This window comes from Xenopus laevis, chromosome 5S (assembly GCF_017654675.1).
Source record: "Xenopus laevis strain J_2021 chromosome 5S, Xenopus_laevis_v10.1, whole genome shotgun sequence".
Classification (NCBI taxonomy): Eukaryota; Metazoa; Chordata; class Amphibia; order Anura; family Pipidae; genus Xenopus; species Xenopus laevis.
The window spans coordinates 74713666-74785754 of record NC_054380.1 but is presented as its reverse complement, the minus strand read 5'-3'; the positions used below and the strand labels follow the sequence as shown (position 1 = coordinate 74785754).

At 36.7% G+C, this 72089-nt stretch overlaps 1 protein-coding gene across 1 annotated transcript; it reads right to left on the bottom strand.

Moving 5' to 3' along the window:
• Positions 1–39129: 39129 nt before the first annotated feature.
• tbx18.S (T-box 18 S homeolog) lies at positions 39130–67010 on the bottom strand. Its single transcript, XM_018265459.2, has 8 exons — positions 66388–67010; positions 64287–64464; positions 62539–62640; positions 59648–59819; positions 48670–48837; positions 47401–47465; positions 41509–41603; positions 39130–39899 (listed from the first exon to the last, which is right to left on the bottom strand). The coding sequence occupies exons 1-8, from the start codon at positions 66623–66625 to the stop codon at positions 39241–39243; spliced, it is 1677 nt and encodes a 558-aa protein (XP_018120948.1). The 5' UTR covers positions 66626–67010; the 3' UTR covers positions 39130–39240.
• Positions 67011–72089: the final 5079 nt, after the last annotated feature.

Here is a 72089-nt window from a genome sequence, read left to right as displayed (position 1 = left end):
ACTGCACGTTAGAGTGATCTCCAATAGCTTATCTGAAAGCAATTTCATTGTAAAGTGCTGGCTCTTTTTGAAAGCACATGACCAGAAAAATTACCTGAGATGGCTGCCTACCACCAATATTACTAAATCATTATTACTAAAAAATAAATTTATTAGTTCAAGAATAACATTTTGAATTGTAGAGAAAATTACATAATTTAATAATAAAAATATACCATAAAATTCATTACAGAATCCCTTTAAATAAAACCGGGATTCCTTACACAGGGAAATGGTATTGAGTGATTCCTTACAAATTATTGGATACCTTTTAGGAAGAAAGTGTAGTTTAGATCATTCTACAAAATTAGTAGTGACTGATTAGGAAGGTGATGTGATTTACATTATGAGGTCAGGGAGGAATTCAGTTTTGTGCCGCTGACCTTTTTGGGGGGGTTGCCGTATTCATAAACAATTAGTAGTGGTTTTAAAAAGACTGGTATTGAAAAAATGACAAATGTGAATTACAGTATGTTCACTAAAAATTCAATTACATGCATTCTGGGCTATAATCTTGACTTGTCAGTGAAGTTACTAAGGATATCAACACAGATGCTGTAAATCCAAATTACTTATCATGACACATGTTAAAGACATGCCCGGTAAAAATTTCTCAGCCATGATGTTTTTGCTTTTTTAATGATAATGTCTTTGCTTCCCAGCATTCAGGAGGCGACTCTGAGAAAGCCAAATCATTAGTTCAGCACTGAGCTGCATTTTTAAAGTTATCAAATAATATAGGGTAGTCTGGTTTATATATCAGCCGTACAAAGAAAGGCAAGGTGCCTGTACTACACTACCAGGATGGATTCTTATATCATGTTCCATATTATACACATCATTGTTTTCTAAGTGAATGGGAATCAGAGAAAACACAATAGCCCAGATTTGAACAAATCTTAATAGCAAAACAGAACACTGACGCTTGTATTTGTGAAGTCATACATATTTGTAATGTCTTAACTGTTTAAAGGGTTGTAATTTAAAAGAAAAGTTTTTCAAATGCATCTGTAGCCAACTGACTACACTGGTTGTAAACCTTCTTTAACTACTGCATGTCCCTGGCATTATAGATACAATAAAACGTACAAGTATGAATGCTGTTTACCAGCACTGTTGGCCATCTGATATATATGTGCAGTATGTATGTATATTTTTAATTATAGCACTTCTTATATACACAGCACTGTACAGTAAAACAATAAATGAATACAACAAAAAGCGGTCATTACAATAATCAATACAAAGTAGAGTTGCACTGAAGATTAAAAGGGTTTCTCACTTTTGAGTTAACGTTTAATATGATGCATAGTGATATTCTGAGACAATTTGCAATTGGTTTTCATTTTTTATTATTTATGATTTCTGAGTTATTTAGCTTTTTATTCAGCAGCTCTCCAGTCTGCAATTTCAGAAATCTGGTTGCTAGGATCCAAATTACCCCAGCAACCATGCATTGATTTGAATAAGAGACTGGAATAGGAATAAGAGAGACCTGAATAGAAAGATTAGCAATAAAAAAGTAGCAGTAACAATACATTTGTAGCCTTACAGAGCATTTGTTTAAATATGGAGTCAGTGACCCCCATTTGATAGCTGGAAAGAGTCAGGAGAAAAAGGCAAATAATTAAAAAACTATAACAAATAAATAATGAAGACCAATTGAAAAGTGTATTAGACTTGGCCATTCTATAACATATTATAGATTAATATATTAATAATTATTAACTTTAAAGTGAACCACCAATTTAAGAGCTAACATTCAGAGCTTACAATGTAAATTGCAGGTCCAGATTTACACAGATTGGCTGAGATTCTCAATGGCAATTAGATCTTTATTTGGGCTAGCCCTGCAGAGCTGTCAAATGGGAGTTTTGGTCTCCGGACTGGAGAGCTAGCATCTGCCTTTGCTTTAAATTGAAGAACCAAAAGTGAGAACAGCAAGGGATCGACATGTACTGATTTCAACAGCAATTAAATATAATAATAATTTTAAAATAATTTAAAAATGATACTTAGTTGCTTAGAATTATATTTTCCTTCATTAGGCATTTTTATGTTTGTGTTTTAATAAGATATTTTTATTAAATGGCAGTTGAATATGTGTTTCCAAAATTTTGTTAAACCATTGATGTGATTCTGTCGTAAAAATAAAAATATGAACGCTGGAAAACTCTTCCCATTCTCTATCCTATTAAATACGTGACTTTTAAGCTAGTCTTGAATACAGCTAATTTTAATATTTGTGAAGGAACAGAATCAGATTTTTTTTTAATACTAGATTACAAGACATATTTGTAACCTAAGCTCTTTATATCAATTAAAGGGGGCATGGAAATTTTACCCACAACAGATTCTTTTGCAGATTCTTTTGCATGCCATTATTATATATATATCTATAGAACTCGCCCAATACGAATCATCCCTATCAGTGCTGCTACAGTCATTATTACATTTAAAAATAATTAAAAGGTTTATTGTAAAAAAAAAAAAAAAGTTCACTCTATAGTTGCTAGAATACAGCTTACATTATGTTTTAACGCTGGATTTCCAGTCACTAATGGAAGCTGTAGTCCAGCAACATTCTTTAAGATAGTAAGTTTAATAAGCAGGGTTCTTCTCACCACCTATTTTAATATGTAATATGTATGTTTGAATATGCCATCTTCTGTTGTACATGGCTGTGGAATATGATAGCGCTTTATAAATAGGTGTGAATGATAATAATAGAGCAACTGTTATGGAAGGTGTATATCCCTTTTCAATGTTGTGAAAATTACATTTTGAAAGGTTTTTGCTAGACGTTTTGGCAAAACTGTAAAACTGTGTTTTCAGTAAGGGCATATTTATTATGCTGTATAAAACGAAATTTGTCAAAAATACAGTGAAACCGGTTATGTAAAATAAATGGAGAATTTATCAAGGTGTGTGTAATTTTACACCATGTGAACGCCAGATTTGCTGCCGTTATTTTACATTGCTTCTGGTGGAAGTTTTTTAAATGCCGCTTTTTACATGGCAAAGCCTAGCAATGTGTGGTGTATTTTTATACAGCATAATAAATATGCTCCATAATCTTGAGTCCTACATACTAATTGCTATTGGATTATTACTGCTTTGTTTTCCTTTGCAGAAAAAATTTGTGAAACTGTTGTTTTTTCTTGCACCAAATGCGTATGGGTATGTAAAATGTGATTTTCCCCCCCACAGAAACAAAACGCATGGCGAAATATGCAAAACAAAACACAAATTGTTGCCATTTTTGAAACCAAAAGATTCATATTTAAATAAAAGTTGCTCATTCCGAAATATGGTCTGTGTGCTGCCTCAGAGATCACCTGACCAGAAATACTACAACTCTAACTGTAACAGGAAGAAGTATGGAAGCAAAAGACAGAACTCTGTCTGTTAATTGGCTCAAGTATGGTTTGTTGGTATGTTTGTGTGGACAGTTAATCGTATGATCCCAGGGGGCGGCCCTTATTTTTTAAAATGGCAATTTTCTATTTAGGATTGTCCAATGGCACATACTACTAGAAAAGTATATTATTATGAATATGGGTTATTTACATGAAGCAGGGTTTTACATAGGAGCTGTTTATGCAATGTCTTTTATAGAGATCTACATTGTCTGGGGGGTATAGTTTTCCTTTAATGAACGTGTTCAGTAGCATGGCTTAAGCTGGCCATAGACTCAAAGATCCTTTAATAAAGGTGTTCAGTAGCATGGCTTAAGCTGGCCATAAACTCAAAGATCCGGCATGGCTATATCGGTGGTAATTCGAACGTTCGGTCGTATGGCCGTACGATCGAATTACGATATGCCAAGGGGCTCCGATGGGTCGGTCGGTTAAAAATCAAACCTTCCCGATCGATATCGTGGCCAGATATCGATCGGGAAGACCCGTCGGAAGCCCCCATACACGGGCAGATAAGTTGTCAAATTGCTCCAAACTACCGATATCTGCAGCTTTATCTGCCCGTGTATGGCCACCTTTAGTACTGCTCTCTAAGGATCTGGCCTTCTCTGTTTAGTACCGGTCAGCGAATCAGTATAATTAAGAGATAAAAGGTAGGTATGGGTTATGTGGAGATTCTGATAATGCTGGAAGCTATAGGCTCAAGGGGCTGGGAGGTCACAGGGACAGGAAGCAGTTTTCTCAAAGTTCAGGAGGAAGTGGAAGTGCCTGCTGGGGAAGAAGCTGCTGGAAAGGTTTGCAGCAGTGTGGCCTGGTGGCTGCATAACAGGGTGGGATAAGCTGCAGTCTCCCCTTCCTTTCGACTTCCCAGAGCTGCACCCCGTGTTGTGTACCTGGACTATTCAACTATATTCTGTTATACACCCAGCCACAGAAGTGCAGCTGGAATACTCACAGTGACTTTCCCTTGTGCTGGACTGCATGTTGGGATTTTATGTAGAGAGAGTAAAAGTAAAGTATTTACAGGGGAAGTTACCTCCATATTCTGCTTGGACAGGACAGGTGGCCCAGACTAGACCTGCCTGTGTGCTTCTTTTGTGCCCATAAACCAGTCCCTTGCTCTGGAACACCACAGGTTAGGCAAGTAGGTGCATAGGGAGATGCTGACCTGGAACTCTGGGAAGGGCCCACAACAGAGCCCCAGGCAACCAGGCCAGCCACCCCACCCCCTCTCGTGTGCATGACTGAATGAGTTACTATCTTCAGAGGGGGGATAAGGGTCTAGAACAGGGGTAGGCAGACTGAACAGGTATTTGCCCAGCCCTCCCTCACCTTTGCACCATAGGCATGTGCCTCTTCTGCCTAACCCTAGTTCTGACCCTGTTCCACACATGCTCTACAGAGTGACTTATGTCAGCCCTTATGCTGGAGGGCTATGCACAGTGCGACTTATTAAAGACTTAAAAAAAGTTTGAACCAGGCAACTGATTTATGGACTGCAATGTAAAACAGTCCCAATGCTGGATTGATGTGAAGCTTGTGCTTACTTGACCACTGGGTATACCTATGGGCATATACAGGGCCACTGAGCAAGGTTTTGACATGCAAATGATTAGTAAAAGAATAGGTTAGTATATTTTTAGAACTTCGTACTGCTGTACAAGAAAATTTATATAAAACCAGATTTCCACACACTATACTATACTACCCATGAATTATGAACATTTGATTTAAGGCTAGTTACATTTATATTTGAAAAGGAGTTTTTAAATATCCTCTCATTAGACTTCAAGTTACTCAGATTAATAACCTGTGAATGACCTTAATCCTCCCACTGGCAAAAGAAGAAATACAGTTGTTATATAGTAGCCAACAACACTGAGGTTATTATTTTTATTACCAGAGCATAATGGTATGGCCAAGACACCCGTATCATTAAATGTACACTCCCTGCTGAGGTATGAAGAGAGAATTACATTTTTCAATCTACATATTTAATATGTAGTCAGCTGATTTGCCTTCCCAACTTGAATTTACTTTGCCAAATACTGTACTCTAGAACCTTATGATCCAGACAAATATGTTGTCTGGCTTTGTGATTTTGCAATGGCTGAGTTTACTATGGTTCTTTCCAGCTTACACAATCCAATTCTGACCCTTTACTTTTGGAAAATGTTTATGTTTTTTGTACGATTTGTGTTTTCTAAAAAATGCAATTCACCACAGCAGCATTAACAATGTAAATCACATCTTGTAAATGTAAAGGAATTTTTTTATTAGCAGTCACAATGCAAGTATAAATGATATAACATAAAAGGAAAAAGCAAATGCACTGCTTTCTGGTTATGATAAAATGATTCAAGTTTTGCTGGTGTTTTTGATAGCATACAGATGTAGCACTTAAAGCTGGCCATAGACGTGCAGATATACCTTCGATGTCGGACAAACAATCATGTGGTGCAATCTCCCGACCTGCCACTAACCATTCAGATTAAATAAAGTAGTAAAAGAACATGATAAGGGAACTCCTCAATTGACCCTTCGCCTTCAGCTATCCGACTGAACCCCATTGTTACATACCGTAATGATATGGTCCATATTCCCCTTATAGTTGAAATTTGATTTGAGGGCTTTATTGATTTTATTATCTAAATTCAAAGGGAGTGCTTTGGTTTTAGACCAATTGATTTTGTACCCAGAAATCATGCTATACTGTTGCTGGAACTTATGTAAATTAGGTCATGATATTGTCGAGTTGCTAAGGGTGAGAAAAACATCATCTGCAAACAGAGATACTTTATAGGAATCCTTGCCCATCTCTATTCCCCTGACATCTGGATGTTGTTGTATTTTGGTTTTAGACCAATTGATTTTGTACCCAGAAATCATGCTATACTGTTGCTGGAACTTATGTAAATTAGGTCATGATATTGTCGAGTTGCTAAGGGTGAGAAAAACATCATCTGCAAACAGAGATACTTTATAGGAATCCTTGCCCATCTCTATTCCCCTGACATCTGGATGTTGTTGTATTTTGGCTGCTAGTGGTTCTATGCTCAACGCATAGATTAATAGAGATAGGGGACCCCTGTCGGATCCCATTGTTTATCACAATCGGGGTTTTTCCATCTCCATTTAATTTCAGATATGCTTTTGGTTGTGAGCATAATAGCAGTACCGCTTGTAAAAATGGGCCTTTGAAACCCATTTGTTTGTTTAGCATGTACTTCCAATCTAAGTGATCAAACGATTTTTCTGCATCCAAGGTTAGTGCCACTGCAGGGATTTGCATATTTTGTATAACATCCAGAATATCTATAACTCTTCGAGTTTTATCAACCGCCTGACGTCCCATTATAAAACCAACTTGGTCAAGATGTATTAAGCATGGTAATAAGATTTTTCTAATAGGATTTAGGAAAACCATCAGGGCCGGGTGACTTTTGTGTAGGGAGTGGGTCAATTACCCCTGAGATCTCCTCCACTGTGATATCTTTATTATGTTCTCCAATTTCCTACTGTGTGAGATGGGCAGTCTTGGAGGAAATGGGTTATTTGTTTTGTTGGGTGGTTGTCCATTTATCGTGGGTTTTTAGCTAAATTATATAGAGAAGAGTAGTATCTGTGAAATGACCTTGCTATTTGTCTAGGCTCATATGTGATGCTGCCCTTATCTGATTGAATGGAGAGAATTTGAGATTGATTAAGATTTTTCTGCAGTTGTCTTACAAATTTAGTATAGGCTTTATTTCCTGACTGGTAATATTTTCTTTTTGACCAAATGATGTGTGTAAATAGAAAGGCTGTGCAAAATAAAAAATGTTTCTAATATAGTTAGTTAGCCAAAAATTTAATGTATAAAGGCTGGAGTGACTGGATGTCTAACATAATAGCCAGAACACTACTTCCTGCTTTTCAGCTCTATAACTCTGAGTTAGTCAGCGACTTGAAGGGGGTTCACATGGGACATATCTGTTCAATGAGTTTGTAATTGATCCTCAGCATTCAGCTCAGATTCAAAAGCAACAGATATGACCCATGTGCCCCCCCTCAAGTCTGAGAGCTGAAAAGCAGGAAGTAGTGTTCTGGCTATCACGTTACACATCCAGTCACTCCAGCCTTTATACATTACATTTTTGCCTAACTAACTATAGTAGAAACATTTTTTATCTTGCACAGCCTATCTATTTAACCAGTTTATATTTTTACACTGAACAATTCCTTTAAGGGCCCATTGTTTAAGTTGATCTCGAGTCTGTTGGATTTTACTTAAAGGATCCGTAACATCAATTTTTTTTATTCAAAAATTAATTAGTGAAGAACGAAAAAAACATAAAAAAAAGATATATTAAACTTTTAAATCGCTAAGTCTTTATTAAGAAATAACTTACCAAAACTTGCGCTCCTCTTCAAAAAAGGCGACACAGCAACGATCCATCATGCGGCGCTTGATTTCTCCTCCCTTGCTATCTCCTATAAGGAAAGCAGGGAGGAGATATTGTGCACCACAGGAGGGATCGCCTTTTCTGAAGAGTAGCGCAATTAATAAAGACTTAGCAATTTAAAAGTTTAATATGTCTTTGTGTTTTTTTTTCGTTCTACGCTAACAAATTTTTTAATAAAAAAAAATGATGTTACTGGTCCTTTAACACTAGGGGGTGGGATTCTTGTTATGTGAATTTTCAAGATCTCATAGCTCAGTTTCTAGTTTCAGCTTGTTTAGTAGATTGTTTGGCTACTGAGAGTGAGATGAGCTGGCCTCTAATGGTTGCCTTATGGGCTTCCCAGAGCATGGTTCTTGATGTCACCGTTCCCTTATTAATAGTAAAATATTCTTTCATTGGTGTTAAGGACTGTGGTTTGAGTTTCCATATTGTGGAAGATGGTCTCATTAAGGCATCAGTGTGATTGCCTTGGTAGGCGTGGAGGTAGTGAGATAGAAAGTGTAATGAGGGAGTGATCTGACCATGTTATGGCATGTATAGTTGTATCGATAGGGTATTTTAGACATGTGGTAAAGAAGTAGTCTAGTAATCTAGTAGAGAGGTTATGTGGGGTGGAGTAGAATGTGTATCTCTTTTCTTTAGGATGGTTAATACACCATATATCTAACAGGGAGTGAGCTCTAAGCAGTATTCTAAATTGTTTAGATTGATAAATTGACTTCGTTTTTGGTTCTGGGGGAACATCCCTATCATTGGTTTCTGAAAATACCAGATTGAAGTCCCCGCCTACTATGGTTATAGGGAAAGTGTATCCCGTCATTATAGATAGTACCTTTCTAAGCATGTTGAGCTGATTAACATTAGGAAAAGGCACAATCAATAAGGTAACCGGGGTGCAAACAAAGGAGCCTTGAAGGAGGAGGCAATGGCCTTTAGGATCAGCAATTTGCTTAGTAATTGAGAGTGGGCAGTTTTTGTGAATTAAGGTTATTACTCCCGCTTTTTTTTCTATGGGATTTTTAAAAGAGTATTTATCAATGGGTGAAAGTGAAAATCCTGATAAATATGCCTGTAAAAATGCCATAGAAATCAAAAGAAAGGGGCAGAATTTCACTCTAGCGGACGGTTGCAATCTCTGATTTAACTTTTTGATAAAAGACTACCTCTTGGAGCACTCGCATAACACCTGAACTGGGAACTGGCCCTTATATTGCAATGACAACTGCTGTAATCTGTAGCAATCCTCCTATTATGTCTATAAATCACCCTCCCACTTAGACTGTAAGATCTACAGGGCACAAACCTTTGTCTTGTCTCTTTGACACATATGGGGGAATGTAGTATTGGTTAACAATGCTAAAATCGTTCACAATTCGTTCACAATGCTTATAAATGTTAAATGCAAAGTGGAAAATTTTGCCTTTGCAACACTTTGCCTCTCACACGACAGTAGGATAGCAATCGCAAATTTTATAGTTGCACAGTGTATGTAATAAAACTTCTTAATGAAAAAGTTGTTCCATTTGCTCCAATGCGGAGTTAAGATTCCCAATGCAATAAAAGTCCAATGAAGAATATTACATTTTATATTACATTTTTTTTATTACATATTTGTTCTATTAATGTATTAATTGTTCTGCTGTACAGTATATATATTTAAATATCCATACATACATGTATGTGTGTACCGTATATGTATAAAAAATGTGTATGTGTGTAAAGCAGCTTGAAAAGTAATAGGGTAATACAAGACAAGAATAATGGAGTGCTGGGATTTCTAGATGAGTCACCCAAGGGTTCACTGAAGAATTTTGATTATTGCTGATCTAGCTTCTGTCCAGATCCGTCTAATGCTAAACAATATATACTGCCTTTTCCACTTTTTCTTCAAATTAATTGAAAATGCAAATACTTTTGTTTGGATTATGAAACTACAGTATGCACAATAAGGATGGGGCATGGTAGATAAATGTGAATACATTAAACACATTTTGTAAAGATGAATATTTCCCATTGGTCACAATTTGTGAGAAAACACAAAACCTAAGCTTACATATCTGGCTGTGCATCTTGATGCACGATGTCTCGAAACAGTAATGTGATTGATCACAATACTGTAACTAAAATGAAATTCTAATCTAATGTATCTAATGTATTTATACCTGATATATGTATTCAGCCAATTGTTCTGCAAAAGTTTCAAGATATACTATTCCATTTTTTTTAACATTCTAAAATCTTGGATGCAAAAAAATGCATTTTGCCAACATTACAGTATTTTTGCTTCCTCTCCCCCTCCCCTCTATTATACAATAAAAATAGGACCTGTGACTTTGATCTTTATTTGGTGTTACTTTCCTAGGGTTTTTGAGGATGTGTTGGAAAGTGACTGGGGAGACACATGGGTTGCTATAACATTATCTACATTTAGCTTTAATGTGGGTTCCCTTTAAGTTGGAGTCCTGTGGTTTTCCTGAGTACTATCCCACAGTTCAGTGTGCAACTCTAAAACTGAGTTAGGAAGTGATTGAATAAAACCGAGAGTTCTTAAATAAAACAAGGATTTCCATATACACCAAAGTTGGCTTAATTCCCAGATAACCAACTGTTTTGAATGTAAATCTATTGTAATGATGCACTACAATTGAGGAAATTATATGACCTGACCGGTGTTTATATTATTAAAAAAAGTGGGGATTTTTTTTATGTTTGAGTAGATAGATGTTGCATAGATAGATGATCAAAGACTGTATAATGTTGAAAATATAATTTAGCTGACAAAGCTACAGTATGAATAAAATTTTATTCACAGTAGATTTGCCCTGCCGTACACAGCACCTGTGTATCAAAAGGAACCTACCCGCAGGATGGAGGTTTACCTGTCTAGCAGTAGTAGAAGAACTACATACAGTAAGGGGCATGTGTCATTATCATTCAGGCTGGTACTTAAGGAGGGAATAGGGATAGTGGTCTAGAACAGTCTTCTGGAGTCCCTTCAGGCATGAGGGTAGATGTGGGTTTAGAGAAACCTAAACTCCAACTAGTGGTGTTGCTGCTCTGATGAAGGGCCACCAGTACAGGGACCTTATTATAGGCATAGAGCCATTCCCCTGAAGGGACTGGGTAGTGAGAGGACTGGGTAGCGAGTGGACTGGGTAGCGAGAGGACTGGATAGCGAGAGGACTGGATAGCGAGCGAACTGGATGGCGAGAAGACTGGATAGTGGGAGGACGGGTTAGGTACAAGGCAGAACAGAAAGCAGGAATCAGGAACAGGCAAGGCAGGGTCAGTTCAAGGTCAAGGTAGGGAAAAGTACTTGGTATGGTCAGGTTTGGAGTGAAGAGCAGGGAAAGATTTAAAATAACAAGGAAAGCTGGGCAGGGCAAAGTCAAGGCAAGGTTAAAGCAAGGAAAGATCAAGGTTGAAAGCAGGACCAGAGCAGAACTGGAAGGGGAAGGTAAGGCAGATCAAGACAAGACAAGGTTCAGAGCCAGGCAGGACAAGACAGGGAAGAGTTCAGACAAGACAAGGCAAGGAAAAGAGGCTAGCGCAGGAACCCTTAGCTAGGGACAAAGCCACACTGCTATGAAGCCAATGCTCAGGCGTGTACGGAGGGCTGGCCTTAAATGGGGCACAATCAGCCCTGATTAGCTGACTACAACCAATCAGGCTGCTGCTGGTCTGGGACTGCAATGGCCAGGTGATATATAGTGAGCACCACGACAGGTTGCTCACTGGCCCAGTGGTTATGCCATCGAGCCAGAAACCCATCTAAAACATCCTGGTTTGTCACTTGTTAACCAAGTGTGTTTTTTTGTAACATAGCACTTTACACAGGGGGCTCCGCCAATGAGGCGAGTTGAGGCACTCGGCTTAGGCGGCAGCGCCCCCCTGATTGCCAGGGGCGGAAAAAATGGCACTCCTGGTTTTAAGTTTTAAACCTGGAAATTAGGCTCTTCTAGTGCAGAGAGCACAATTGTGATCTCTGCACTAGCGACGTGGACCCCCCGCCGCCTCAGGTGGCAAATTGGGTAGGATCGCCCCTGACTGGACAGGATCATTTTTAACTAGCAAATCAGGCCTGGTGAAGTGCCTTAGCTTTATCCAAAGCATCAGCCAGCATGATTGTAGCCCCTTTCTTTAAAGGGGTTCCATATATCTGTAATTTGCTTATAGCAAATAGATTGGACCGAGTTATTTCTCAAAACTCTATAAAATTAGGAGATAGATTTTTTTAGGCATAGATTTTTTCATAGCAGGTGGCAACTTGCATGATGTAAAAGAACATTTTTGTCCGCGGGTTTGTGTTAAAGGGAGTAGTCCAGACGGGAACCATTCAAGGTCAGAACCCCATCCAAAAAATTAATTTCATGGGAATGTATATTAGTAGTAGTAAACCGTACTGGGTTACATCATGTTAAATTCATTAAACATTTTGACAAATTGTAATTCAGTACCACGCCATACAATGACCAAATCGTCAATATAACAGTGAAAAAAGAGGAGCCTGTCCCTGAATCTAGGCAGAATGTGTCGCTGTTCATATCCATAGCTGTACCCGATACCTGCAAATAATAATTCTTTTCAAAATTAAAATAGTTAAAGGAAAGTGATAATTCAAGTAATTTATGCAGAAATGTATGCAGAACTAAATTACTCAAGTGATTGTTGTACCTCTGCAATTCCAGCATCATGAGGAATTACTGTGTACAGACTAACAACATCCATGCTTGCCAACAGGCATGGTTCGTTCTCAGGCACCTTCAGATTTTAACACATTCTAACAAGTGTGGCGTGTTTTTCTAATTTTGAGTGTGTTACACCTACTGGTTGTAAAATAGTGTCAATGTATATGCCTATGGGATGCAGTAAGGAGTCACGGCCTGACAATATTGGTCGTCCGGGTGGGCAAGTTACACTATGTAAAGAACTGGGCATACCGGGTATTCATGTATCAGGAAATCTTTCAAATGTGCATTGATTAAGCCATCATCATATGCCCTAAAAACTGTGCTACGCACTTCACTTTCAAACGGAGTTAGCGGATCACCTGGCAAGCATATATATATATATATATTAGTTCCTGCTAGTTGTCTCAAAACATCAGACGTATAATCACTATAGTTTATTAACACAATACCTCTGCCCTTATTTGCAGGGTGGATGACTATACCAGTATCGTTCACAAGAGTTTTTATGGCAGCCCGTTCCTGCTTGGATAAATTATCCCTGTACCCGCAAGCTGAAGATTTTTTTAAGTCTTTCCTGTACAATAGACTGTTTAAACAGTTTAATTGCCGGATTGGCAGTAGGTGGAGAAAAAGTACTTTTTAATTTTTAAAGATGATGGCATATTAGGAGCTGGGCTGGTGTGTTTAAAATGGTCCTTCAAATTTAAAAGTCAACCAAATTTGAAGCAGTCAATTTCCCGCTCCAATGAATTAAAAGGGCATGAGGGCACAAAGGATAACCCCTTTTTCAAAAGACTAATCTCAGGAGGGGTCAGAATATGTTGGGACAGGTTGAAAATAGGGTCCATTAGGTTCTGTGAGCTCGGCCCCATCTTACCCCTCCTCGTTGGGTACCATTTGCCTTCCCTCCTCCTCAGTCCGAAGGAGGCCTGTCATGCACAAAGGAGCAGCGGTTAAGAACGCCAATCCATTTTTTACAAAAATCCGGTTTAGATCTGCTGATTGTGGGTATATTGTGAATATGGAAGCCTCGCGGGATGCATTTGGCTCTGTAATAATCAGACAGGAACACACCGTGGAAGTCCAAATCTATTTCCTTTTTCTTCAACCTTTCCCATTCAGCAAAAAAGTTTTCTGTTTTAAAGAAAGTAGATAAATGACAACATAAGCAAAATATGTCTCTAAGGGCCAGAAAAAATGTGAATGAGCTAAAGTAAACAGTTTACTAAAGCTGCAAATGGTTGAAATTTGGTCTGCTTGTTTGTATTTTTAGCCCATTTGTGGCTAGATCTTCTACAACTGACATTTCCATTTGTTAAAACAACATATGCTGTAACCGTGTAAGCGTAGCAGAAACTATGTCTTTATTTCCTTGAGGACTGTCTCTTCTATTATAAAAGTGTAGGGATGTGAAAATCTTAGACACCCTTACACATTACAGACAGGCCCATCCCTAGTAATATGGACACCTCAGTGGGTCCTTATGGGGACCTTGTGCTTATGTAACCCCTGAAGTTCACACAGTGTACACCAGATGGCACTGTGCCAGAGTATAAAAGGTTTAGGAACCATGTGCTCTGGTCCATTGCTTTAGCCCAACCAAGCAGGCTGGAAGGGAATGGGTAGTGCTGACCCTAGGCGCCTTGGCCCTAGTAATTAGACAGCTATACTCGTTTTATAGGTCGCTCTAGGAGTGATAGAGAGGTTAATTAGTTGAGCAGCTCAAGGCTCCGCCAAGGAGATTAGAGGGATTAAGATACCAGGGTATAACTGACCCAGAGTAAGGAACCAAGTGTTGAGATAGGGATGTCAGGAGTTCCCCTAGTCTGCCACTGGAAGATATCCTGAAAACCGGGCAATACCCATCACATGCTGTCAACTTACTCTCTGCTGTTTATTCCCTAGCCTGTGGGGATTCAGCCTATACGTGCTGTGAGTATATGCTTCCTTTATGCTGCTGTCTATGTTCTATGCTCCATTGTGGATCAATGTGCTAAATGATCTCTGTGCTCTTGTTCAATAAATATTGTTCTTGGTTCAACTGTTAAAGAACTACTGGCGCCCATCATTGTGCTATCGCACCAGGTTACAGTTACACTACACCCTTGCCTCCATACCGTTGGGAGGGCTTACCCCTGAGAAAGAGAGCTCATCGGTGGTCTCAGCCCACCAAGAAAAGTAGCTTAAACTGCCCTAGCACAAGTCAGTTTACTATAGCGCTACAAAAGCATAGCACAACAAATGTTGCTTCTTACATGCAAGAACATAAAGCTTGCAACAACCAAACATGCAAGAAATTTTAATAGTTAGAAAAATCAACATATATATATATATATATATATATATATATATATATATATATATATATATATATATATATATATATATATATACTGAACTAAACAAATTAACCCAGCACTGTCATTATACAACTTTAAGGAACAATTGGATTAAAGAGAACTTATCTGAATTTGGCAAAAAGACACACTTTTGGTTACATGGTTTGTACAAAGTATGCATAAGCTGATGCGCCCCGCCAAGGCAGTGTCCATGCATCAGTCCTACCTAAGTGAAAAAGGGTATTTTCTTTGGGAGGAGAAAGACCATACCTGCTTCTCTCTTTATTTGGCATGACCTCTTCCAAAGAAACATTCAGCATTATGGGCTTTTAAGTAATCTGTAGGACTGTGTTTAGAGGGGCGGGGAAAGCCACTATAGAATATACAAAAACTTTTGTTTTTGTATATTCTATAAAGGAAAGTGGCTTTCCCTTTAATGCTTGCTCTCCCAACCCCCGCCCCTCTAAACACAGTCCTACAGATTACTTAAAAGCCCATAATGCTGAATGTTTCTTTGGAAGAGGTCATGCCAAATAAAGAGAGAAGCAGGTATGGTCTTTCTCCTCCCAAAGAAAATACCCTTTTTCACTTAGGTAGGACTGATGCATGGACACTGCCTTGGCGGGGCGCATCAGCTTATGCATACTTTGTACAAACCATGTAACCAAAAGTGTGTCTTTTTGCCAAATTCAGATAAGTTCTCTTTAATCCAATTGTTCCTTAAAGTTGTATAATGATAGTGCTGGGTTAATTTGTTTAGTTCAGTATATGATATAAGCCACACACCCATGCACCAGACTGATTTTAATTGCAACACATGGATGAGCTGCATTTTTTGTTTATATATATATATATATATATATATATATATATATATATATATATATATATAACAAACAAGGGAAAGTTGTGCTCACCACTAGTTTTTAAAATCATTAGGCGGGGGTGCAATGAGGGTGTGACCACAAAATACATATAGACAAATACAAGATTCCTCTGCACTCAACCCATTATCAATATATTTAAGACAGAGACATTTTGTGCATACTGCTACTGAAAAATGCCTTACCCTTTAAACAAAACAGGGATTGTTTGTCCATATATTGCAATATATTTAAGCTGGCCAACTACGTCAAAGTCATCCCATATCTGGCCAGTCCTATGCTCAATTTTCATTTGATTCATTAAGAATTCTATGGTTTCATTATACATTTTATAAAAGGGACGAATACGTTTTACCTGCAACTTACTAGCATACTAACTAGTATTCGTCCCTTTTATAAAATGTATAATGAAACCATAGAATTCTTAATGAATCAAATGAAAATTGAGCATAGGACTGGCCAGATATGGGATGACTTTGACGTAGTTGGCCAGCTTAAATATATTGCAATATATGGACAAACAATCCCTGTTTTGTTTAAAGGGTAAGGCATTTTTCAGTAGCAGTATGCACAAAATGTCTCTGTCTTAAATATATTGATAATGGGTTGAGTGCAGAGGAATCTTGTATTTGTCTATATGTATTTTGTGGTCACACCCTCATTGCACCCCCGCCTAATGATTTTAAAAACTAGTGGTGAGCACAACTTTCCCTTGTTTGTTATAGTTCTACAAGAGCAGTGACCAGCTCTATGTTGTAGCTCCCACCCCCTCCAACTATAGTCAGGTGATCCCACTGGTGTCTAATAAAAGGGCAGCCAAGTTTGGGAGTTTTACTTTGAAAGCAGCTAGTAAGTTGCAGGTAAAACGTATTCGTCCCTTTTATAAAATGTATAATGAAACCATAGAATTCTTAATGAATCAAATGAAAATTGAGCATAGGACTGGCCAGATATGGGATGACTTTGACGTAGTTGGCCAGCTTAAATATATTGCAATATATGGACAAACAATCCCTGTTTTGTTTAAAGGGTAAGGCATTTTTCAGTAGCAGTATGCACAAAATGTCTGTCTTAAAGGAGAAGGAAAGGTTAAAACTAAGTAAGGCTTATCAGAAAGGTCTCTATAAATACACCAGTAAACCCCCAAAGTAATGTTGCTCTGAGTCCCCTGTCAAAAGAAACACTGCATTTCTTTCCTTCTATTGTGTACACATGGGCTTCTGTATCAGACTTCCTGCCTTCAGCTTAAACCTTATTGCCCTAGGCAAGAGCATGCTCAGTTTGCTCCTCTCCCCCCACCCCTCCCTTCTCTACTGTAATCTGAGCCCAGAGCAGGGAGAGACTCAGGCAGGAAGTGATATCACACCACATTGATACTGCAGCTCCTATTCTAAACAAACAGAGAGTTTCTAGAGCTGTTTACTCAGGTATGGTATAGCATTCTGCAGAATAAATATAGCATTCTAGCTTGCACTATTGCAGCTAATCTATTGGCAATAAAATGCCTCCGTAGCTTTCCTTCTCCTTTAAATATATTGATAATGGGTTGAGTGCAGAGGAATCTTGTATTTGTCTCTATATATATATATATATATATATATATATATATATACCTAGAAATCTATATCTATATATTTATATATATATATATGTGGATAAAAAATGCAAGGGGATAATTTATTGTCCCTATTTGATCCATTTATAAGTGGCTATAAATGTTGCAATAAACACTATATAAACCAGTATAGTGTTTCCTCGGGAATACTTAATTTATCATTCACCAAAGAAGAGCTATCCCAGCAACGCATGCCTAACATGATACTTCTAAACTGCAGATCAAAGCTCCTAACTGCCAAATATAAAACTAGGAAAACATTCCCAAGTGTTGTAATTAATCATGACTGCTGAGCGATTTGATGACAAATATTAAACTATTAAAAAGTTTACTGCAGTGCATCATATTCATGCTACTGTCATCAGATACCATGATGACCATTAAAAGGTCACGAGAGCTGTCTGAAATACAAATGTCCCTCGGTATGTTGTACTACAAAAACTTTTTTTACAGCTTATATCCTAACACAGTCTGTCAACAGGAAGAATTTTTAAATTTCTACCTTTGTAAAATACAAGCTGCTCCATTGTGTAGATAAATTGATAAGAAGACAGACTGACAAAGAATGAGAAAGAAAATGTATGAAAGAAAAATAGGTGGAGAGATCCAATCACAGACACAAGAAAGAAAACAAACACTTACAAAGACACATGAAACACTTCAGCTGGGGCCTCTGACACAGACTTTATTTATGTCATTTTGAAATATGTGGCTTTCTGTCTACTGAACAAGGCTATTTGTTTCAAATACTTTACCCAAGGTGTATGGTATGGATGAAGGATGTAAATGTTCACTTCCTCCCATATAGCACTCAGAATTACGCAGAACCTGTATTTTTCTGTATTTTTACAGCTAGGCTTTTGTATTTCCTTTATTTTTCTATTTATATCTAAGACATAGTACAGCATAGTCTTCTGTGAATATTTAGGGGCCTATATATTAAGACTTGAATTTTTCTGGTCGAGAGTCGAAAAATCAGAATTTCTAGATGAAAATTCTCCAAGATCTATAATGCTCCAAAGCTGCTAAAAAAATCAGAATCTGAAAATACTTCAGCTAAAACCTGTCAAAGTCATGTAAAAGTCAACGGCAGATGTCCCTTTTACAATTGGAAGATGTTTTTTACCTTCATGACTTTCAAGGGTTTTGTGCTGTCTGAAGCTGGTTTTCAGTTGAAAATCCAAAAAATATGTGGTTTTTGGACGACAATTCCAAAAAGTTGCATTTTTGAATTGTCGCACAATTTTGTCACAACTTATATTGAACAAACTATTTTCGATCAGATTTTTTAGTAAAACAAGCTAAATCGATCTGGATTTTGATAACCCCCTAAATGTGATCCATAAATATGAAAAATAATTCCCTCTAGTATTTAAACTGCCATGAATAACTCTAGCATACCTTGCTTTACTAAGCAGTAACTTCCAAATTAAGAATCTTTTGGAAATGGATTTTTAAAAAATAGAAAAATTCACCAAAACTGGCCAATGAAAAGTCTCTTTAAATAAGAATTTTAAGGGTTATCATGTCCAAATGACTGAAGTACATAGATGGTTGATTTCCTTTGTTTTCATTTCTGAAATAATAATAATGGACAGCACTCAAAGTGAATAGAAAATAATAAAGTCATAAAATAAAGTTATAGAAAACCATAGGGCATGGGCTTTGACCCATAGTGCAGAAATCTTTCAGACTAATCTGTTATCAAACTTGCAACTCCTACTTGGACATCCAGCTAAAAAGACAAAATAACCAGCCAAAAACGCAAGAATCACCATCAATCCTGCTGCACTCTCTCTCTCTCTAAACTTAAAGGAGAAGGAAAGGTTTAAACTAAGTAAGCCTTATCAGAAAGGTCTATCTAAATATACCAGTAAACCCCCAAAGTAATGTTGCTCTGAGTCCCCTGTCAAAAGAAACACTGCATTTCTTTCCTTCTATTGTGTACACATGGGCTTCTGTATCAGACTTCCTGTTTTCAGCTTAAACCTCATTGCCCTGGGCAAGAGCATGCTCAGTTTGCTCCTCTCTCCCCCCTCCCTTCTCTACTGTAATCTGAGCCCAGAGCAACGAGAGACTCAGGCAGGAAGTGATGTCACACCACATTAATACTGCAGCTCCTATTCTAAACAAACAGAGAGTTTCTAGAGCTTTTTACTCAGGTATGGTAAAACATTTTACAGAATAAATATAGCATTCTAGCTTGCACTATTGCAGCTAATCTATTGGCAATAAAATGCCTCCGTAGCTTTCCTTCTCCTTTAAGGTCACAATGATGTCTAGATCAGATTTCTATATGCCAATTATTACCCAGTTGCTTAGGGTCATCAACTCTTTCAGGACCATGGAACGGAGTACAAGATGAACTGGAGAGAAATATATCACTCTTCAAACTCTTCCCCAATTAGATTTCTGGTTTAACAAACAGAACATACCTTCCTTTACCAAGTTGCTTCCCACCACCAGATGTATTCTACAATCATGGCATAAACTTGCCATTAAACGTGTTTGGTATATTTCCCTCCCCACTACTCCCACTCATGGCCTTAACCAAATGAATCCCGCATATTCACATCTTACAATGGATTGGCTGTGTGGTTACACAACTCAAAGACCTCTACTTTGCAAACACTCTGGGTCCCTTTGAGAGGCTAGTAAAAAGTACAATCTTCAGCCCAAAGACCATTATACATATCTTCATATTATATTCTGCATTCAATCGGGATTATAAAACAATTAACATTCATGAAATATCTTTGGAAACAAGCTTGAAATGGGAGAGATCTCCTTTCAGACTGGTACAAAATGTTAATATCTTACAATCCAGACAACGGTGTTATATGCAAAAATCTCAACAAGCCTTTACCACCCAACAATGGCAAAGTTCAAAAACAGCCCCACAAGGTAACACTGAGGGCCAGATTTATCAATGGTTGAAAATTTGAAATTAGAACTTCGATAAATGTGCCTCCCACTGTACTATGCAAGTGGAAGCACTCATCAAACTCTTATATAGATGACACCTAGCTCGTCAAAGTTTATCTAAAATGACACTGAATTATTCTATAATTCTATAACATTTAATTTTAATGTGTTGGCGTGGCTGCAGTTTGCAGGGTTCCTCTCTCCACATGTGGTGGCAACTAATACCCTAGAACCCAGAAATATTTTACAACAAACTGCTCTAAAACTACTAGGAAAATATTATTCCATATTCTTAATTTAGCAACAACACTGATTGCTAAATATTAGAAAAACCCCATGCTTCCTATCCTGCAAGAATGCATACTCAATAATAGAGATCAAATCAATAATAGAGCTATTATGGAATGGGTGGCAGCAGAGAGAGAGCAAACTGGATCAGTACCATAAAATTTGGGACACATGGTATAACTTTAAAGAGCTACACCACCAAACTTGAACATATATTATTACGTTACTTATTGTTCTCACTTGATTGCTGCATTAAGCTTTTCTTTTTAGTTATGTCGTATTGATTTTTGCTCACTTTTTCTTTTTGAGAGACTTGTGACCTACTTTACATGCAGCTTATCTGATATACTCTACAGTAATGCTTCAATAAAACTGAATTTAAAAAAAAAAGCAAAACATTACAGAGAAAACCTAAATCATCTAAAACACAAAAACAATATACATATATATCCTCCCACGGTACACAAATCAAGTTTTTTCCTGAATTCCTGGGATAAAGAAAAGAAAAAAGGTGCCCCTATGTTAAATACATGTTAGGGTATAGTAAAGTTAAAGTAGACTTAAACCCTCCTCCATCCTCAGCCTCCCTCCACCTGCCTCCATCCCTCCCCCAGCTCCTTCCCCACAACAAGGAAAAGCTTTCCCTGTGTGTAGACATGACATAAAACTACAGAGTTGTGCAGCATCATCACAGGCGCCATCCTACTCTATGGTTGGATCTTCAGGACTGGAGTTTGTATGAATACATATAGAAAAAGCATGCTTAGTGGTTATTACATTAATTCACTTATAACAAGACATTGCCAATGGTTGAATGTATGGTACGAGAAACACTTTGGCTGCCTGTGATTTTTTTTTAGATTTTCTTTCTGTTCTTTGAGTAGCTAAAGAAGGTGATGTGGGATCATCAGTGGCATTTAATTTTTTTTATCACAGTCAATAGCAAGAGACACAAGAGTAACTTACTGAGTGTGTTTTATAAGTCTGAAATGTAATAGTGCCCACTGACATTTAAAGGTGATGACCTTGCAGATACAAGCACCTGATGTTCTCTTGTCATACTATACAAATACACTGACACACATTCCGTCAGATGCAGAACTGCTGATGCAGCTAAATGCTCTCCACTGGCATTCCTGAAATGTTACACCTTATGGCTGATAACTTAAAATCAAGTCTGCAGCTTCTAAGGATATCCTGTCTTAAGAGCAGTTGGATAAAACCTTGATTAAGGTATTTTCCAAAGCAAATCTCTGGATGCAGATACTGAATTAAATAAATAAAGCTATGAATAGTAACGACAAAATTTGCACAATTTATTTTAAAATGTACTGAAATACTGTAAACCTTTTTATCTCCATTGACACAATGATTTCCTGTTTCAGACACTGTCGAACAACTGGATTGTGAGGGAGAGGTGCAGAAAAACCCACTTCCTGTTTATCATTAACCTCCCATATGTACCAACTTGGGGTGAGGGTTACTGGCCTGGAGGTTTTCCAGTTTTGAGTTTTTATAATCAAATCAGATTGTTCACACTTGAAAATATGTTTAATGTATTTGGATAACTATAATAAACTGGCAGACCACCTTGCACTAGCTTATAAAAATATAGAAGCTTTTAGTCTAATGGTTTGTTGTTCCTTTTATCTTTAAACATTCATCAACTTCATTACCAACAGAAAGTTAGTATTCTCATTGTAAATATAAGCCCATTTATGTGTGTGACATTTGTTGTAATAGAAGAATACGTGGCTACCAAATCCCACCAGAACCACCATTAAACTCAGGCTGGGATTTGTGGAAAGGCCACCAAGGGCCGGGCCTAGGGCAGTAGGATTTTAGGGGGTGGCATGCTGCCCAAGCACACCCGCATTGGTTCCGAAACACTGGGGATGTGCAGGAGATACAACGTTTTTTAAATTTCCTGTGCGTCAATCCCTATTGCTCTGGTCCCAATGATGAAAATTTGCACAAATAAAAAGGGAGGGGACGAACCACAGTGGGCCTAGGGGCGGCCACTATGTAAATCCAGCCCTGATCAAACTATGTTGTGACCTCATTCACAACTGCAGTCAACACCACCTTTAAATAAGACAAAAAATATTGTATCCTGTTTATTTTTGAGACCAAACCTTTAAGATCCATATACTTCACAGCTGAACAGCTAGGACTCCCTGTGACCGCTGGCCTCAGTTAAACCAGGATCTATTGTCTTGAGCCCTTATGAAACTCATTTCACTCAATGTATCAAATATTCTTTCCAGCTTATCTGTTCCAAGGAGATTGAAGATAAAGTTAAAAAAATAAACAAATAATAAAATCAAACACATAAACACACACACATAAAATGCAAGGTGCTTTATGTTTATTAAGATCTCCAAAAAAAACAGCATCCGTTTCTTGGACCACAATAAACTATGGAGTTTTTTTCAATGATAAATAAGGTCAAATTGTGGATTCTAGTTTGGGCAGACTTTTTTTACTTTAAAAAATCATAAAAAATTGATTTTGATGGGGTTATTTATCAAAATCCATTTTTTATTATTTTTAAGTAAAAAAATTTGAATTTATTATATTATATTATAAATCTGCAGAATTATCAAGGGTCGAATTGAAAATTCAAATAAATTCAAATTTCGAGATTTATCATACTCTGGCCCTCAAAATTCGAATTCTCAAAACTCAAATTCGACTATTCGCCACCTAAAACCTGCTGAATTGCTGTTTTAGTCAATGGGAGACGTCCTGGGATCAATTTGAAGTTGTTTGCAGCCTTCCTGACATTCAAGGTTTTTTGGAGAAAAAAATAGAATCAAATTTTCAGGTCAATCCTATTCACCCAGGTTTAGAAAATTTAATTTTTTTAATAAATTTCAATTGGTCAAATTTGGAGTTCATGCAAGTTTATGGGAGTTTTAAAAAACTCCTATGAATTCGAAATTCGACCCTTGATAAATCTGCCCCTTACATTTAGTAAATTAGTAATAAAATCTGACCAGATCTGATCAGTCTGAAGATTGTTACGAGAAGATAACAGCAAGATGTCTGATTTAGTTCTGATAAAGAGTATTCTCAGTGGTGAATTTTGTTGCATCTATAATTAGATATTTGGTTGTCAGTATTCTAACTGGTGTATATTCTATAGTTATGTTTTTGGTCATCTAGTATGACATCTAGGAGGCTCAGTGGAACAGTGGTTCACAACTATTTTAAAATTGCAGTTTTATTTATGCTTTAAGCATTTAGATCCATATCACAATATTTTATCTCATCTTCTAGAATATTATGCATGCCACAGACAGTAAGGGTCAGATTTATCAAAGGTCAAGGTGAATTTTCAAATAAAAAAAATTAGAATTTCGGGCTATTTTTTGTGTTCTTCGACTAAAGAATAGTCCAAATTCGATTCAAATTTGAAAACAAAAATTTGACCATTCACCATCTAAAACCTGCCAATTTGTTGTTTTAGCCTATGGGGGACCTCCTAGAATCTATTTGGAGTAATTTTTTTTGGGAAAAACTTTCAATCGAATTCGATCGAATGCGCTATTCCTTCAATTCGTATGGTTCGAATTCGCCCGAATATGGACCTATTCGATTGAAAACTGACCTATTCGACCAAAAAAAACTTAACTACGGTTGGTCTTTTTGAATTCGAATTTCAAAGTTTTTTCAATTTTAAATTCGACCCTTGATAAATATGCCCCTAAGTCTTTGAAGACATTCTGTTTGCCTTTGGGTAACTTTAACAGATGTTTTGTAATTTTTAAAGAAATTCTGGTTAAATGTAAATTAACCAGAATTCTTTTATTTACATTCCCACGAATACAGTCCCAGAGACCATATTAAGCAAACAAGATTTTTCAAAGTGAACCTTACAAAGTGAATATGATAATATTGTCAGTTTCCTTCCAGTTATGTCATAGGTAAGTATGAAATATATTATTAATATTAATTAGTAATATATTATTAATGAAATAATAGTATAGAGTATAGATTATTGAACATGAGGCTAGTATATTACATAATGTCAATGACAGCAGAAATCTGAGATGTACTAGGTGTAGTGGGGCATGAGGTGGGAGGTAAACAAGTCTTCAGTTTATGGTCAAAGGCCTCTACAGTGAGCAATGAAATAGGAGCTCTTCCATTTACTTTATACTGAGGGAAAGAATTTGTATCATGTATTGGAGTCTGCTAATCTAGTTCTTAGTCTTTCTTCTTTGAAAAACCAGATTAAAGTGGAGTATAAACAGATTGCTATTAGCAAATGTAAATAAAAAAGTAGGTTTGAAATCTTATAGAGCCCTAAATATTGGGGTGGGTTGTCTGCATGAAATTTTGCAGAGAAGCTGTCATTCATAGCCATTTGAAAAAATCTTTGATCCACGGAGCACTAGACCAGGTCGGAAATTAAAATATTTCTATTTATTGAAGATCAAGGGGCCGATTCACTAACTTCAAGTGAAGGATTCGAAGTAAAAAAACTTTGAATTTCGAAGTGTTTTTTGGGCTACTTCGACCATCGAATGGGCTACTACGACCTTTAACTACGACTACGACTTCGAATAGAACTATTCGAACTAAAAATCGTTCGACAATTCGACCATTCAATAGTCGAAGTACTGTCTCTTTAAGAAAAAACTTCGACCCCCTAGTTCGCCATCTAAAATCTACCGAACTCAATGTTAGCCTATGGGGAAGGTCCCCATAGGCTTGGCTAACTTTTTTTGATCGAAGGATATTCCTTCGATCGTTGGATTAAAATCCTTCGGATTTTATCATTCGATCGAAGGAATAATCCTTCGATCGTTCGATCGCACTATTTGTGCTAAAATCCTTCGACTTCGTTACACTCGATATTCGACCCTTTTGTGAATTGGCCCCTAAATGACATACATGAAAATACACCAACAGTGCATCAAACACAGTCCATACTTAACGCGTTTCGTGGTCTCAACGCCACTTCCTCAGAAGCATGTGCCTGACTCTGGAGTTTGGGTGAGTGCTCTCCTATTGTGCCTCTATTCATAGCCATTTGCAATTCTTTCATGATGTAGCCAAGAAATATTGCAAAAAATTTTAACTATTTTAACTTAGGGGCAGGTTTACTAAGGGTCAAATTTCAAAGTACAAAAAACTTGAAACTTGAAGTTTTTTCAACAAATTTGGCAATCCTGCTGTCGAATAAAAATCGTTCAATCGGACGATTCGAACGATTTTTATTGATCAATCTAAGGATTTCTATTCGACCAAAAAAAACTTAGAAGAGTGCTGTGGAAGGTCCCCATAGGCTAACATTGCACTTCGGTAGCTTTAATTTGGCGAAGTATGTAGTCTAAGTTTTTTTAAAGAGACAGTACTTCGATTATCGAATGGTCGCATTGTTGAACGATTTTTACTTCGAATCGTTGGAATCGAAGTCGAATGGTCGATTATAGCCTATTCGATGGTAGAAGTACCCAAAAATGTACTTCGAAATTCGAACTTTTTGACATTCGAACCATTCACTCGAGCTTAGTAAATCTGCCCCTTACTGTTCCTTTAAGCACCTTCATACTGTTTTCCTAAAGATAAAAGAGCTCATTTACATCTGCAGACTCTGGGGGCAACTTGCGCTTTTCCCCCGGGCACAGATGTCACTCGCATACGAAACACTGGAAATGATGCCAGGCAAGCTTTAATAACTGTGCCCAGTTTGCACATGCAGTTGCATATATTTTAGCAAATCGGATGCTATTGTGGTACAAGCAGTGCAGTTGCACCATTCGAATCACCCAGTGGAACTTGTAATATCACTAGAATTAAGGGGGGGAAAATGGTGCTTGAAACTGCACTTTGCTCACTGTGTCAAGGTGAGTGAATGCAACTTAAAGTATCAGCGGCCAAATTATACAAATAATAATACATTATATTTAGCTGCTATGCTAAATGCTTAGTTTAATTATCTTTTTTTCTGACTCTTGTACTGGACATCCTGAAGTGTATCATATAGACAGATTTATCCTTTGCACAGAGCTTTTGGAATAAGCCATATACAATGATGCTATAAAAACTCTTGTTCATTTTTAAATATATCACAAACAGAAGTGTTAACCTTAGCTGTGAGGCTGCAAATTCACAAATAAAACAGAATCTATTAAAGGATAAACAGATTTTTAAAATAAATTGAATTAATATTTCCTTGTTTCCTGACAAAATAACTGGAAGAAAAAAAAAATCACAAAAACATATCTTTATTGTATGCTTGTCAAGAGCAATATACTATGCAAGTTCATAACCCTAATATATACCCTAATATAGTGTTATATATGGGTTACATATTATATATAACATACAGATACAATACTTAGGGGCATATTTATCAAGGATCGAATTTTGAAGTAAAAAAACATCGAACATCGAATTTGAGTACTTCGATAGTTGAAGTATTTTTTCCAGTGAAAATGGCCATATTCGATCGAAGTATGATCGAAGTAAAATCATACGATCTAACGATTTTTCAAAAAAAACCTTCGACTTTTCAAAACTTGCCCAAAAGCCTCAGATAGGTTCTAGGGTTCCCACGCAGGCTAAACAGCAATGCGGCTGGTTTAAGGTGGAGAAGTGTCAACGTTTTTTAAAGAGACAGTACTTCGAAGGTTTTCCAATTCGAAACGAAGTCGAAGTCAAATTTAGCCTATTCGAAGTTTTTTCATTCGAAAATTCACTTCCACCTTTAATAAATCTGCCCCATAATATATAAATATATAATAAATATTGCATATATATATATATATATATATATATATATATATATATATATATATATATATATATATATATATATATATATATATATATACTCACAATACTGGAGCACTCATGCACAAAAACAGCTGCCTGGGTGCAGTATTCAAAGATTATGAAGACCAAAAATACTGTACAAAAACCGCACTCACAGGACTTTATACAGGTGCAAAAAAGATCTGTTTATTTTTTACGACGTTTCGGCTTCTCTTACTGAAGCCTTTTTCAAGTGGTGCCTTGAAAAAGGCTTCAGTAAGAGAAGCCGAAACGTCGTAAAAAATAAACAGATCTTTTTTGCACCTGTATAAAGTCCTGTGAGTGCGGTTTTTGTACAGTATTTTTGGTATATATATATATATATATATATAAAAACAAGGGAAAGTTATATATATATATATATATATATATAGATATAGATATAGATATATACAAAGTCTCGTTAAATGTCTAGTTACTTTGTTGGCTGGTTCTGCAGGTGTATGAAGTTTCCCATCGTATCCTAAAACCTGTACAGTGAGGTCCTTGTTTGTCATGCCTAGTTTAATAGCTTGCACAACTTGAGGGTCATTATGCAGTGAGCTAATAGTATCCCACTTGAATCACACAATATGCGTAACTGAACTGCTCATGTATAAGAAGTGTTGGAATTGTCACCTGGGCACGTGTTATTCTCAGGTGTCGGCTTTACTGCTTCTGCTCATACTAAGATGTTGCTCACCCTCTTATCCAGTTTCCTAGAATGATTTGAGATCTGTTACGACAGCAGGGGGTGTCATTTGCTGGTCTAGCCAGTCACTTATTCTTGCTCTCTGAAATAAAAACACGACTGGTATTTCTATCAGAGGTTCCTAAACTGAGCATTTGTCATAGCCTTCACCTTCAAATGACAGAGCTTGTTTACACTTGCTGGTTAAATATAACCCAGAGAAATGTGCACTCGCAGAGTCATAATATTTCACTCTAGTCAATTGCCAAGTCCTTAAAGGGCCTGGTAAGAAAAAAAAAAGACTTTGAAAAGCTTTCTCCGTAAGATGGAAACCTATGTTCTCAAGGCATTTGAAATATGCTCAGTCAGAGAGAAAAACAAGTTTAGAGCATATTCAATAGCAGTGAAAGCTTCAGGTTGCATGGGAAATAATTCTTTACACTTCAAAAAGAGTTGAAGCGGCTGCTATGATTACGTATCCAATTTAAGATGATGATATCAATAACAGCCTTGACACACTACTATAATGGTTAGGAGTCATGTGCAATGCTATACATTAAATTACAAAATACTGCATACTGATAAAGCATACTTTAGTAATTCCAATATGCATAGACACTTATAATTTGTTTTATAGCTTCTTATGACAAGAAGGTCCTATCTATTGCCCTCCAGTAGTTGTTGAAGCACTTCAATAAATTCTCACATACCCCTATAGCTGAAAGCTATCATTGCTTGTTGGAAGTAACAGCTGGAGGACCTAACGTTCCATATAATATGTCCTCATTATTATTATTTTTATTAATGCATCATTTTATTGCTAAATACTTTTAATGACTGTGAGTATTTAGTGTCATAATAACCCACATACTCTACATCACTGAAGTAACGCTGTATATCAGTGCATTCTGGGCACCTAAACAAAATATATAGAATCTTTTTTTAATAGAATAATTCCTTTCTATGGCAGCTTTGTATGTTGTACATAAGAATCATCAACCATCCATACAAATGACTTGAGCACTTAAACAGTGCTCACATAGACCTTGTTTCACCAGTTACAAGCAGATTCCTTTGATTTAGTCAGGAATTCTGGCATGTGGAAACATATGTCTGTTTAATGACAGATTCTGTCACTATCATTTTGTTTTGCCATTGACATCACTTTAGCATTTCTTGGGATGTGTATAACAAATCAGTTGCAAACTATTCTGTCAGCATATGTTTAATCCTCTATTTCATACAAATTTATTTAGAAATGAACATTTTAAAGCAGTCGCTAATGCTCCAACCATGTGGTGAGGATTCTTCGCCAGCATTTTTCAGCTGCCCAAATATGACCGTGCAACCTATCAGTTACTTGAATGGAATCCACGTGTCACCAAAAATTATTAGGTCCCTCTTTACTCCTGTATCAGTTGTCAGTTGTTGTTTTTTTTGTACGTCATCAGTATTTTCAGTGTATACACCAATTTATTGTACAGTGCTGCGGAATATGTTGGTGCTTCATAACACAGTGCAAAACCTGCATCCCCATCAATAAAACCAGAGCTGCCTGTTTGTAGCAGAGCTGTATTCATGAAGGGTGGCAGAGGACACCCCCTCCCCCTAACTTATGATTCATTCAGATGTGCAAATTAGTGAGCTACAGCAGGAACAGGCTGCAATGGCACCCTGTACTTACCTCTTGCCCTATATCAGTGCTGCCTACATCATGAGTCTGGCACCCCGTACTTACCACCTGTCCTATGACAGGGCTGCCTTGCCCCATTGACAATGCTCTTCACCTTGTACTGGGTTTTTATTCTGGTGCTAGGTGCAAAGTGCAGCCAGAATCCGAATGCAAATGCAAGTGCAAAAAGTTAAGAGAAAGTCATAGGTTCTATGTGGGGTTGAGGTAAATAGCATTCTGGTGGGAAAATATGGTTTGCTGCCAAGTTTTTGCACTTTCCCTCACTTTGAGCCCTTGCTTGCCTATCATCAAACACTATACACGTATGGGATCCGATATCCAGAAAGCTCTGAATTACGGAATGGCCATCTCCCATAGACTCCATTTTATCTAAATAATTCAAAATTTTAAAAATTATTTCCTTTTTCTCTGTAAGAATAAAACAGTACCTTGTACTTGATCCCAGCTAAAATATAAGTAATTCTAACTGGACGCAAAACCAGCCTATTGGGTTTAATTAATGTTTACATGATGTTCTAGTAGACTTAAGGTATGAAAATCCAAATTACGGAAAGGTCCCTTATCCGGAAAACCAAAGGTCCCGAGCATTCTGGATAACAGGTCCCATACCTGTATATGAGGAATGTTGGCCTGGAACATAGTATTTGTACTTGAATAGAGAACTGGCTAAAAGATAGACTACAAAGAGTGGTGGTAAATGGAACATTTTCTAATTGGACCAGTGTTGTTAGTGGAGTACCACAGGGCTCTGGACTAGGTCCCTTTCTTTTCAACTTGTTTATTAATGACCTGGAGGTGGGCATTGAAAGTACTGTTTCTATTTTTTCAGATGATACTAAATTGTGCAGAACTATAGGTTCCATGCAGGATGCTGCCACTTTGCAGAGTGATTTGTCTAAACTGGAAAACTGGGCAGCAAACTGGAAAATGAGGTTCAATGTTGATAAATGCAAGGTTATGCACTTTGGCAAAAATAATATAAATGCAAGTTATACACTAAAAGTGTGTTGGGAGTTTCCTTAAATGAGAAGGATCTTAAAGTTTTTGTAGATAACAAGTTGTCTAATTCTGGGAAGTGTCATTCTGTGGCTACTAAAGCAAATAAAGTTCTGTCTTGCATAAAAAAGGGCATTAACTCAAGGGATGAAAACATAATTATGGCTCTTTATAGGTCCCTGGTAAGGCCTCATCTGGAGTATGCAGTGCAGTTTTGGACTCCAGTCCTTAAGAGGGATATAAATGAGCTGGAGAGAGTGCAGAGACGTGCAACTAAACTGGTTAGAGGGATGGAAGACTTTAATTATGAGGGTAGACTGTCAAGGTTGGGTTGTTTTCTTTGGAAAAATAGCGCTTGTGAGGGGACACTTTACTTTACACTTTACACTTTACTTTACAAGTACATTAGAGGACATTATAGACAAATAGCAGGGGACCTGTTTACCCATAAAGTGGATCACTGTACCAGAGGCCACCCCTTTAGACTAGAAGAAAAGAAGTTTCATTTGAAGCAACGTAGGTGGTTCTTCACAGTCAGGACAGTGAAGTTGTGGAATGCACTGCCGGGTGATGTTGTGATGGCTGATTCAGTTAATGCCTTTAAGAATGGCTTGGATGATTTTGTGGACAGACATAATATCAAAGGCTATTGTGATACTAAGCTCTATAGTTAGTATAGGTATGGGTATATATAGTTTATGTGAAAGTATGGAGGGGTGTGTGTATGGATGCTGGGTTTTCATTTGGAGGGGTTGAATTGATGGACTTTGTCTTTTTTCAACCCAATTTAACTATGTAACTATGTAACTAACTATACTATCAGTTCCAACTTGCATATTATGCTGTAGCACTCAATGGAATATAGCACATCAGCCAATTTTAACATATTTATGAAACCTGCAATGACATCAGATTTAATTTGTGTTAAAATTTGTTTTATTTCTGGTGCAATACATTTTGCAAACTCATAGGAATCGCCTATTTAAACACATTACCTATGCAGACAAATAAAAATATAAATAAGGTTTTGTGTGTTAAGTTTCCATCGGGGATCTCAATTGCTGTGTGTCAGGGTAGGGCAAAACTTACAGGTTAACACCTCATGGAGCAAAACAATCGGAAGATCCCTGCTTTAAGTGTACCCAAAAAAATGCAAAGCAAAAAAGTGAATCTACTTACAGAATTTTTAAGGACATTTTGATTGTGCCAAAATGCTAGAACTAGTACTGTAACTGCAGTGCCATTTATACTACACAAATAACTGGAATAAGTTGTGCTTTGCAGGGTTTGGCAAAGCCTTTACATGTACGAATGAAAATAAAATGGGTCCAGAATATAAAAAAATAACAATGTAATTTGTAGTGATACATGCAAACTCTCTGCTAACCGCACAGAAAACCACCGGATGACAAAACAGGCAAAATATGAAGTAACATGGACAAAACTACTGAAAGAGAAGTTATCCACACCTTACTATCCATATTCATCTTTAAACAACATTTTGAACAGTGCTGCGTAGTTTTACACTGCGGAAATATGCCACTTTGCATGATAAGAAGTATGTTGTAGTATGATAAGAAATACACCAAGGGGAGTAACTATAGAGGAAGCGGGGGGCAGGAGGTATAGGGGGCCACATGAAGCTTAAATAATGAGCAATTTCAACATTTATTCTTAAAACAGAACAATCTCTGGATATGTTGGGGGCCCTAAAATAAATTTGCTGTGGGGCCCAGTAACATCTGGATATGCCACTGAATACACCTAAAAATACCATAGGCCAAGAATTGTGTTTTGAATGAGCCAAGGTAAACTACATCACAGGCCCAACTACCATATACATTTGAAGATCTACAGAGAAGGCGTGATTTGCTTGCAGAATAGACTTTTCTGTCTTCTGGGGGGGGATAATACAAGGGAGATAAATATTAATTTATAATTTCCCTAGATACCTTGATGAACTGTATCTATCATAACACTGTAAACAAACAAACGGTTGGCTTTCTACATTAAGGATCATAGATCTTGCCCTAGTTAATGTACTTCCTGGGATTTCGTTAGACGTGTCAGGGTAATGTAGTAAAATCTGTAACATTTACCCAGGTCTAATGACCCATACCATTCAATCAGATGTTTGGTCTCAAACGGTTGACCAGGAAACCTTGCACCTTTTCTTACTTTACACCAATGGTTCTATGTTTGGGAGGATAAGCTTCATTGGTTTACTAATTAGCACAAAAACTTTGAAGTCACTCCTTTTAGAGAACACTAATGCAAAAGTGAAAGTTAACACCATATGAAAGATACAGTAACTGACTATTATACACAAGTGTTATTTCAATCTATTTCCAAAATAGCTGTATTATTCACTACACACACATGGGAATAATAAGGATACTGTATATAATTCCATCTGAAAAAAAATAAAACAAATGGTATGGGGTATATGCTTTAAAAAGTGTTAAGGCTGAAGTCTGAACTTTATATGCAGAGAACCAACTTACTTTTTCATTTGTTTACAGTATATAAACCCATAGCAATAAGTAGGTAGCATTTACTAATCGGTTGCTGGCATGCAAGCATTGGATTGGTTGATAAGGATACTATGGACTTGGACAAACTACGCACCTATGTCAAAAAAAGCAGACACAAACCACAATGTTTTCCACACTTTGCATTGTATCCTGCATTTATAGCCCATGGGCGCATGTCTTTGCATTTAAAAATGGGACACAAAAGGGTAGATTCCCTAAAGGGCGAAGTGACCAATGCTAGCAAAAATTCGCCAACTACGCCAATTCCCTAACGGGCGCAGGAGTCACTTCGCTAGCTAAGGAGATAGACGCTAGCGTTGCTTTGCACTCTAACGCCAGGCGAATTTTTGCTCTGGCGAACAGATGGAACTCCGCAAATTTTACTAATTTTACTGAATGTTACCTCTTGCGCCCAGACTTGCCTTTGCCACCTCAGACCAGGCGAAGTGCAATGGCAGTGTCGGACTGGCCCACCAGGATACCTGGAAAAGTCCTGGGGGGCCAAGGTGTCAGTGAGCCCTTATGCTGCTAGACATGTGGCCTATTTAATGGCCATTCCCTATTTCTATGAGAACAAAGTGGCTAAAGAGATTGAATAATAGATTATAGTATTAAAGTATGTAAAGAAAAGAGACTAGGAGAATAGATGTTGAGTGAGGAATAATAATACTACTAAGAGTGAGCCCCTGGTCTAAGATTTATTGGTGGGCCCCTAGTCAAAGGTTTGTGGGTGGGCCCCTGGTGTCCCGGTCCGTGCAATGGAGTCGATAGGACTTCCACAATTTTTTGTTGAAAATTTTTCAAAGTCCCAAAAAAAGCTGGCATCTTTTTTCTGAGTGATAGGCTGCAAAAGACGGTAAAAAATTTTTTGGGTACCCGGGTTCCTCCCCTACATTTACTAAAATATGGCACATAAACTAAACACTGGGCTCATGTGTAGGGCATTATAACAACTTTATTTTATTTATCAAGGTTCCCTGGGCTTGTGTAATGTAATGTATTTGCTGTAACATATACATCCATTCAACTTTCACTTCCCAGCATATGCAGATTAGCCAACACTAGCACAACTTCGCTTTGTTTGGCAAAGTAACGCTAGCGCAATTTCGCCAGCGTTCGGTGCCCTGGACGCAACTTCACATTTTAGGGAATTTTAGCGTTGTCCTGGCGAATTTACACCTGGCCAAGTGTTGCGAAGTGGGCGAAGTCGTCGGTAGCGAATTTGCACTGCTTAGGGAATTTGCCCCAAAGACTTATGATTAGTCATGAGTGAATCTGTCCCATTTTTTGCCAAAAGATTCTCGAAACTCTGAAATAATTTGGGAAACGGTGAAAAATTCACAAAATACATTGAAGTCAATGGGCGTCAAAACATTTTTTACAAGCGACAATTTTTTCTCAGTCAATGGGCGTCAGAAAACAGCAAATGTTTCCGCAGCTAATGTTTGCCGCAGTTTTGCGAGAAAATTATCAAGTGGCAAGTATGGAAGTTCGCCACGAATCCTTGCCTGGCGAATAAATTTGCTCATCACTACACATCATGCTCCAGTGAATTCAGCACTGCTTGTCTCCTAATTTATAAAGCACAAGGTGCACGCCTCAGTCTGCACTCAGAATCTCTACAAGAGTTCTGCATCCGAGCACTAATCTCTACAAGAGTTCTGCATCTGAGCACTAAGGGGTGCAATTTTGTTTCCCTTTTTGTACTCTAGCACGTGAGGCAGGGCATTTGACAAATTACCCCTAATGTGTCATCTGAGTCTTGTTTTCCTAATGACACTCACTTGCATTTGTCAAAATGTTCACTTGGCATATTACCATTTGCTTGCCATGTTATTTTCTGAAGACTGGCTTTCCTGAGTGTAGCTGGCTTGTCAAACAAAACCAAAGTCGTATTTATATAAAGGCACCCAAGGGCCTTTGCCTAGAGAGGCACCTTTATGGAACAGCCCTCAGGTGCCTCTATAATAGATTACCTTTTCTGAACTAAAGTAAAGAGAATCTCCCCAGCTGGAGAATTGCTCTATAAATCTGGCTTCAGAGCTGGGGGGGGGGGGGGGGGTGAGGGGTAGAGGCACATTTTAGCATCCTGTGCAATGGAAGTGAAGTCACATGTAGCAGGAAGTGATGCAATGTGCAGTTGTATGTGTGGCGTCACTTCTACCAGCTGGGGACGTGCATACATGTGATCCCTAGGGTGGTACTGGACCTTAATACAGTGCTAGAAAGTAGCTCAATGACCAAATCTTGCTACCTGAAATACTAACCCCCAGAAGTGTGCTTATTAGGTCTAGAAGATGATATAGTCCCCTTGAACAAATCTAGAACTCTGCTCAAAACTCTATACTTTTACGCTAAGAAGCATGTTTCAAACAAATGAATAAGCCCAAAATCACCGACAATGTGTGTAACTAATAAACAGCAAACTGCCTGTTATCTAATTAACCTACATAGCCAGACACTGGCCTACATTTTTTGAGAAGGTCTGGGACCCGTGGCTGGAGGCCAATCCTGAGGCAGACCCCCAGGTCTGACAATACCAATTACTAAACAAGGAACCCACCCCAAGAAGTTCTCCCAATGACTTTCTGCTACATGACTTATTTAGATCCTGCTCCCCATGACTTGCTGTAATATTACAAGAATGTAAACCCTTGATTTTTAACCGTCATAGCAATGCATGTTTATGTTTATGTTTTCGTTATGCTGTTGAGAAAAAGTAAATTAAAAACTTAAAAAAAAAAAATACAGTGCTCTACAGAACATGTTTGTGATCCACTTGCTGACACGCTTGCCTTATTACAGTATATCTAGTCTGGTCATGCCCACACAGGATAATTTAGTGACTCATTTGACGCAGCGTAAAGCTTATTAAAAGAGGACTTTTAGTGGCTTCAGAGGTGTTTGAACCCACGACTAAACTCGCCAACTCTAAAGCCACGATTGTCATTGAATTTACTAAAAGACCAGAATATAAAAATTGCAAACAAAAAAAAAACACTGAAAGATGCAGTAAAAAAATACGAACACCTCAAAAACCTCTTTAAATTAAAGTTTCTTGGACAATTCCTAGTGGAAAAAAAATCCAAGAGCCTCTAAAAGTCCAATTAAATTAAAACCAGTCCAATATGATCAGAGCAGCTTCCATTGACTTCTGTAGAACCTTGACAACTTTTCCTTGGTAAAGTTTTGTACCAAATGTTTTTGGGGGGGGGGGTTTTTTCAAATTTTTTAAAATTGGTGGAAAAATGCAATTCGATTGTTAGTTAATTGGCCTCTTAGTAAAAAAGAAATTATAAAACAAAATATTTATAAACTACTATACATTATATGCTTAGAGATCTGAAGAGTCCTTCATACAAATATAGTTTGCACATTAGGATGTATGTATCATGTCCATTTTATTCCTTAATTATGTTATACTGTTGAAATACTTACACAGGTATGGGACCTGTTATCCAGAATACTCAGAACCTGGGGCTTTCCAAATAACTGGTCTTTCTGTAATTTGGATCACCATACTTTGTCTGCCAATACATTTTTAAACATTAAATAAATTCAATATGAATGATTTGCCTTTTATAAGGATTAATTATATCTTAGTTTTGATCAATTAGAAAGTATGTTTTTATTTTTACAGAGAAAAAGAAAAATATTTTTTAAAAATTTAATTATTTGAGTAAAATGGAGTCTATGGGAGATGGACTTCCCATAATTTGGAGCTTTCGGGACAATGAGTTTCCGGATGATGGAGCGGCATCAGAAAATGATGATTAGATGTAACTGGATGGGTGTATTTTTCACCCTTTTTCCCCATCAAGCAATATTTTATGCTTTGCCTCAACCTGCCTGTTTGGTAGGGCTGGCCCTATTACTTAACAATCATTTAGGTGGCATATTTAATTAAGGTATGATGAGAGTGCTTTTTACTCAAAATAATTTACAGATTAGAGGAACACTATCATTCTAAACAAATATTTTATTTACAACTGAACTCAATATGATTGGGTAATATTTAGTTAACTGGATTTGTTTTATAAAAATAAAAATATATAGCCAGTTTTAAGTTGCAAAACAAAGAATATTTCATTCTACCTCCTTCCAGTGACAGGATTAAGCCTGTCCATACAGCAGAAGATTAGGCATGGCCAGTGGTCTAGTTCACTAAATTACTAGTAACTATTTAGGGCTAATATCAGATGAGGCAGTTTCTTCAGGTGCCCAAAATTACTTAAAGGGGGACATATAAGGGCAGATTGATCAAAATTTAAACATAGTTTTTATCACGATTCAGGTCTTTTGCAAGATTTATTAAGCACAAAAAAAATTGAAAACTTGAACTGGAAACTTGCCACTTACGAGTTGGCGAGATTGTGCAGAAGTCAATGGAAGTTGTATGAAAATACAAGTTTTCGAGATGAAGTCAAAATTCTGCAGGATCATTAAGCATGAAGGGTAGAATGTGACTTCACCGCATTCAGAAGCACTGTCAGAAGACACATCTACAATTTATTTAATCTCAGAAACAATGGACAGAGGATCTGACTGAAGCTTCAATTAAAGATGTTTTTGCAAGGTAGTAAAGTTGGCGTTCTTGACTAAAGAGCAATATTTAAAAGGCTTCTTGCATAAAAGTATGCTTTGGGGAATATTTGTCAAACTGTGAAATTAGAACTCATCACAGTAAAATTCCACCACTCTCTATTCATCTCTATGTGATTTTTAGAGGCGAATTTAGCAATGGGTGAAAGTTAGATACTGTATCTATTTGATAAATACTCCTCTTAAAATCACATAGGAATGACTAGAAAGTGATGGAATTTTACTGTAGTGAGATTTAATTTCACACTTTGATAAATCTGTGCCTATATTCCCTTCAAGTGTACATTTTGGGGATGAAAACCGACAGTGGACGGTGGTAAATATCATTACCCTAAAGCCTAAAAAGATAAGAAATGGAAAAGAGATACCATTATTAAATGATTTTGTTTCTAATCTGCTGTTACATCTGGAGAGAGATCTTGCACCAATATACTTTTTCCTAATGAGAATGAGCTAGAATCATGACTTGAAGAAAGGATAATGCCACATAAGTTAAATGAAATATTTAAGCAGAAAAGTGGCTATAACCTTTTCAGAACTAAATTAAACTGAACTACCTTAATAGTACTCTCACAAGACAACACACGTGCCTGACAGGCAAAAGCTAACACAGGTTTTGATAGTGGCTCTTTAATACTGTAGTGCAAAAAAAAGTAAGTGTTCAATTTGATTTTAAAAAATTATATTCCCAACTCAACAACTATTTTTTTAAAAGGGTGGGGTATACATTTAATAAATAATGATTTACGATCTTTTCAACTTCAAATTATGTTTTTTTAACTCCAAGTTAAATATATTATAAAATTACTAGCACAACTAGTATTTTTATATGATTTTGATGATCATTCTAATGATCAATAGATTCATTATGTTGACTTTTTTCTTCTTCAAGAGTAACTACAGTTGCATTTAATCCATGTCTAACATTGTGCGGCGCTTCTCCTTCTTGACTGGCTAAGGCCTTGCTGTTCCTTTTTTTGTAACAATCAAAGATTCATTATTCATTTTTCAGATGTAAATGGGTGCAAAATTATCACTATATGGAATATAACTGTTCCCAAAAAATGTTGTGAAAATGTGAAAATTTGTGATCATTTTTTTTGGTCACTGATGAATAAAGATTTTGTCCATGAGTATATCAAATGAAGAAATTGATTGTGGCATAGTTAATAAAGAGAAGTTTAGTGCATTTTGTTATAAAATATATACATACTAAATGATAGAAAGACAAGTTCTTGTAAGGGAGGAGACACATTCCTAATGTGCATTCCATTAAACCATATGTGCAGATACTTGAGAAGAGGGAAGAGTTAAACCTCCAAGACTTCTAGAGTCAAAGAAATGTTGTTGTCCAGCACTGCTTAGGAGGTGTACACCTTCCACAGGTGGGAGAATCTGTCGATCAGTCATGGTACCACTTGGAGAAGAACCTAAAAAACTTCCTTGTGAAGAGAGAACTCTTTCAGGGCTAGAGGCCAGTTTAGGCGATGTGGAGAAGTTGTACCCATACAAAGCACATGGACTGTGTAATCTGAATGCATTGTAAGAGCTTTGGTGTGGTTGGCTGCTACTAAAGCCATTACTTGTTGGAGAAGGCATAATGTATTGGAGCTGTGGAGACATTCCTGAAATCTGCATTGATAAACTTGTTTGGGGACATCCAAAAGTGTCATTGTCATTTCCGTTCATGGACATGCCAACATAGGAAGGGGTCCTTTGTGCAAAACTTTCACTTGTTGAGTTTGTAAGTCTGCTGTATGTCTCAGCTAGTGTTGTACTGTATCTGTTAAGTGCAAGACTTGATCGACCACATGCTGAGTAATCTGCTGGAGTCAGGCCACAAAGCTGACTGTTTGCACCAATATGGAATGCAGGTGATGAGCAGGGAGAACCTGGCAACATATGAGCATGGCTATTTGCAGGTCCAGATCCTGAAAGTAGAGATAAATACAAATAAATAAACAAATAAATACATTTATAATTAAGTGTATTTAAAGGAACAGGGGATTAAGCATGTATTCTCTAGTAAAAAGGAACAATTGTATCAATGATAGATCTCTTATAAAGGCAAACTATAATCTCATTGTCATTACACCTTTTTACATAACCGTTTTTCGGTTCAGTTGTTTTCAGATTGTTCACCAGAAAAAAAAAGATTTTTTTTTTCATTGTTCTATTTGTGACTGATTTTCTAAAATAGGCCAGATTGATCCATTGAGAAAAAAGGTTTATCAAGTGAAAACTCATGGATGAAATTCAATTTGAGATGCAATTCAATTCACAAAAACATATCTCACTGTTTATCACATGAAAATTTTACGGGAAAAAATGGAAGGGAATGAAGAGAAAAGTTTTTTCTCCTCAAATTGAATATTGTCTATGAGTTTTCATGTGAGAAATTGAATCTGGCCCATTGGAGCTTAAAGTTTTATTTCTTATCTCCTCATATCTCCAAGGAGCAGATGTGGGAGGGGGGGTTGAGGACTCTGTAAACATTTTCTAAATTGATACATTGATACAATGATACATTTCTTTTTTTGTAACTTGCAGTTTTATGGAAGAAATCAAAAGTAGGAAAAAGAAAAGAAATAAGGAAGGAAGGAAATAAAGCAGTTGGATATTTTAGAGTTTGATATACAGTTTACATATCACTCATTGATAAATGGATTTTGTCACAGATGGTATTTGGCAATTAACAGTTACAGTCAAAGTTTTACCATATGTAATGATCAAGGATTGCATTTTTGGGGTATTCCCCTGTTCATAGGGATGGTCTCTTACAGAGTTGCATATCCCCTTAGTTCCCAAACAGACCATAGTTTAAGATAATAATCTGTTTGGTTATGTAGAGCTCTCTTTGCCATTCACATATTGCTGAATATGAAATTCATGGGAGGCATTATTAGACCAGATTTCAGGTTAGACTTAAGAAGGCTATAAATGTAAAGATCTGTTTGTTATAAGGTCAAATAATAAGCAGATATTTGCTTAATTTGGCCACTTTTGGCTGGTCCAAGGATCAGGTCATTATAAGGGTTTATGAAGACCTCTCAGGAGAGAACCTCATCAATGGCCCAATATGGATCTTAATTAACCTGCTAAATACATATCTGGATGATCCATGGGCAGATAACAGTCAAATTTGATACAACACCCAATAACCTGCTGCCTATGTAGTGGCCAAATTTGCAGCAAATATTAGCCCACCTGCTTTACTATTGTCCTCCAGGACTGAACAATAATTATCATATTTACCCTCAAAGGGCCAAAAAAATCCCTTTAATTATCAGTAAATATTCTATTATCAGTCGAGTGACCCAATATTACATTTGAGAGTAAGGAGAACCATCTCAACCCATCAGTACCTCTTATTCTTCAGGCTAAGTAAAATTACAGCATTATATCTTAGAGTAAGAAAAGTCCTCCCTACCACTCAGTGTCCCCCATATCTCAGGCTAAAGAGAAAAAAAGCATTATCTTGTCCACCCTTTCACTGCAATTTTCTGTAATTAATAGTACAACAAATTATTTTGTGTTTACCTTGTTTTGGAATTCCAGGTATATCTTCAAATGTCAGTGTCCTGAGAGATGGTCTCCAAAATGCATATGATTCAACAAGTGCTTCTAACCCCATTCTAATTTTCAATACAGAAACATAATAGATTAATTTAAATATACATATTTAACTACAGTTACAAACCAGCACTTTACAGGTGGGGTTCCATTATCACTCCATTTAAGTTTTTAATTTCTTTTTAAAAATGATTTCCCTTTTTTCTCTAATAATAAAACAGTATGTTGCTCCTGACACTAACTGAGATATAATCACTCCTTATTGGATGCAAACAATTTGGTTTATTAGGGTCGAATTAAAAATTCGAATTTGATTTTTCTAAATTTTTTTAATGTTCAAAACTCTCAAATTCGAATTGTGAATTATCCAAACTCAATTCAAGTTTTATTATGAATTCAAATTTCAAAATTTATCATACTCTGGCCCTTTAAAAATTTGAATTCGACTAATCGTACCTAAAACCTGCCAAGTTTATGTATAAGTCAATGGGAGAGGTCCAGGGACCAATTTGGACATGTAACTAGCCTTCCTGACATTCGAGTTTTTTCAGAGAAAAAATTTGAATCGAGTTTAGTCAAATTCGATTTGAATTCAATTTGAGTTTTCGAGTTGGTAAAATTTGTGTGAGTTTTAGATATTCGATTATCTTATTAATTAACCCCCCAATCAAATTTGGAGTATATTCAAATTTAAAGTTGAAATTCAACCTTTGATAAATGTGTTTATTTTTTAGTAGATTTAGGGGGTTATTTACTAAAAAATTTTACATTTCTCATTATTTCAGTAAAACCACTTCGACCAAACCCCCTGTGCACATTTTTACCTTGTTTATCAATAAATGAAATCGAAAAAATCAGGTGTGTGAAAAAATCTGAATCATACAACTTTTTTAGATTTAACACCCAAAAACTCAAATTTTTTCTGATTATCATCTGAAACCCACAAATTATTTGTATTATCATACAAAAACAAGTGCAAATCATGATATCTTCCAATTTTAAAAGGGACATCTGCCATTGACTTCTACATGACTTCAGTAGGTTTGAGATTTTCTGAATCCGACTTTAGCAGGCTCAAGTTACAATAAATCTAAAAAAAAATGTTTTTTCCCGACCAGAAAAATTCGGACTTTAGTAAATAATCCCCTGAAAATATGGAGATCCGAATTACAGAAAGCTTTCTTATTTGGATAACCCCAGGTCCCGAGCATTTTGGATAACAGGTCCCATACCTGCATATAGAATCTTATTTAAAATTAAATAACTATATATCTAAAATCATTTGAGATTAGCTTTACAAAGGTCCATTATCTCCAGCTCTCAATAGTGACTTATTTATGAGTCTACAAAAAAGTTGCTATAATAAAAATGTATAAATGTGGTTTTTACCATGGAAAAAATATTTAAAGTAATTATGAAGTTCTAAAACTATTTTATTGCAGGCAATTTGTTTTTATTTAATGCAAGCTTTAGAGTCATATTATAACAACCAAATAGTTTTATATCAAGCTTTCTCAGAGATTCAAGATATTGTACAGGCAACCCTCATAAAGCCTTTATTAGCTGAAGCTAAACAAAAAAATACCTTCATTTCAGCAGTAACCCAGACTTTTCACTTCTGGTTAAATAGGAGATAAAAGCTACCTCCTGGAGAAGTATAGCCAGAGCGATAATTTATACAAGATGCTTTCAAACAATTTCCACATTTTATCACCAATTTCATTTATGCAATCAAATGGCTAAATTTATTTAGTGAAATAGTTACAATTGTTTGTAGTGTAGACATTATTTTGCCTTCCTGGTTTAACGTTTTATAGGGTCAAACTCTAGGATTAACTAAAGAATGGAACTTTATTCTCAGCACATAAATTTGCTTTCACTTTGCTAATATTCTGCAGGATATATATTAACGGTTTTAGCTGCTGATGGCACTTAAATAAACCCCACAACCATACGGGAATTTCAAGACAATGTAATTCTGTATAAAAGAGCTAATTACATTTTAGCTAAACTATTTTACTTGGCTGACAAGAGAATCCAAAAATCCAAAATAATAAAATCATTACTTTAACCTCCAGCATTTTTTCAAATTAAGCTATAATTCCGATTTGTACATCATAATAAGTTTTTATAAAGAAATGCATTGACAAATACTTTGACATGAAAAGGTTGCCAGCCGTATTTATTTTTATTTACAAGAAAATAAATTGATACATGTTGCATTTTTAGATCAATGTAACTTTTAAAATTGTTAAAGTTATACATACTTATAATGTTGTCAAGCAGTGTGCTGTTCTTTTATACACATTTGGTTTTAAGTACAAATATCATTGTTAGTTATACACAACTGCTATGAGCTGTACAATTCAAAATCACTTAAACAAAAGCTCAAGTTAAGAAATTTTACTGGATAACGTCTAATTACACAAATAATTGTAGATTTCATTATCATTTAAGATTAAATTATTATTCAGACAAGTATGCTTTATTTATTCCTATGAGTACATGTGGGACCACATGAAACGCGATAGGAAGAGGATTGTTTGGGAAATAAAATGCTTTTATAACGTCACCGCTGCCTGCTGATTCTTAGAGTGCATGCCGAAAATGTTCTATATTTGCTCTGCTCTATTTAGTAAGGGAACAGATAAATTCAGGCATTAACATTTCTGAACATAATGCTTTCATTTACAATTGGTTGTTTCTGCTCATATGAAAAACAAATAACACTGACCCAAGATTAATCTTGAGACCATGGTTTTTTTTTATTTACTTAATGCAAGTAAGGTTAAATAAATTATAGTATCGTAATAGCCAGGCTTGTAAAACTGTAAAAGAAAAAAATAACTGGCAAAGAAAAATATAAAATATTAGCCAATTTTGCCAGAAAGGCAGGAAAATAAACCCACTGTTGATTAATTATAACTGACTAATATATTCGTTTGTATCTTAAAAATAAAGCAAGTTATGTAGACATTATCATACTTTTAATTACTCATTTCCAGATAAAGAATATTTATTACAGATTGTAAAAATGTTGCCACATATAACAAAAACGTACTGTGCAAATGTTTTTAGATTTTTAGCAGATGCAGTCACATAATTCATGTGCTATGCCTTGGGCAGATCTTTTTGCAGATTTCAGAATATGTGAGTTTTATTATAAACTAAACATTCCTAAACCCTTCAGTTTTCCTGTTCCAAGCCTGAATATGTTTAAATGGTCTTAAAAGCCCATTTTAATGTGGCTGACTCTACTAATAAAGGTGTCATTTATTTTACCCTTTCTACGCCCAGTTTAATTTCCTCTGTGGATCATTTTATACATATTTATATATAAAATAGGGCAATGGTTTTTGTAATGTTATGTTATAGAAGTGTTTTCAGGTTTATTAATTATGCTTTGAGAAACCGTGAGCCTTCTCCTTTTCATCCATTTATTTATTTTTTTTGGTCACTTGCTTTAGAGCAGTGAGTATTAAACAAGCTGAATTTCTTTTCAACTTGAATTCTTTGTAGTCTACCGACTGTAAAAATCTGTGAAACCTGGGTCCTGAGGTCGTAGATGTAACTAGCCTAATTCTGAGCCATGATTAAATCACGTACTAAACTAAAACAGATTTTACCCTGTCACCCCTCTTGCAGATCAAACAAACAGGAGAGACTTGAGGGAATAAACATTCCTTTTTATAAATGAATAAATAGTTTTTTTTTCTCCCAAAGGAAGCTTAAGTAATGAAGGAGTAAAAACGCAGTTTCTTAAAATAGGCGACAATTATTTTTATTACTCCTGGCACATGGATAATGCTATTTATTTCTAGTACAGGCAAATTGAAATATATAGATATATTTATGTAAGTATAATATAATACATATAAAAATGACTGACAGACAGCTTTATAGTAATGTTCCTTTTCATCATTCTATGTATGCTTTATTTCACTGAAATTGTTTTTTAATTCTCTTTTTAATCAGAATGTGTTAAATGTGTAAACGCCCAACACCTAGGGTGTTATTTATCAAGGTCCGAATTTATCTCAATTTCGGCTGCTACAAACTCCGATCCAACCCGCTCGGGTTTTTAATGCTTATTTATCATTACATTTTCCTGAAAATTTGCTTTGCGGGAAAAGCTCATCGTTTTCACCCGAAAGCTCAGAAAACATCATCAAATTGCCCGAAACCCCCCGACACAACCAAAAATCAATGGGACTGTTCCCATTGACTTTTATGCAACCTCGACAGGTTTGAGATGCCATGTTTTTATATTCTGGCTTTTTAGCCCTTGGGGTTTAATAAATTCCGAAAAATTTTGATTTTTTTTAAAAGTCCGATTTTATTAAAAAAATTACTAATTTTTCGGATTTCAGGGAATTTCGGGTATTCGGAGCTTAGTAAATAACCCCCCTAGTGTCTGGTGCTCTTGAACAATTTTGAACACTGGAACTACAGTGAATTTCTATTAGAGCCCTAGGCACCTAATTATTAAAATGTTAGCCCAGCTTAACATTTTGGAAATGAAAAAAATGCAAAGATGGCTACACTGGCTATTCCAGCAGTGGAAAATAGACATGTTTTTTCAAAACGCATCAGTTAATAGTGCTGTAGACTCTGAACTGAAATCCGTTTTTCAAAAGAACAATATTTAATTTTGAAATCTGACATGGCACTAGACATATTGTCAGTTTCCTAGCTGCCCCCAGTCATGTGATCTGATAAACTTCAGTCACTCTTTATTGCTGTACTGCAAGTTGGAGTGATATCACCCCCCCAGCATCTTAACAACAGAACAATGGGAAGGTGACCAGATAGCAGCTCCCTAACACAAGAAAACAGCTGCCTGGTAGATCTAAGAACAGCAATGCATAGTAAAATCCAGGTCCCACTGTGACACATTCAGTTACATTGAGTAGGAGAAACAACAGCCTGCCAGAAAGCAGTTCCATCCTAAAGTGCTGGCTCTTTCTGAAAGCACATGACCGGGCAAAATGACCTGAGATGGCTGCCTACATACCAATATTCCAACTAAAAAATATTCACTTGCTGGTTCAGGAATGACATTTTACATGGAGTGAATTATTTGCAGTGTAAACAGTGTAAATTAGAAATAAAAACTACACCATCAAAATCATTACAGAATCCCTTTAAATACATCTTTTCAAAAAGTGATCATAATTATGTTAATAATTACACGTGAATATAAAAAAAGAAATCATTTGGTCAAACTTCTGATTCTAAGGACATCCAATATATATCCACCCTTGACCGGAAAACACTTTCAAGCCCTTGCTTCATTGCTTTTGAGGAAATACATTTTGGTTTCGGTTAGCTTGCTAGAAGTTTATTTAGCTCACTTAATATATTAACACCCGTGTTTATTTTAATATCAAAAATGGTTACCTAGTGGTTATCTAAATTAAAGGCAACTTTGTAATCCTAATATAAAAATATAGTTTAATTTTTTTTAAGCTAGCACAGACCTAACACCTTTAGCTGATGATATATTTCCTCTATGTTCTCCAGAGCATCAGATAAAATGTAGCCTTGTGCACTACCTAAGTAGTGGAACTTTGCATGGTGCAACCAATGCAGAAGCGACAAGAAAAAGTTTGCTGGGCCCACTAGTTCTATATAACGGAAACCTAAGTTGTTCCCTCCCACCTTCAAATTGTCATGGTCAGCCCAAGCACAAGCTGTTTCGATGACCACATAAGCAGACTAGCGTTGAACAGCTAAAGAATATGGGCTGAATGATAGCCAAGAAATTATCACTCGTGTGTATTGGAATTCCATCCAGCAGGTTCCCCCATAAGTATATTATATACAAAAATATATTTGGTTAAAAACCATGGCACTAACCTGTTGCGTCCTGAGTCTCTAAATCCTTTAGCAAAGGGATTTCTGTCAATTTTTAGTCGTGTTATCTAGGAAAATACATAGTTACATAATGAAGTTCATTTTAACATAAAGTGCTTTATCAAACCTGAAAACACACATAAAATGTTAGTTGATTGCAAATTATTTAGATACCTCTTCACTTTTGCTACCTGTAAAGGTACTGCTGCATAGATCCCTAGATCTCTTCTCTCAGACTAAGGCAGAAGAATCACTGACACCCTGATTGTCTAAGGCCCTGTCTACATCAGAATGATGACACAAGCAGAGTAGAAGAAGCATAGGCATTGCTACTGTATATGTTTTATTCATTTGTATTTCCTTGATCTGATTGGCTGAGGTGATTCAGCCAATTGGATCAATGGATAGAAAAACAGCAAGAGAAGTGGTGTGCACTCTTTAGAGCAGTGGTCCCCAACCAGTAGCTCGTGAGCAACATGTTGCTCACCAACCCCTTGGATGTTGCTCCCAGTGGCCTCAAAGCAGGTGCTTATTTTTGAATTCCCAGCTTGGAGGCAAGTTTTGGTTGCATAAAAACCATGTGTTCTGCCAAATAGAGCCTCCTGTAGGCTACCAGTCCATAAAGGGGCTACCAAACAGCCAACAGCAGCCCTTAATTGACATCCCAATGGAATTGTTCATGCTTGTGTTGCTCTATAACTCTTTTTTACATTCAAATGTGGCTCACGAATAAAAAAAAGGTTGGGGACCCCTGCTTTAGAGCATTGCCTGTGCCTCCCTGCAATGTGATTATGTCGGAGCCCCCTGGCTGGCAAAGCATAGAGATTTAATGCACCATTTGCATACAAAGATGTTAAACAAAGAATTAACAACACTAATAAAAAAATAATAATATTCTGGGGCCAATGATCATATCCTACATTGGGACCCACTGGACAAGCACCACATCAATGTGACAATGTGGACATTGTTCAGCAGGATTTTAAAACCTGATGGATTAATGTCTGCCCAATTTTCGTCCTGAATATATTTTTGCCCCTGTCTATAGAGTCTTCTCTTTCAGTTTCCAAAAATGTGTATACACATATATACACACTGTATTTATATATACCAGTATCAGTTGCATAGGATGGAGGGGGTGGGAGCTCCTTTTCTAATGTTGAATCTCCAATGCAATATATTTTGTACATTGTTAGGGCTAAATAACTCATGCTCCCATGAGAACCCCAGGGAACTCTTCAGAAATATGGACAAGCCCATCACATGAAATACCTGCTGATTCTGATATGCAGTCACAGTGGTGAAAATGGTTTCTGGGAATGAGAAAGCCTTCTCCCCTTCCACAACAGGAATGGGTTTCACTGGTGACAGTTCTTCTCCACAGTCTTTGCGGATGACATGGACACGGGGCTGGTATTTATGCATCGAATGAAGGATGATCTGTAACATATTTTGTCTGTTGTTTAATAAGAAAGGTGCTCTGCTGTAATGCATTAGGAATAAATTAACTTCATATTTAGCTTTCAATTAGATACAACTGCATTTTTACTTTTTTCTGATCTTAATTATTCACAACTAGATGCCAATCCTGATTGTCTTTGAAACTGTGGTTTTATTTTCATACTGAAACTTCAAAAGCTAAAAAAGAATTAATTTACAAGTCTGTGACTTTTAAAATCTTGGTTGAGATGAACAAAGTGTGATAGAACCAGTAATTTCCTCAGCTAAGATCCTGCTGGTGCAATGTTCCAATTAATCAAGTGTTCCATGAAAACAACAGGCGCAATTGCTTTTAGTTACAAGGAAAAGAGCCACTTGCTTCTAATTAAGTCACCGAAAACTGTGTATTTAAGCAAATACATTTATTTGGATCTAACACTACCGCATGTGGCTTTTGATTATAATTATTATCTTTACTGCTTCCTCTGTCATGTCTGATAGATCAGGTAACACTTTTCGTCATATAGGCTGTGGTCCAACAATTGAATAGCTCTGAACATCTGAATCTGTTCTAAAGACTTTATTTAATTTTATACGATGTGAACCAGAACAAAGAGTCTAGAGAAGCCATATGATGGCCAGATAAGGTTTTGTTCTAAGTGGATATCATGGGATTGGGTGTAGCATGATTGGTCCATTGGTTTGTTTTCACATTGCAAAAACATACAAGCAGGATAAAATGAACCCTACTGTATGTGAATGACATAGGGACCATGAATTGTAAGCTTCGCTTGGGCAGGACTGATGATAATGATATATGATTTCTGTAAAGCAATGTGTAAATATGTTGATGCTATATAAATACATGAATAATAATGATCAGTCATGAATCAATCACTGCCTACTACCTGCATGCACACACAATCATAGGCTAGCATGCAGGCACCAGGGGAATGCTGGAAGACAACCCAGTGAATTCACAAAGTTGAGAGTTTCCTGAATTTTAAAAATTGTGCAACTTGTATAAAGTTTGCACAAAGCAGAACTTCTGGATGGTGAGGTGACTGTGTACCTTTAACTATTTTATACCTTTTTATACCTTTTTTATGGGTTTATTTGTTGTCTTGATTAGTACTCACTGTAAACTACCAGATTTGTTAATTCCACTATTGCTCCTTCTCTTAATTAGATCTAAACTAAGTAAAATGTATGTGATTCATAAAAAAAGGAGTTTGTAATGTATGTTGTCCTTTGGTTATTATATAAAATTATTATTATTTTTATAATTATAAAATAGGTCTTATAGAACTATCTGAGCTGCTGAATGTTTATATGGATAATGAACCCCAATGTCATAATGAATATTTTCTTTCATTATATATAGTGTGGTGAGGTCATTATCAGGATACCTGGGAAAGTCCAAGATGGGGATTATTTATCTCCCAGGTTGCTAACAAAGTGGTCCAAGGACTGCTAGTCCAACCCGGTCTTTTGTGTTTTCCTGAGGCAGCTCAGCTGGATAATTAAAAAGGCAGTTCAAGCCAAAGTGAGAGAGCTCCAGTCTGGGGAAAGACACAGGAAAGCTGCCAATGTGAGCTCACTGAGAGGCTTGAAATCACCCCAAGGTTTGTTTGTTTTCTGAATATTCTCTGTTTTGGGGAGATATGCGATAGGCCTACTCCTAGTAAGTTCGGACCACTGACCTGTGTTAGTTAAAAGTTCATTAAGTGGCAAGAATTTTATTTTGAACTGTTTATTTTGTTTCTTTGCTGCAAGTGAAAATAAACTGCTAAAAAGAGACTACACTCTCATGAGTTGTGAATGTGCCGTGGGTTGCTTTACCCCCAGAAAGCGGATCCAACCTACCTAATCCCTGACAATAGCTAAAGCCAGAGTTCGCAAATTACAAAACTTTACAGTGGAAATGTCAGCCAAAAAAAGCACTCCCAGTATCAAATAGTTGAAAATCCACATATTGTTAATTGAGGGAATGTGCCAGTTGAAACATATAGACACCACAGACACTATCACTTAGTCCTGATGTTATCTTTAGACTGCCACCCAGACATAAAAAGCTGTAAAAAGTCCTTTTAAAATTACTCATGAAACCCAAATTCTTTTTTGAATTAAAACATCCATACCTGTTCTAAACACATTTACAACTATCAGCTGTCAATCATATATTGCCTGCCCAGCCTCTATGTCTTAATCATAGAGGCAGGGCAGGTAATTACTTTCACTTTCCATTCTGCACCTGCTAAATGTCACTGCCCTCTCCACATCCCCCCCCCGAACATCTAATTTTGTAGACAGTGCATGGGCAACTGGTCCCGTATTTTAGCACATAAACAAGATTTTGGCATGATCTACAGCTTGTCTTAATAAGACAAGAAAATGGCGCTTGCCTGCTTGCTGTTATAATTAATTCAAAGATTAAAAGAAACAAAATTGAAATAAGCTTTGCTTGACTACCATAAAAAAATAGGATTTTGAGTTATTTTTTAGGGTAACAGGTCCCCTTTAAGCCTAAAGCTAGGCTTGCATTTTTGGGACAAAATTCACTCCATGGGCCATTGAAGTCAACTGAATGACTGCATTCTGATCATTTTTACTGGTTTATTCTATAATGAAGAAATGTTGCTTACAATCAATCTTACGTGGAATTAATACCAGGTTTACAGAAATGATTGTACACATTTTGTATTCTACTAACATACACCAAAAAATGTCATTTCAGTTGGAAAACATGGTAAGAAGGGTTCTTATAAATGTGGGCTACGTCTTTTTTTATGCTCATTAAACTGTTAAGAAAGTGGATGGTTGTTCCTCGTTCCACATTCTGCTGCTACCAAAATAGCAATGACCTACTATAAATGAGGATAAGAAACAACTCTGCATTTACAAGCATTTGTATTGTCTTTGGTTTATTTAAGTGGACCTAAATTGTGATTAGTAACTGCATCCAACACCATAATAGAGATCTCTGGGAAACAGTGACTGGATGTGATTGAACATCTGCGTAGTTCCATATAATTAATTTATACTTAAATATATCAAATAATGGATAGTAATACTGGAAATAAACACTCTGTAGCCAACTACATTACAAAGGGGCGACAAGGACCAGTGTTGAGGGGTCAACACTCGAGTAACGGTACAACGATGTTCCTAATACAGGGTCATATTTTTTATTCTCAGTATTTTTAACTCTTCCTTTTTTAGGGATTGAAAAATAATTATTAGTATTCCTCCTTTAAACCATATGTACTATTTATGAAGAACCTGTGAAAATCCTGGTGCATCTGAAAATTATTTTTATTTTGCCTTTTATTTGACTAGTGGAAATATTAAAAGATGAATGTATATTATTTCATCTTGCTTTGCTTTGCTTTGCTTTGCTTCTTTCCATGTAGCTATTACTGCCTGAGCTTGTAGTCAAGCCTTACAAAATGCATCAGTACTATCTGACTATCCTTTCTGATCACAGTTCTTTTAAAGCAACAAAATAACCCTTACAAGAAACAAGTTAATCCCCTGAACTAAGCACAACTCAATAGGAAAATGTTAGTGTATATAACGGTTCTTCAAAGGCTTTACGTAGCTATGTCATTGCTGTAAATATGCTAAATCACTTAGGGGCAATGTAATAAAAGTCACAAAGTTTTCCACAGGTCTAGTAATCATTTGCAACCAATCAGAAGTTAACAGTAAAAGCAACCAGCTGATTGGTTACTAAGAGTTACCAGGCCTGGTATAAATTTTGCAGCTTTTTACAAAACACCTCATTATAAGTACGTAAGAATAATTTCTGTTTACTTAAGAGCATAAATGCAATTGCCAGTGTATTAAAGGAGAAGGAAAGGTTAAAACTAAGTAAGTCTTATCAGAAAGGTCCACCTATATATACCAGTAAACCCTCAAAGTAGTGCTGCTCTGAGTCCTCTGTCAAAAGAAACACAGCATTTCTTTCCTTCTATTGTGTACACATGGGCTTCTGTATAAGACTTCCTGCCTTCAGCTTAAACCTCCTTGCCCCGGGCGTGAGCATGCTCAGTTTGCTCCTCTTCCCCCCCCCTTCTCTGCTGTAATCTGAGCTCAGAGCTATAAGTGAGCAGGAAGTGATGTCACACCAAGATAACATTGCAGCTGCTATCCTAAACAAACAGAAAGCTTCTAGAGCTTTTATACTCTGGTATGTTACAACATTTTACAGAATAAATATAGCATTCTAGCTTGCACTATTGCAGCTAATCTATTGGCAATAAAATGACTCCATAGCTTTCCTTCTCCTTTAACGTTTGAATTTTCAGTGATAAGAACTAATATAGGCAGGTAGCAAATGTATCCGCTTACAATTTGCACATTTCCAGTAGTACTCAGTACATTTGTAACAGCATGTATTATACAACCAGAATTGCTTGAAGTTTTGGTAGGATTGTTTTTCAATAAATGATGATATGTTATATCTCATTACATTTGATTGTGTAAATTTCCTCAAGGTAATGTAATAAAAGGTCTAAAGCAGCCAGTCAGATATGTGTTTTCAAACAGCTGACTCATATATACCACCTGACATAGTTGCTATGGATTGCTAGACAAAACTTTACATGCAGCTATCCAGTGTTATCACAGATAATTCTTAATTCTGTATTTTTCTGTGATTATACCAAATTGCTGTATGTGATGTGCTTTACATGCAGTGATTCCGATGTTAGTTAAGTGAAAGGTACATGTTGTAAAAGAGATTTTTTTTGCCCATGAGTAGAACAGATTTCCCATTGGTGACAAATCTCTTAGTCTGCCCTCAAAGGGTTTTAAATTGTTTTGGTGATACGCCTAGATCTACATTCTGCAGAACAAGTCCTTCAATTTGTCTGAATCCAGAACCAAATACTAAGCCATTTAAAAAATATGAGAAGTTTTATATTGCTAAATTGGCTACTGTCAGATGTGGCTAACCTATGCTCTCTCTTCTTTTTGCACTGACTGGCATTGCTTCAGCCTGGGTGCAGACATTTAGATCATATTTTGCAGTGGAAAATGCATTTTTGCATTGAAATCTGTGAATATCATGCAGAGCCAGGCCTAAGGTTGCCAGCATCCAAGGCATGCCCCCACACCAAGGCCACCCACTTATTTTCTGTACTGGACTCGAAACACAAAACATCCCCCCAAGTGTAAATGACTCTTGCGCCTAATCCTCTGGAGGAACTGAAACTAAGGAAGGCAAGCAGAAGAGGTACATGCCCGGTGCCCCCCAGTGTTGCATCCTAGGCATAGGCCTCTTTTCTACCCCTAGTTCCAACCCTCATGTCATGGCAATCAGCTAAAGCAATTTGTAAAATGCAAAAAATAAAAAATGCAGCGGGTGGAGTGCACTAGCTATGTATTGCTTATAACACTTTCTGAAGCCTTGCTCTATTAATTATGTCTGGAATGATTTTTGTATACAGTTTGTCACAAAAACACCATGCACATGACATCTGCTTGATAAGAAAAAATATAATTTCAGGAAGTGCACAGTGTGTTAAGTAATCCATGAGCTCCTGCAAATTAGTGGACTAAAACCAAGGAAAATTTCCCCAAAAACATTTAATCTTTTACGCAAAATCTTTTTCACTAAGATTTAAATGCGCTTCTGTTGCTTACGTTACATATATGTTTATTTTGATATGTTTATATTTTTATTTAAATTTTTATTTCTCTCTCTGCTCCCGCTGTGTGAGACCAAGCAGCGACTAGTAGGGTGGTCCACAAAAATGTTTAATGGTGAGGAAGGGGTTTGGACAATCAACAAGGCTGTAAAGTGCTTTGCTTCAACAAACAGAGCATTCATTGATGCTAGCATGTTACATTTCATAGGAATTTTGGTGCTTTACAACAATATAGGTATTATATAGTCTAAAAACATGTATATTCAAGTTGACAATTAATGAAACTGTAATGAAATGTTTATGTGTGCTTTAGATGTAAACTATGCTTAAAAAAGAGTGAAGCACTGTTCAGCATTTGTAATAGTTAATAAATACATTAATATTAATTAATTAATATATGTTAAATTGGAACCACTAGACCACATGGAGGGATGAAAATATAAAATGCAGTCAGCAAGGGACATCATTTACCAACGCTGGGCAAATTTGCACATGAGAAGAAAACCACTGCAATCAATCAGTGATTCCCTTTTTTTTTAGCAAGCTGCAGGTAGAAGGGCTAAGGAGAGTCTTTGCCATGGTTTACTGGTGCATATGTGCCTAGTGTTGGAAGAAAGAGAGAATGAGATAGAAGAGAAATAAAAGGAAAGACAGTGACAGCTCAGTCAGTGGCAATCTGAAAGAGCCTGGAAGTCAGTGAGGGTGATGTTTGAGGTGGAAAAAATATTTGCTGAAGCAGAATGTCCAAGTCAACAGTTTTGTACATCTGTTAGTTATTTTGGACCATAAAGGAGAACCTACACCAAATTAGACTGATAACTTCTTTGGTTACTTCTGTTTCACCCCCCACTCTAAAAATAATACTGAAAGATAAATTGGCTACTAACAAAAATTGATCCTAGTGTGTTGAATGTGGCAGGGAAATTTAACTTTAAGGTCTTCTGGAAATTATTTGAATCAAGAGCATTAAGTGCAAAGCACTACAAAATATGTTCATGCTATATAAATAGTAACTTCAAATATGTTACTCTCTGCAGGGGCATGAAGCTTTTCAAAAATGCATCTATGAGTTTTACAATACTTTTAACATTGCTCCTGTTTAACATACATATAGTTGGAATATCTTCATGTCTTTGAAGAGTGCAACATGTTTGAAGTTAATTTGTAATATTTGTATTTAATAAAATTAATTTATAATTAATGAGGACTCTCTAAATCTAGTAGAAGAGCCTTATAAAAACAGAATTGAAAAACATCCTAAACTAGTTTCAATCTCTTATTATGCACCCCGGCAACACTCAAGGTGAACAATCACGACAATTAAAGTTTAATATTCCAGGAAATGTTTTGAAAATCATTTCATAAAAATTCAGAACCTATAAGAAGCTAAATGCTGGATTACTTTCGACTTCTGAGCTCAGTTTTGCAGATGTCACATCTCTTGAAGCCATGCAAACTGGCAACTATTTGAAGAATGCTTTTTTTATCAATAAATATAATTATTGAAAAATGTTGATGACAATTGGCCTGATGACTTTTGAGTGCAATCGGCATCGAGTGCAACTGCTGCATCCACTGCAATTACACCAAAATAGACACAATAGACACACAGTTGTGCCTAATATTTGAATATTTGAGTGAGGCCTGTGCCTAATTCTTTGCATCTGTGGACATAAATGAGCCCTATTATTTTAAATTCCTTTTAAGGCTTGGCATAAATTATACATCTGTTTTAACAATCTGTCTTCGCAACATTCTAAAATTGTTATAGTTTCTTTTAAATTCTAGAATTATCAAAACAGTTCTTGACCGATTTTAGTTTTTTTTGTGAATGTTCTAGATAAGTCATACTAAGTAAGTATCTAATTAAGTATTCTTACTGCAGTGTTGGGACCAGTAGCAATTCTTCCCCTTGCTGCCCCTAGGAAATTTACTGGCGGCTAGAAATAACGATGCTAATAAGGAACATTCTAGTATCCGGTGAAAGTAGAAACAAATGACGTAATGACCTGAAATAAGTTTCTCTAAACATACAGAAAGATACAACTTATAAAGAAAAATTGGGAGGGGGCACTACTACCGCATTTTATAACACTATTCTATTTATGTGAAATGCTACACAAAATTTACAGCCACAATAAACACAGTGTTTGCCAGCTAGTGTCCCTTTAACACCCCAAATGGGCAATTATACAGCCATACTGCTTCAATAAATAGCAAATGGCCACTTAGCTAAAAAGACTTCTGGGCTATTTATTTTGGTATGAACAAAGGCTAGCATCAGCACATACAGTCTCCATGATATTATAATTTGTTTATTAGGGAAAAAAACTATATTTAAGCCCTTTACGAAGCAATTAGCTAAAGGTAGCTAGTAATCACACTGTAATTGCAAGAGCCCTCTTAATTATGCTTTCTGCTGTGTATTGTTTGCAGATGCACAATTGTTTCATTGTTGGGACTGTTTTGCAAAACACATCATAAATACATTGGAATATGTGGAAAATTAGGTCCTGGAAGGATAGCAACAATTAGTTTAATTCCTACAGTCATTTTGATTTGACTATAAAATAGCAATACATTCTGTACAGAACATAATGTTGCCCTTTCCTACTTTAATTTGCTTGTGGCACAAATATTGTGATAAGCGCTGTGAACCCTAGGTAAAAATGAAATCCAACAGGGACAAATAATAGCAGCTTATAAAGTTTAAAACTGAAACTATGCATGTTAATTACTGAAACAGAGACAAAATGAAACAAGGGTCAGGCTAATATGAACGCAGCATCGTTGCTGAGGATGAAAAAGACACAACACAAAGTTTAACCCAAAGTGCATACAATTCTTATTTTACTAAGTACTCTTTCACTCTAACACTTGTGAATGTTAGTGACCAAGACCTCAATGACTTCACAAAGACTTCCGTGCAAGGTTTGCGAACAAATGGCTTTTGCGAACATTTGCAGTATATGTAATAAAATTTTGCAATCGTATTTTGTGATGAAATTTTTAACGAAACTCCAGAGCAGAAGTGAACAAAAATTTTTAACGAAACTCCAGAGCAATTGTTAATGCTAAACTTTGCTAGTGTAATATTCGCCAGCGCTAGCAGCGCTAGACATTGCAAAAACGTCATTTTAAACATGATTGTGATTTTTAATGACATCCCCCTTTAGAACTCTAAAGGATAGGGTTAAAAAAAACCTGAAATTGCTCCAATACCTTACAGAAATGGGAAGGATCCTTCCTCTGTCCACAGGGGCAGCTGGTAAAATCAGCATTTCTAACAAAACACTGGGCTATTTTTAGAGATTTGGGACTATTTAATAAATGGAGAGGAGATTGTTCTCCTGAACAATCTTTAACTAGTCCAAAATCCCATTTAGTCATATGTTTCACAGCAGTTAAAGGATAATGAAGTGAGGCATTCTCTTTGCTCCTTTGATAAATGGGCCCCGCAGACTCAGCCATGCTCATTAGTACATAATCTAGGTGACCTTGTTAAAGTGATTCCCAATGTTTATTAATAGGATATACTGTTAATCTATTCAGAATGTTTTCCAACAAACTATTTTACGTAGTCAACACTGCCACAAATCCACTAATATACACAGACACACAACCCCCCATCCCATGAAGTGCATTGCTTTTATATTTAATCAGACACCCAGGATGTGGATATTTATAAAATACACACATTTCACACATTCGTTTTTAAATCCACAAAAAATAGCAATGGTTTAGGGACCTAAATATAATAATGATGCTGTTTACCAACAGAAATATTAAATTACAGTTTCCCCACCCCATCATTTGCAAAATAAGCTGTAGTATATCCAATCACTGAGACGAAATGTGTTCTTTCTAAAGATAGTTCAATCCTCAGACATATTTATGTATGACAAGTTTACTTTGTTTTGAGAGAATGGAGACTAAATACAAAATAGAAAAATAAGTATTAAATAATGGAATTCAATATTTTTCCTCAAAAATACAAATTATTTTCAGGCACAAAAAGCAGCATAATGTTTATCTCTTACTGTTCTCTGGGTCTGACAGTGTAATATTGGTATTTTCCCTTCTAGCCCCCATATGTAATAAAAGTCACTAAGTTTGCCCAGGAGCAGTAACCCATAGCAAACAATAAGATACTTTCTTTTGAACAGGTGACCGGTAAATTCTATCTGCTGATTGGTTGCTATGAATTACATCCCCAGGGCAAATTTAGTGTCTTTCATTACATAACCCCTTGTCTTTTACTTGGCTTTGATTGGCTGTTTTACAACACTGTTTCAAGAGTGAGAGCCAGGAGTGCAGAAAACAGCTAGACATATATTTTGCTTTTTAAAAGCAATTACATTTTCAAATGATTTTAAAAATTAGAATCAAAGTTTGATTACAGGAATTTGGCATTAAAAGTGTTAAAATGCAAGTAGAATATTAATAAATGTGCGACTGTTGGGAAAACAGTTTTGTTAAATCTCTCACGTGATTTATTGGGTCAGTTATTATTCGTCAAATGGCTAAATGGCAATTTAAACACAGTAACATTTCTTAATATGGAGTGTAATAAACTGGGTTTTAAAAAAAAAATCCTTATAATGGAAGAAATATTGACTGGTTCAGTAAGGAAAGATAAACAAATTTTATTGCCTCGTGTTTTAACTTTGTATCCAATAATAAAATCTATTATAAGCATGTTCAGCACTCGGATTTAAAATGACAGGCAACTGCAATGCATTGTCGGTCAACACAAAATAGGCTAGTAACAGTAACTTACTATTGTACAGACTTATTTAAAGTTATATGTGTGAATGTATGCAGTGAGTATGTGCCTTCCTGTTTACGGAACCAGTTTCCCTGCATATTAACTCTCGTTTAAAATTGATTAAAGAAACAGGCTAAGTGAATATGGTGACTTTTGTCATTAATTAACTTACCAATGTATAATAGCAGGAAAAACGTCAATGACTTTTGAGATAATAGCGGACAATTCTAACTACCAGACATGCAGTAACTGTACAAGCTCTTTAATGAATCTGGACCATAAAATCATGGTGCAAATACTATTAACAGTTAAGAAAATGCAAGTTTATTTATACAGTATATATGCCTGAGTCAGTTCATTATAGATATTGCCCAGGTTCTATACTCACATGGCCTTGATCATCAAGTTCATTATTGGTGAGTTTCAGTTTGTCGAAGCTTATGACCTGTCTCATCCATGTTTCCCCTGAGGCTGGGGAGTCTGGGTGTATATAAACACGAGGTGGCACAGGAGAATCCGCATTACCAGCCACCATCCATTTCGAACTGTGATACACGTAGCTGGATGACAATAAATGGGAATAGATGTGTAACTGAAGATGATCATGTTGTTAGCACATCATATATACAGTACACAATTATATTTGTATATGGCAACGACCATATCAGGTGTGTAAACAGGAAAAGGTATAAAAGGGAGGCAAATCTATCCATATTGTGTTTGGGGGAGAGCCAATGTAAAAGACTATTATTAATATCACCTTTTACATTTTTAATAAAATTCACTTTTTTTTCTTTTCTAAATGTTGTCACCCATGGTTAATGGGTTAATTGTACCCACAATACATTGCAGGAACCTGTCCTTTTGCTCCCAGCTTCAATTATGCTTATAATCAGTGGCGTAACTAGATGTTAGTGGGCCTCTTAGCAAATCAATTTTAAGGCCCCCAACATATCCAGAGGTTGTCCTTTTTTACCAATATATATTGATATTACTTATTAATTATAGCCTCATGGGCCCCCTATACCTCCTGGGCCCCCCTGCAGCTGCTGTAGTTATGCCCCTGCTTATAATCATTTTTAACAATGGTGTATGAAACCATTTGCTTATAAACAGTGCCGATTGTTCCTAAAGCTGGCCATAGATGTTGAGATTTTTAAAAGATCAAATCCTCATCGTGAGACCACGATCTTCTCAGAACAATCGTACAATCGTACGAAATGACCATCAACTAAAAAGACCAATTTGCCAGGAAAACAAAGGGGAGCTGCCTGCTTGGCCCTGCAAACATAGATAGATTGCACTGGGACCGACAAAGATTTTTTGACCTGGCCGATTAATTTCCTGACAGATGTCGGCCGAAAAATCGTAAGATGCACGATCCTTCAAATCCCACTAACCGCACGATAATTTTAAAGGATTGGTAGGGCTTCCCTAAAATCGGTAAGAAGAATCGTCACGTCTATGGGGAGCTTTAGTAAATCAGGAAATATCTTCACTTCACTTTTAAAAATGAGGAAATGTGATTTTTTAGTGAATCAAGCCCACTGTAGCTTAGGAACCTACATGTATACTAATACATGATAATTCTAATTAATATACTACAAAACATAATGCACTCGTATTATCAATATTACTCTAACTTCCACAATCCAATTTACTTATATTTATTTATTTATGGGTTACAACTTATAACAAGGGGTTCTTACAGCACATTTTACTATAAATATGGTAATATGCCTTTTAACAAAAAAAACATGATTTATTAAGGTAATATACAACATACTTGTTTTAAAACATACTAAATTTACAGTTAGCAAACATAGCTATTTGCCTCTAAACAAGTGATTGTCATTTTGTTTAGGTGTTAAAATTGAAATGCAGTAGCGGTTTGTAACTGAACAAAGTCAAACTCAGGAGAGGGTGTTGTAGTTTAGAAAGTTTCAAATGGCACTGCTGACTATGAAGTATTTAGATAATATTATATGTTGTATTTTAGTGGCTACTATAAATAACAAGCACAGGACTTCATAGTGTGTAAAAATGCAGTGCCTAAGGGCTAGTCCACACGGGGAGATAGCGACGCGTTTGCGGTCGCGGCGACAAAGCGCCGCGACAGTCGCCGCGACCGGCGCAGGCGACAGTTTTGTATGGGCGCCTATGTAAAAACGCCTGTGCTAACCACACGAGGCGATGCGCTTTTCAACAGTCGCCTGAAAATGCCTCGCCAGGCTTTTTCAGGCGACTGTTGAAAAGCGCATCGCCTCGTGTGGTTAGCACAGGCGTTTTTACATAGGCGCCCATACAAAACTGTCGCCTGCGCCGGTCGCGGCGACTGTCGCGGCGCTTTGTCGCCGCGACCGCAAACGCGTCGCTATCTCCCCGTGTGGACTAGCCCTAAAGGACAACAAGAAAAAAGTTAGTACTGTGGAATACAGCTCGTAAATGTACGTAGAGTAAATATGGAAAAACAATTATGCTAAAAAAATCTCATGTCAGATAGTCCCTTTGAAACCATGTATATATATATATATATATATATATATATATATATATATATTTTTTTTATGAACCCTACACTTTAATTATGTGTTGGATGGCTTAGCTCCCATTTAGAAATGCTACTTATTTAAAAATCTTTAAAAAAATAATTGTTTTAACTTTCAGCCACAAACTGCAACAGAAAGTGCAAGAAACAGAGGAATGACTTTCCCGAGATGTACCCTGATTTCCATAAAACCAATGGGTTACTATTATAAACACCATAGCAAACAAATGAGTTGGGTTATTTGCATTAATTAGCCCCAGAACCCTGTTGGGTCGCTGGCTCGTGAACCAAAAACCCTGAGGCATTCCCCATGTGTAAAGAATTCTAACTGATTTGTCATGGGAAACAAGGCTCAACTGATAAGGGTGTTTTTACTTATCCTATCGATCTCATCGTGCAATTTCCGCAGTAAGAGCAGAGAACCCGCTGCAGTAAGAGCAGAGAACCCGCTGCAGTAAGAGCAGTTGCTTAAAAGCGTTCGTATCAGGACGATCACGTTCAGAATATTTTCTTTTCGCTTATTTGTATTAATTTAAATGTTTCTATATGCATGTATAGTTTTAATTAGAATGCGTTCATCTGTGCGCCTGTATATGTTATGTATATTAAAAACAATAAATGGCACCTTTTCGTTCCACACCCTATGGTTAATTCCTGTTTAAATACTTTCCGATCCACGTTCTAAAACGAAAACTAGTATAAACAGTTATAAAAAAACAATTTTTGTTTACCGGTATCTTTTATTGTCCACAGGCAGTATATCCATGGCAATGTAGTATTGTTGGTGGGGGTCTAGCCCAGTGATTTTCACTCTCATGGCTGGAAACATCCTCCTGCAATAGAAACATTGTGTTACCTTCACATCTGCTTGGCGAGCACCGAGCAACATGAGCGCATTATTGGCCGGATGACTTCCAGAGAGGCCGCTATGTATGTGTTTGTGCGATATGTACTATATAATATTTAGCATTCATCGCACCCAGTGAAGGCCAGTGTACAGGTACTAAAAAGTTTGTAAATTCTACTGTGAGTGACCCCCCCCCCGTGTTGCACAGTGAGTGCAATCCAGTTCCATGTAGCGCCTGTGTTCGCAGCAACTGCGCTGATTTACGACTAGTGAGCGCAGCTCCCCAGCGACTGCAGAGTTGTGACAGGCAGGAAAGTGTTGTGATGTGTTGCTGTGCACCTGTACCTCAAAGGCAGCCTTTGGCTGGGACCTGCCGGACAAGCACAGCATTGTACTCTCTCTCGAACACAATTTAGATCATTGCTAGACACATTTGGAAACTGAGCCCAAAACATATGGACTTAATAAAATCTGTTTTTGCAATATTTAATAAGCTGGGTTGCTTGTATGATATCCAGGTTTGCTTGTACATCTGGCTTTGAACCTCGTCAGTGCAGGCGAGGGAGGAATTCCTGGATGTGACGCCAATGATCGGCCGAGCTGTTCCTAGCTCCTGGAATGAACTGCCCATATGTACTCACTTCATCAGACTGTACAATTCAATTTAGGTGTCAGTGACCCGGTTCTGCTGGCTCAGGAACATGCTCACACAGACGTGAACCTCCTCTAGTGGGGGTGAATAAATGCTATTGCGTAAAACTTCAGCTAAAGCTATAATATTATATCTTATATTTAACTTGTAGCCAATGCCCTCAGTATATGGGAATGAAAACGAGATCGATTGATAGCTAACTGGCAGGTAGATTAATAAAAGGTCAGCTACTACATTGAATGCCAACAAACACAATTATTTAATAATGGGATCAATCTATCTGCCTGCTGTCGTTTAATAAACGCAGCCCCTCTGATATTAAAAGTAAATGCGCACCAAGGGGAGTTGTTGGAGTCCAGGGCGCATTGCTTGGAATTGAGTGTAGGCAGTATTTAGAGGCAGTATCTTGATTTATGGAAGCCCCTGTCACAGTTACCATTCAGCTGAGCTCTGGCAGCACTAGAGTCGTTGGGAAGCTGTAGATCTATTTTAATCACAGTCTGGAATTTCCTGGCACATGTGCTGGGCTGAGAGCCCCACAAAGTAACCCTAGCAAACTCTCTGCAACCTGTCCTGCGCATCCAAATCCCAGTGTCCCACGGTGCTGGAGTTGTAGTTCAGTAAGTGTTCTGATGTCACTAAAGACATATAGATATAACAGATATCATTAGCTCGCCTTTCCTCCTACCAAATACTCACTGGTAATTATTGGCTACCGTGGGCCATGGGTTCAGGAAGATGTACAGTTTTAGGGATTTGTCCAACCCTTGTATCCTAATGGCTGAACTTTATCAATTGCATGTGTCTGATAGTCTGGCCAAGAAGACATTAATAGGCTACTAGCACTGGCCAATATTTTCATTTATACCCTGCTCTTGACCTCTCCCAATGCTAAAACCCAATTTAGCCATTGTACACTCTACTACTTTGGCACATGCCACTCGGCCTGTGGTTTAGGGGACATTGAGGTAAATGCTCACCTCCCGGCCTTGGTGATGATCATTTCTGTGCCAATCTCATGGAAGCGTTTCCACAGTTCTGCTCCCTGAAGGTCCACACGGACTAGAGTTGTTTGGGATGGCACTGCGGGAGGTGTGATGGGAGAACGACAAGGTCCATTCCCAGGCTTCACTACTCCATAGGTGTCTTCACACGGTGCTGGAATCGCAGACAGATCCAGAGGGTCAAGGCTAATTCTAATTATTATTCACATCTTTTTAACTACCTCCCACACAACCCCTTGGTGCAAACCCTAGTGCAAACAGTATTGATTCAGATATTCTAGTGAAGCCCATTTATACTCGGTCATTTTCTATAAACACACATAGGCAACAGATTCATTATTTGGCTGCAACCGTGATGATAAAATAACTTACTACAAATATGTGTAGCCCAAACTGTAGCACATTGTGCTTTAATTATTTCTCCTTCTAAAACACTTTCATTATTTTGCTCTCGCTACTATAGATATAAATGTATTTCTCATATTGTAAAGCTGTATTTTAAATGTTAATTGTACATATGTGTGCGTATTTTTCTTGTCCTCTAGTGGAATACATTTCAGTTGCTTTGCATAAATCACAAACAGTACATCAAGTAAAACCTGTAAAAAGTATTCATTTCTAAAGAGTGGTGGCAATGAAAACAACCACGTACTATAGGCTGTATCTATATAATATTTAGAGGATTTTTTTGGCGCCTACATGGAGCAAATACAGAGGAGAAAACGGATGCATTTTTTCCAATTCTGAAAATTAAACGTACTATAACATTTCTATTTAACACGTCACTTTGCAATATTTAAGTTTTATTTCGGCACACAATTTAGTTACACAAAGGACCTTTAACTATATCACTTTCACTGAAGCTGGTACGGAATGTAAATAAATCTAGTTAAAAGAAGAAAATGATACGGTCTATAGATGACAAATAGCTGTTACGTTAAGTATATTTGGCACTGTTTCCTATTCAGACTCTGCCTATATTTTCTACCTTTCGATTTACTTCAGAGAGCAAATGATGAGAATAGAGCAAATAGCTCTAGGAATTCCCACATGCACAATATTCCTGCGATTACAGTGATCTCTTCAGCTGATGTCTTCTGTTTCAAGTGTAATGTGGAGGCTGAAAGAAATCTAGGGCTTGCACAAAAATACATAAGTGGCCAAAATATTACATTTGGCGATGGGATTCATAGAAAAAGATCAAGGCTTCTCTTTCTCTCTCCATAAACACATAGTTGTGTGTATATAGGTATAATGCATACACAAATACATAAAAGACTAGATCGCATTTTTGCTGAACACAACAGACTTTAAAGGGGTGGTTCACCTTTAAGGTAACTTTTATTATGTTATAGAACAGCCAATTCTAAGCAACTTTTCAATTGGTTTTCATTATTTTTTTTTATAGATTTATAGTTATTTGCCTTTTTCTTCTGACTCTTTGCAGCTTTCAAATGGGCGTCGCTGACTCCCTTCTAAAAAACAAATGCTCTGTAAGGTTACAAATGTATTGTTATTGCTACTTTTTATTACTAATCCTTCTATTGAGGCCCTCTCCTATTCATGTCTCTTATTCAAATCAATGCATGGTTGCTAGGGGAATTTGGACCTTAGTTACTTTGCAAATTGAAGAGTTGATGAATAAAAAGCTAAATAACTCAAAAAACACAAATAATAAAAAAAGAAAACAAATTGTCTCAGAATATCACTCTCTACATCATGCTAGAAGTTAAAAGGTGAACAACCCCTTTAACAGAACCAATGGATTTGTGTCTGATATCTGTCCAAACAAACGATCACTAAACAAAATGGTAGAAAACCAGGGACAAAATCTGAACATGTTTCCTAGTTGTAGGGCTGATGCTAAAAGCAGGGCAATGGAACACAGGAAGGATATCTGCAGACTGGTTTACTTGGAGAGAAACAGTTAGGAAAAGACATGTATCAGAAGGAAAGGAAATACTGTAGGGAAGATGAATGTGCCATAGAGAGAAAGTACAGTTAGGAAACGTGTGGATTATATAGAAGGATAACAAGGTGCAAGAAGACTCGGGCGCTGTAGAGAAGGGAGACTCACAAGAAGTCAGGATGCTGCACACTGAGTGCTCCAGCTCCGGGGGTCCAGGCTGCTGGAGGTGCAGAGAAGAAGCGCCGTCCGTCCCATCCGCTGGTGCAACTCTCTCCACAGCACCGTCTTCAACTCGTTTGCGCTTCTTCTTCTGCTGCTGCTGCTTCTCTGCTCCTATAAGCGCCTCCACCGAGAAAGCGTGAGCTTTTAAGCTCATTGTACAAGGCGATCGTCTTTTCTCTGCCATCCCGTCTCTACTCCCCCGACTCCCACAGAAGTCCTCGCAGTGCCTATGGCATCCCCTTTCTTTGCAGGATCAGGACGATTCGATTTCCTTGAGACGTTTCCTTCCCTCCCTTGTCGCTCCGAGCTGGAAGCAGTGAGACTGACACGGACTACACGGGGCGCAGGACACACATTACAGCGAGTAATTGTAATTTGTAGCCCGGATCTGTCAGCACTTGTGCGCAGGAGAGCGACGCACACAATTTGCTCATTAGTAACAATAAAGCGTCGGGTCGGGGGCGTGCTCCTGTCTGTCAATCACTACAACAACTGGCCAATAGCAGCATGGCAATGATTTCAACAGCCGGACACATCTCCAAATTAAGCAGCAGGGCAGACTTGTATGACAGAGCTCACCAAATCAGAGACAATAACCACAATATTAGGCAGCTCCAGTACTTGTGGCAAGAAGATCCCTGTAAACTTTTCTTTTCTAGGAGAGCATTCTCATTTCCCCAGAGCAGTGTATTGGAACATCCAGGCCCAATTGCCTCGGTGCTTGGCACTCACTTCACCCACGTGTCCCCCAAAAGTGATGACTAGTCCTGCAACTGCCTGCTGCATACTAGATACTTATTGGACAGGTAAGGATAGATAAGGGTTACAGAACTCTCTACAACACATATTCATTTGTACTAAATGAGTCAGGTTCCCACCTAATTATGAGGCAGTTTTATCGCGCTGTCATAGACACCCCTTTCTTTCCTGCAAGGAGACGAGACAGCGATTGGTTGTTTCGCCGCAGTCACTTTAGCACCTTCATAAAAAGTTCGATCTTCCCGTTTATAGGATGAAAAGGTTTATGCTGGGAGTTGTTAAACACGGGGACAGGTGCAACTGGATGGAAGGTTTCACCGCATTCTTGCCACATAGATCTAGTACAGCAACTAGACACATAGATCTAGTATAGACCCCAGACACATTGTTTGTTGGGTCTTCTGCTTTGGGCCTATTAACCATTTATATGCCACGCACAAATTCATTATCTATAAAAACTCTAGCGTTTTTGTGGGCCTTTTGCGCTAGGAACAGACTAGAGCGCACGGCATTTATTACGTCTGCCGTACTGATGTGTTACTACCTCCTCTGTTTATAGTTCTATGGCATTTGAAGGATCCTGTGCCCCAATAACTCTCTATGCAAGAGAAAACCTACCAAGAGAAGTGGCACAGTGATTCATGCTAGTAGCAGGGGCCCCTTATATTCTCCTTAGTATTCAAAACGACAAATGCTCCGGTGCCTTATAGGGCAAGTCTTCTTTCCTACCCTGCATTAACCACTTCCGTACCGAGAATATTATGCTAACATCCACATACACTGCATCTCTTCTACAGAGAGTTTTACAGAAATAAAACCACAATAAAAATATTCTCTCGGGAAAATTTTACGGAATTGTCTTTAAAAAATATTTGTTAAAAGAAGTGGGTTCAAGAGGTATAAAAATCTCGCATTAGTACACACTATAGATAGATAGATAGATAGATAGATAGATAGATAGATAGATAGATAGATAGATAGATAGATGATAGATAGATAATAGACAGACAGAGACAGACAGACAGACAGATAGATAGATGATAGACAAAGGCAGACAGACAGACAGATAATAGATAAACAGACAGAGACAGATAGATAGATAGATAGATAGATAGATAGATAGATAGATAGATAGATAGATAATAGATGGATAGATAGATGGACAGATAGATGGACAGATAGATGGACAGATAGATAGATAGATGATAGATAGATAGATAGATAGATAGATGATAGATAGATAATAGACAGACAGAGACAGACAGACAGACAGATAGATAGATGATAGACAAAGGCAGACAGACAGACAGATAATAGATAAACAGACAGAGACAGATAGATAGATAGATAGATAGATAGATAGATAGATAGATAATAGATAGATAGATAGATGGACAGATAGATGGACAGATAGATGGACAGATAGATAGATAGATAGATAGATAGATGATAGATAGATAGATAGATAGATAGATAGATAGATAGATAGATAGATGGACAGATAGATGGACAGATAGATAGATAGATGGACAGATGGATAGATAGATAGATAGATAGATAGATAGATAGATAGATAGATGATAGATAGATAGATAGATAGATAGATAGATAGATGATAGATAGATATAGAATGATAGATATAGAATGATAGATAGATAATAGATAGATAATAGATAGATAGATAGATATATAGATAGATAATAGACAGATAGAGAGAAACTAGATAGATGATAGATAGATAGATAGATAGATAGATAGATAGATAGATAGATAGATAGATAGATAGATAGACAGATAGATAGATGGACAGATAGATGGACAGATAGATGGACAGATAGATAGATAGACAGATAGACAGATAGATAGATAGATAGATAGATAGATAGATAGATAGATAGATAGATAGATAGATAGATAGATAGATAGATAGATGGACAGATGGATAGATAGATAGATAGATAGATAGATAGATAGATAATAGATAGATAATAGATAGATATAGAATGATAGATATAGAATGATAGATAGATAGATAATAGATAGATAATAGATAGATAGATAGATAGATAGATAGATAGATAATAGACAGATAGGTGGATAAATAAATAGATGGATGGATGGATGGATAGATAGATAGATAGATAGATAATAGATAGATGACAGACAGATAGATAGAGAGATAATAGATGACAGACAGAGAGATAGATTCTAAATAGAGATTAAGAGAGAGAGAGAGAGAGAGAGAGAGAGAATTAATGAGAAGACAGTTTAGCTAATAGAAAGAATACACCGAATGGAGAAAAAGAAGAAAAAATTGAAGAAAAAAGAAAGTGACCGACGATTTCACATATGAACAGGCTCTCAAGTCTTCTATCAAGGAAAGAGGAGACCCCGGTACAGCGCTATACTGAAGTGATGGGGTTTGGGCAGATAAAGTGAGGGAGCCCTCCTTTGCTCCACATAGTGAGTGTCCAGCCATAAGAACAATCAGGTGGAAAGCCCCAACACAGGTGAAATAACAGGGGAGGGTCAGGGAAGTTTTGTAATTTTAGGATTTTGAGGATTTTATGATTGGTGGGAAGCCAATCTCTTTATGGCAGTACTACTTATTCATTATCTGTGAGCGCGACCTAATTTCCAAGGGATTCCTATAACCGCAAACATCATCACTCGTTTGGGTGCCACTTCCCTCTTCTGCACGTGGGAATTCCACAAACAGTGGCGTGGGAATAGCGCAGTTATGTTTATACCTGACAAACACCGGACGCGCTCACTTTTTATGAATAAAGAATATGAATATGAATAAAGAAATAAGGAAAATAATAAATATCCTAAACGTGCAATTTCACGAGAGCTAGTTCTTGTTCAGTTTTGGGATTTCTGTGCATTTCCTTACAAAATGGGCTACATCTGCTTGTATATATTAAATATAACCACATTCTAGAATTATTCCGGAAACTTGTTTCCTTTTCTTAACCAGAAAACGATACATATTTTCCAAGCGAATTCCGGTTTGGTATTAAACATATATGAAATCTCACATCTGGCAAAGCAAGTGGACTGTCAGGAATATTTTAAAATCCTGCGATTAACATGTTAACACGCCCTGGGTGTGAAATTACTGGAGGGTCTGTTTATTGCCTCTACTTATTGCCTTTTTCATACTTAAAGGGCTTTAATTAAAGTATAATTGTCCTTATTTTGATAATATAATGTTACCATTTATTATATCTGCTACTACTAGTTCCTTAAGGATTCACTAAGAATTCACAACTTTTAATATACGGGCTGACTTTGTTCTGTATAGTGGATTCGAAAAATTAAATTTTATTAAACAGGGGCTACTAATAGCCATTTTACATTGCCCCCACACACACATACATATACAAATGTGTGTGCAATGATATATTTACCCCTCGTGTTAAAACCATTTTACCCACATAATGCTTGATCTGCCCTAGGTTAATATTTAGTGTTAACATCTCTTATTATCTCTTATTGTTATTTCATCTTTGGATCGGAGGGGAAAATAATAGCATTTGTCATTGCAGTTATTCATTACAAAAGAACTGCGTGATCTGATTGAGAGGAGAGGATAAAATGAAAGTTATAGAAGAGATAATATCCCGAACATAAACACTTGCAGTTGTAGCCTCGCTGAATAAGTGTCCATACAAATACAACACCTAGCATCACTGAATGAAGGTGGATGGATGACTACTAACATATAATATATATATAAATATAAATACATTTTTAGATCCGTCACATGTAAAGCAATACAATTATCTGATAGCAGAAGATATCAGAATTAGCACGACTCATTGTCCCTAGGATGATGCTATGATCCTTGTAATAATTTATTTACGAAATAGCAGTTTTTGTCTTTCCAACTACTAATAATTATATTCTTCCTTTATATTTTGCATATATTTAAATAGCTAACACCTGCAGGATAGTCTCTCTCTCTCTCTCTCTCTCTCTCTCTCTCTCTCTATCTATTATCTATCTATTTTCTCTCTATCTGTCTATTATCTATCATCTATCAATCTATCTATCTATCTATCTATCTATCTATCTATCTATCATCTATCTATTTTCTATCTATCTATCTATCTATCTATCTATCTATCTATCTATCTATCTATCTATCTATCTATCTATCTATCCATCTATCTATCTATTTTCTATCTATCTATCTATCTATCTATCTATCTATCTATCTATCTATCTATCTATCTATCTATCTATCTTATAAATCGATTTACCCGCCCATCTCTAGACTGTCCATTTGTGTGTATTGTGTTCACACCACAATCCCGACCTATGCTCAGATGCTAGGATGGCCATCAGAAAGCAACATTTGTCTTTGGGGCCAGTACAAATCTACGATTTTGGCCTTCCATCGGAAACATATAAGGTATATCACCATTCACAAGGCTATTGTAATAATCAAAACTGTTGTACAATTCTGGTTTTCCATAAATGGAGTGCGGTGCCCATACAGTACACAAACATTTTATTTGATTATTAAACAGATCGCTCGAAGTGAAACGCATCTGTATTCATCGGTTATTTATAGCTTGGCATCTGACAAACTATTTGCTGGGTATATTCGAATTAAGTGCGGGACTCATTTATAAATTTACATTTTCGTTTGAGAATCATAGTTAGTTTAATTTTGACTAAAATATATTAATAATTCCGAATACAGCCAGCGCCGGCCGATGCTCATTTAAAAAAATGCAATTGAAGCATCAGTTAAAAGCTAATTGTAAGATGCTCTTGGACTGGTATGGCAGCTCACACACACAGACACTTCCATTCTATTCCAGGCACAACACCCATGATATTGCCGGGGAACCAGGGCACATCAAATACCCAGTTTA

Coding starts and splice junctions, on each gene's coding strand:
- tbx18.S (XM_018265459.2), bottom strand. CDS start 66,625: ATGGCAGAGAAAAGACGATCGCCTTGTACAATGAGCTTAAAAGCTCAC. Junction 62,641..64,286: donor ATCATCACCAAGGCCGGGAG/GTGAGCATTTAC, acceptor TTTCTATTGCAG/GAGGATGTTTCCAGCCATGA. Junction 59,820..62,538: donor GTGGACAATAAAAGATACCG/GTAAACAAAAAT, acceptor ATTGTCATCCAG/CTACGTGTATCACAGTTCGA.